Consider the following 72089-nt stretch of genomic DNA (forward strand, 5'->3'; position numbering starts at 1 on the left):
TTTTCTATAGTTACTGCATGCACGTAATTTATATTGATAGACATTTGTCTCGACTTTTATTTGTTTATTAATATTTATATTAACTAATGGCTTTGATTTGACAACAGATCTTTCTTCTCAATATCGCTAAAGATAGCTGACAATTGTTTATTATACAGATTGTCTCACAGCCCGCTCTCAAGAAAAATATTTATTTATCACTCTAGTAAAAATACTCTATTAAAATTAAAATCGCGTCTTAGTTAAAAAAGACATTTACACTAAACAAATCATTCACTCTTATTTCTCGCTCAGCATATATTTGCAAATAAATTTACTTTAAATAAAAAAATGGAAGCTTTAAAGAAAAAGCGCAAATCACTTAAAGCATCAATTACACGTATCTCAGAATGGTTTATAGCCAATAAAGACACAGAAAACGAAATACTTGATTTTGAAAATAGGAAAGAAAAACTTTTTAATTTTTTCACACAATATGAACAAATTCAATTAGAAATCGAACAGACTGATGACAGCGACCAACAATCAGCTGATCGAGCAAATGTTGAAGAAAAATACTTCAACACACTCAAAGGTTTGCAAAGAAAAATAATAGAATTAAATTTAACACAAAATAAAGTACCTAGCTCAAATAATAATGCTGTTTCCAGTGCGAGGCTGCCTGAAATTAGCATGAAAACCTTTACCGGCAATTTCTCAGAATTCAATGAATTTTTTCAACTATTTGAAACTCTGATCACAAATAATTCAAGTTTAAATAATGTACAAAAGTTTATATATTTAAAATCCTTCCTCAAAGGAGAACCTTTAAACTTAATTAGCAGTATCGAAGTAGTAGATGCAAATTTTGCTATCGCTATAAAAACCCTAAAAGAAAGATATGATGACAAATCACGAGTGATTAGTACTCTTATAAAAAAGCTGTTAAAGTCTCAATCTCTAGTTAAATGCACTCCTCAGGTACTAAGAGATTTTCTTGTACACACGAAGCAAACGCTTCAAGCTCTTAGTAATCTCGAAGTTCCAATTGAACATTGGGACCTCCTTTTAATAGAAATATTTTTAGAAAAAATAGATTTTGCTTCTCACAAGGCTTTTGAATATGAAGTAGGTTCTAAGAATGTTCCAACACTCAAACAATTTTTTGAATTTCTAGAAAAAAGATGTAATGTTTTAGAGAAACTTAATTACACTGAAACTCAGTCAAAGTTTAATAATAAAGTCACTCAAAAAACTGCTCATATTTCCACTATAAATAATAATAAATCTAGCTATGAAAATTGCATATTTTGTAAACAAACTGGTCATAAAATATATCAGTGTAACTTATTTAAAGACACAAATTCTCGAGAAAGGTTTAATTTTGTAAAGCAAGCACAGCTTTGCAGAAACTGTTTTGGCACTAAGCATTTTACTGATAAATGCATCTCTAAATACACATGTAAAATTTGCAATAAAAAGCACAATACACTTCTGCATGAAGAAAATAATTTTTCTCACACTCATCAAAATAATTTATTCTCTCCCACTCGAAGCAATCAAAGTGCTTCAAATTCACATGATGGTAATCAAAGTCACGCCAATAGGCAACAATCACGCTTTAATGCACCACAAACCTCTCAATCCTCCGCAAGTATACAGGGTGATTCACAAACTCGCCATAGTGCACCACATATCTCTCAAGGTCATTTTCATGCTCCTCAAAGGAGTAATAATGCCCAAGTTACTCAAATAATTAATTCTCCACATTCATATAATGAATCACCAAACACTTCTACTCACTTAAGCACTCAGACAAATGAATATTGTCTACTCTCAGACACACAAAGTCAAAATTCATCTTGCATCTCTTCTCTCTCAACTTTCAATCCAAAAAACGAAGTTTTGCTAGCCACAGCGCTAGTAACAATTTACTCTAAAAGTGGACAACCTGTACACGCAAGATGTCTTCTGGATAATGGATCTCAATCGAGCTTTGCAACAAAAGATTTAGTAAATAAACTAAATTACTCTACCACTAATAAAAGATTACAAATTTCCACAATCTCTCAAAATTGTTCAATCTCAAATGAAATGGTAAACATTGAATTTTTCCCATATAAAAACAATGATATGAAATTTGAAGTATCATGTGCAGTTTTGGATAATATTACGTGTAAAATACCTCAGGTACCTCTAGATCGTAGCAAAATAAAAATACCAGATGGCATAAAGCTCAGTGATCCCTCTTACTCCTCCCCAGGGAGAATCGATCTCTTATTAGGTGCAGAAATTTACTGTGATCTATTAAAGGATGGTTTAATTCATATTGGAGCAGGTCTTCCAGTGCTTCAAAACACTCATTTAGGATATGTCATGTTCGGTAACTTATCTCCACAAGTTTCATCTAAGAAAAAGATGCACTCTCGCTCAAACTGTAACTATTCACACTCGAATCATATTTCTTTATTTGTTCAATCTCACACTGAAGAAGAAAATATAAATAATCTTCTCCAAAGGTTTTGGGACATTGAAGAAGTTCCCGAAATAAAGCATTTAAGTCCTGATGATGAAAAGGCTGAGAAAATATTTAAAGCCACAACACAAATCCTACCGAATGGACAGTTCCAAGTAGATTTGCCCCTATGCACGCCTAATGAAAATAATAAATTGGGCGACTCTTTCCAAATGGCGCGAAGGCGATTTCTAAATTTGGAGAACAAATTCTCAAAAAATGATTCTCTTTACAAACAATATAAATCTTTTATAGACGAGTATGTTGAATTAGGACATGCAAAATATGTTCCGTTGTCTCTGCAGAATGTACACTCAGAAAACAAATATTTCTTGCCTCACCACAGTGTAGAAAAAGACACTTCTCTCACAACTCGTTTGCGCGTAGTTTTTGACGCATCCATGAAAACCACTTCTGGTTTTAGCCTTAATGATATTATGTTAAAGGGTTATACCACACAACCAGAACTATTTGACACTTTAGTCAACTTTAGACTCTTCAAGTATGTATTCACATCTGATATAAAAAAGATGTTTAGACAAATCAGAATAAACCCCAACCAAACTTTCTTATTAAATATTTTGTGGCGCAACTCTCCCTCGGAGCCGTTAAAATGTATACAATTGGAAACGGTTACCTATGGAACGAAACCAGCTACCTTCCTTAGCACACGATGTTTAATTGAACTCGCAAACATGCATAAGGAAGAATATCCTCTCGCTCATGATATGCTCATTAATTTTTGCTATATTGATGACATATTATATGGTACAAATAGTATTGAAACACTCACACTTGCGCATGAGCAAATCACTGCACTGCTACAAAAGGCAGGCATATCTCTTCACAAATGGTGTTCAAATTCACCACAATTTTTAGAAAATATTTCACAATTTTCAACTGACTCCACGTATGTCATATCTCCAGAAAATCATTCCAATAAAATATTAGGTCTTTGTTGGGACTCTAAATTAGATAGTTTCTCTATTTCAGTACCAGAAATCGAAATAAAAGATTCCTACACTAAGAGACAAGTGCTCTCGATAATTGCAAGTTTTTTCGACCCCAAGGGATTAATTAATCCTGTAATAGTAACTGCAAAAATAATAATGCAAAAAATTTGGCTTTCAAAAATTCAGTGGAATGAAAGTTTAGACTCTACACTCTTAAATGAATGGTTAAATTTTCTCAAACATATTTCAGCACTAAAACATTTAAAAATTCACAGACCTTTTTTTATTGAAAATTATATATGTAGTATACAAATACGCGCATTTTCCGACGCTAGTGAAAAGGCATACGCCAGCTGCATATATATTAGAGTTACTTATAGCTCAAGGAATGTCTCTTCCACACTCATCACCTCTAAAAGTAGGGTAGCTCCAATAAAAACATTAACTTTACCTAAGTTAGAACTTATGGGTGCTGTTTTATGCAGCAAACTCACTAAAAGAATAGTTGAAATTCTAAATAATAAATTAACTCAAATAGACTCAATAAACTGCTGGACGGACTCAGAAATCGTACTTGCTTGGTTAGGCTCACATAGCTCGAGATGGTCACAGTTTGTTGCAAATAGAGTTTCTGAAATACAAGGAAACCCACAATTTAAGTGGCGATATATAAAGTCAAAACAAAACCCCGCAGATATTGCGTCAAGAGGCATGTCTGCTCCTGAACTTCTAAACTCAAAATTTTGGTTTCAAGGTCCCTCATTTCTACTTAATTATGATTTAACTTCTTATGATTCAAAACCAAATGTAAGTAAAATACCCGAGGAAAAGAAAATAGTTCATCTAGCACAAGAAAGTCCAATAAGTTTCATTGAAAATTTATCTCTCAAATTTTCAAACTTCTCAAAACTACAACGCAGTATCACACTTATTCTCAGGTATATTCACAATTTCAAGTTTCCAAATGAAAAATATGTTGGACCCTTCTCTGTTTCAGAATTAAAAAATGCTGAAAATTTAATAATAAAACTTTTGCAAAAGGCACACTTTTTTCGAGAATTTTCTTGTCTTGAGAATAAGGAGATAATTTCAAATAGAACAATTTTAAAACTCAACCCATTCATAGATAATCAGCAAATGATTCGTGTAGGTGGTCGTCTAAGGTACTCAGACGTCCCATATGAACAGAAGTACCCATTACTTCTACCCTCTCATAATCACATAGTAAAATTAATGCTGCATAGAGAACATATAAGATTATGTCATGCAGGCCCTCAAAATACTCTTTCCAATTTTCGTTTAAGATATTGGTGTCTAAATGGTCTCAAAGAAACTAAAAGGATAATTAATAAATGTCACGATTGTTTTAAATTTAAAGCAAAGACAGCCACACAGTTAATGGCTGATTTACCACGGGAACGTTCATGTTTCTCCCCTCCATTTACCAATGTTGGTCTAGACTTTGGTGGTCCATTTCTTATAAAAAGCTCCAATTTAAGAAAGGCTCCAAAAATAAAATCCTACATAGCGTTGTTTGTATGTATGGTTACTCGTGCAGTGCACATCGAATTAGTCACAGGTCTCTCTACCGAAAGTTTCTTACTTGCTTTAAAAAGATTCATCAGTAGGAGAGGCTGTCCACAAATTATCTACTCAGATAACGCCACTAATTTTCTAGGAGCTAGAAATCAGTTGAGGGAAGTTGCACTATTTCTTAAACAAAAGGAAACCTCTGAGTCCATATTCAATTTTCTCTCCTCTTCTGAAATCCAATGGAAATTTATTGTAGCCCATTCTCCGCATCATGGTGGAATTTGGGAGGCAGCCATAAAAAGTGCCAAATATCACATTTTAAGGCTTTTAGGCAATACCACTTTAACTTTTGAAGCCTTTAGCACAGTTCTCGCACAAATAGAAGCAGTACTAAACTCACGCCCTCTTTGTGCTATGTCAAATGATCCAAATGACTTTAACACATTGTCTCCAGGACATTTCCTGATAGGAAAACCAATTACGTCATTTCCTGAAGAGATAGTGACGGAAATACCTAACAATAAATTAACGATTTGGCAAAACTACATGAAGATTCAGCAATCATTTGCCAAACGCTGGAAAATTGATTACCTTAATCAACTTCAGAATCGCCCCAAGTGGTTAACACCACAGAAGAATCTTGAAGTTAACGACTTATTTCTATTAAAGGAAGATAAAGTTCCACCCCTACACTGGCCATTGGCAAGAATTGTTGAATTGTTTACTGGTAAGGACGATAAGGTCCGTAGTGTTAAAATAAAGACTAGAGATGGATATTTTAACAGACCCATTACAAAACTCTGTCCTCTTCCTGTGGACAAAGTAGAAAATTAAAATTTTTAATTTTGTCACATTTATATGTATTACTCTAGTTTAGGAATAGTTATTTCTTAAATTACATTTAAGTTAAGTTTGCTTACTTTCTCAAATCACTCTTTCTTTCGTTTTGAAGTAAATACTTCAACGCGGGCAGTCTATGTTCCAGAAATGAACATATCATTTTAAAACACAAAATAAAAATATAGTTCTTTACACTTTTCTTAGTGTAGAATAAGTAAAATATTCACTAATATCAAGTTTGCTAGCCGACTTAACGGCGCCACAGCCTCTTAAATAGTTTTCACACCTAAATACAAGAGGGGTAATCTACACTTTTACGCACCAAATTTTATTTTATTAGTTAGTTCTCACTCACACGCCCTTGAGGCAACACTCTCAATTCATATATAAAATATTTCTCTACGCCGAAATCGGGCATTTTTTCTCATAAATACGGTTTCTCTCTTTTACGTGTGATAAAGAAAGAATTATTTGATACTGTATAGTCAGCTACGTCGTTTGAACCTCTTTAATCTAAAAATAGTTAATAATAAGTCGATAAACTTAAAGTGCTTTTATTTCTCTGGAGCAATATTTGCTCATATTAACAATCCTTATCCTTCAACGGTCACTGAAGAACCAAACCTATGGAGATACATCCATTCACAAGTCCTTTGAAGTAAGGCTTGGAATCAAAAGATTTCCAACTCTCGAAGATAGGGAGCCAGTTACAAGGCCCCCTCAATACCTTTTTGAAACACCCTGTATAACAAGCATAATAAAGAGCATACTAAGACTAAGATACTTTCCGGACAGATCGAACAAAGCTTATGTAATTATAATTTTATAAATCTATTATAGAAACCCGGAAAAAACGGCAACTTCCCACCAAATTAATGACCGATCAGCTTACTATCATCAATAAGCAAAATAGCGAAAAGAATCATCCTAACCAGACTCAATAAGAAATCTCAGGTGGTAGAAACGATCTTAGAAGCTCAGTTCGGTCAGATCCTTCCTGAGAGCTACAAGATTGACGGAATATATAACCAAGGGATACAACAAGAAGATGTATACAGCAGCTGCATTTCCCAAAGTGAGTAAAACCTTCTATTAGAGTCTGGCACCAAGTCCTGCTGTTTAAAATGAATAACCGTGGTTACAGTGAGGCGATGACGTCTCCTTGCATCATGTCTAGCAAACAGAAGATTCAGTTTGGATATGGCCAACCCTGTCTGAACTCGGAGTCCTGGAAGCTAGAGTGCAGCAGTGGGCTGTGCTGTTGTCTTACTTATACATCATTTACACGACATACACTTCAACAGATTCCAAAACACTCGTTAGCCTGTACATGGACGATACAGCTATCCTATCCAGTTGCAGAGACCCGAACTTACCAACCAGTCATCTATAAAGGGCACTCAATAATTTCCAGAAATATTACATTAAGTGAAAGATCGCCTTAAACCCCGAAAAAACACAGGCTGTCATGCACAAATATCTTAAAATTAAAACGAACAGGGAACATATTATGTTGACTTCATGTTTTCTTATGTTTTTCGTTAGATGTTGTAAATCTAAATAGAATAAATCTGTCATTAACGGTGCTGCTTGATGTTAGGGGCATAAATTTAAATTATGTTTATGTTTATTGGGTGGAGTTTCAAAAAGTTTAAGAAAGCTAATGTAAAGTAAAGGGCTGATGCAGAGTATGATTTTTCATCCAGCACAGTTTGTGTTTCAGCTGACTTGGGGAAGATGATTATGTTGCCCAGAATCGATATGTTCAAAAAAGTTGTGTTTTGCCAAAGATTTATAGTTTTAAACGCAACCTTTGTAGCCGTTGGAAAGAAACAGAAAATCAAATCCTTTGCGTGCCTTTGGCATGAATGCATATCATGAAGAAAAAAGTAAGAATTGATAAGTACATTTCACGCATTTATGTTGCACGTGCATGATGTAGAACATATAATCATTTAACTTGACAACTGTGCAGGCCAAAACAAGAGTTGGTTACTGTTCTCATACTAAATATATATTATCAATTCTAATATAATTACAAAAAATTACCTTTGAATATTTTGAACCAAGTCAATCCTTTATGTCAGCTGACACTTTTCACCTTCAGGTGGAACAGACTTTGCAACGAATGAAAAGGTGTATTACTTCAGTTAGCTAATTCCTAATAAATGAAGCTGGAGGATTTCACTTGTTTGGCCTGACAACTCATTAATTTACCAAATAAACCTCGACCCTACTTGAACTTAAAGTTGTTGCTAAGCTAGGCATCTCTAATTTATTTTATAAAACAAGTTTTGTTTCCAATAAAAGAAAAGAATTCAATTTTCAAAAATTAAAAGTAACCAAGTGTGGCTTTAAATACATGTCATCATTTCAAAACCAAGAGAAATTACAAAAGAATGGAAACTAGCGATTTTGCAAAATTTGGTTAAATTAATACTTGAAAATTTAAGACAATTTTGGCAGAGCCGTCAATCATGCAGTCGCTGATTAACGATCGGAGTTTGATGATGTTTAATAAGTGAGTTTTGTGTTTTTTTTTTAATAATCAATAATCTGTTTTGACTAATTATTTGTTTTTCAACAAAATGTACAATTAAGCTTAATGATGTTATAAGACAGCTCTTAACTAAAAATAAATAAAAGGAAATGATGTTTGTTGGTAACGTGCTTTCTGTTGAGGAAGTATTAGACCAAAAAGTAGTTACCTCAAACTCTTTGGAGTTACTGATTTTTTATGTAATTTACTCTTACCGGTTGTAATAATATACGTTGCTTAAAAGCAGTATCCGCAATTTTTGATAAAATTTATAAAAATATTTAATAGAAAAATTTAATACACTTATTCACTTATATGCAAAAGAACTACAGCACAGTGAAACAATTCTGGAATACACAAATATTTCATAGTGGCTCAGTCCTGTTTATTAAAATCAGCATTATCTCCAAACTTACATTTGTGGAGATAATGCTTTCTTGCTTAGGACGGCTTAGTACACTGAGTAGTATAGTACACTGAATAGTACTGCAAATCCGCTAAAGGCAGACCAAAACCTGTTTATGTATGTACCGCAAGTATATATAACAGTAATATTGGTGAGTGTTTATAAACCACGATTAAAAATTTGTAAAGACACGAACGTTGAAATTCTACATGATAAAAACTCAGTTCTTAACAAATGGGCACAATATTTCAGTGAACATCTAGATATAAACAATATTAAAGAAGGTTACAACATAGACAATCAACAAAATCTACAACATCAAGAGAAGAAGTGTCAAATGCCATCCTAAAACTAATAAAGCCCTAGCAATCGATGAAATATGTTCGGAAATGTATAAAAAAGGTAGTAATCAACTTTTTGCAGCACTCCATAAATTAGTAGTACTTATATGGCAGAACGAATTGGTACCAGAAGAGTAGCTAAATGGAATAATATGTCCGTTACATAAAAAGGGTGATCAACTGGAGTCTAAGAACTATAGAAACACTACTCTGTTAGCATCTGCGTATAAAATCTTCGGCAATGTATTGTTTGAAAGACTTAAACATTTTACAAAGGATATTGTTGGTCAATATCAATGCGGATTTACTCTGGACAGTCAACTTCACATCAAATTCAAGTACAAAGGCAGATTCTAGAAAAGTCACTAGACTATAACATAGATACACACCATCTCTTCGTTGACTTCAAAGTAGCCTATGACAGTCTGAAAAGAACTGCATTATGTAATGCATTGGTAGACTTTGGGATCCCACCTAAGGTAGTTAAGTCGATCCAACTAACAATGCAAAACGTAAGCTCATGCGTTAAAATTAAAGGAGAAAACACTACGTTCTTTGATATTAATATTGGTCTAAGAGAGGGGGACGTACTGGCGTGTCTCCTCGTTAATATTGCCTTGGAAAAGGCAATCAGACAATTAAATATTAGTAAAAATGAAACTATTTTTAATAGATCGACGCAAATTCTCACATTCGCTGACGATATAATTATAGTGAACAGAAGTATGAGAGAGATGGTGCAGTGTTTTACAAGGCTTGTGGACGCGGCAAGTGAATTAGGACTTTTGGTAAACGAGGAAAAAAACTAAATATATGTTGGTTTCTAAAAACCCCGAAATATTCAACAGAGAATTCAAATTAATACCGTTAAGAATTTACATATCTGGGATCGCTACTAAACACAACAAATACGGCAAGCGATGAAATAAAAAGATGCATAGCAATAGCAAACAGAACTGTTTACGGTCTTCAGAAACATTTAAAAAATAAAAATAGTGCAGTAAAGCTCAATATAAGCAAGACCTTAATAAGACCGGTTTTGATATATAAGGCTGAAACGTAGACCTTATCTCAAAATGATGAAAGACTTGTTGGTGTTTTTGAGAAAAAGATTCTTAGAAAGATTTTTGAGGCGTTAATGAAAATGGGCTATGACGTCGAAGATACAACTTTGAACTATCGTATATCAGTTTTACACTGATTCAGATATTGTGAAATTCGTTAAAGTGCAGAGACTTAGATCGGCTGGATACATTCCTAGGATGTCTGATCACAAATTCTCGAAGAGATTAACATTTTCAAAACCAGGGGGCACAAGAACTAAAGGATGACCACGAAGGAGACGGTTTGATGATGTGGAAGAAGACCTACAGATTCTAAGGGTTACAAGAAGGAGGGAAGTTGCCAGGAATTGACAGGAATTGTGACTTATTTGTGAGCAGGCCAAGATCCACAACAGATTGTCGAGCTACTTATGATAGTGATGATGTTTATAAATCCAATTCAACTATTGTCTGTATAAAATTTGTAATGTAAACATAGCAAGGAAATAAAGAAGGAAAAATTAAGGGATAATTAGCCTAGTAAAGAGTAATAATTATTTAAGTAATTATTATATATTCCAAATTAATTCGACACAGTTTAACCTTGTTGGAAATTAATACAAGGTACGAATTGTTAAATAAGTGATAAGAATTGAGCTGACAAAGAAGTTTTACATAGCGTGATCCAGTTTAACACATGGAATAGATAGCATAATCAGCGAAAACGTAGAAACAAATCTCCACTTCGGACGTGACTAAAGAATCTAAGGTACGAGTTGGCAATAGATAAAAACAAACAGAAGTTGCTCAAACGATAGTAAGAACGCGGTCCCCGAGAGTGGCCCACGCGAGAGGCGCGGCGATCGGGCGCGCTGTTGTAACTCGACGGGACGGTGTGACGTATAAGTGCCGGTATCTGGAGATTCGAAGGTTCGCGACAGCGCGCCGTTTTGACTTCTTAAAAACTGACGGATCTCGAATCCCTGTAGGACTGGAGGCATATTCATTAGCTAGAGCCTAAATACGCGAAGGTAACTAAGATCTATATACTAACCCAAGGTATATCTAATGATACGGAATTGCCCGCCCTTTAATTCCTTGCTTTGTCTCTTCTCGTCTCCCTTCGCGCCTGATCGAAACATTATTGGTCATAATTGATATTTTGTAGTGTACAGTCTATTTAATAAATTGTAAACTCGAAATTTGTTTTTTTTTTGTTATTCCCGGCCGTTACAGGTAGAGACTAGAAGAGATACACATTTCCGCTTATGCAGTGCTCCGGCTTCTAACGTAAGCCCATAGCCTCTAACTCTTTATAGGACCTGAGACCGAGAAGTCCTTAATCCCCTTCCTTCCAAAAAAACCTCCCTACCCTCTTGTAAATCCGCGAGGGCGGAACCAGTCAGTCCAGACTAGTGGAACCAGTAAGCCTTGCCCCGCTCGCAGGGATAAGTATCCCCTAAGAATTGTAGATGCATTGATAAGGATATTGAGACAGACGTCTTCTACAATGGTGATAGCATTTATTAGAGTGGTGACAATTTGTTAGAGGAGTTTATTAGATTTATTACAGTTTCAATCATAGATTATTACAAATTTAATTTAGTTTTGTAAATTTAATAATTATTTTAATAATTTTGCATATGCACAAGATAAAGTAAAACACAACAAGCTGATGGAAATATTAACAAATATTGGAATAAACACCTGAGGTCTAAGAATTATTAGCAATATTTACTAGAATCAAACATCACCTATCCGTTCAGAGACAGGAGAATCCGACGATATCAAAATGAAACGTGGGGTTCGACAGGGATGTATACTATCACCCTTACTGTTTAACATATACTGTAAGGAAATCTTTCAAGAAGCAGTAGAGAATGTTGAAACCGGAATTCACATTAACGGAGAATGTATCAGTAACATCAGATACGCGGATGACACAATGGTATTCGCTGACAGTTATGAAGCCCTCACGGAGTTAATGAATGGAAACACAGAAGTGAGTCAGAGATTTGGACTTTCACTGAACATTAAGAAAACAAAATATATGATAATATCTAAGAATGAACAGCAAATTAAAGGAGTTAGTGTGAATGGTCGACCAATAGAAAGAGTAAAAACACGCACTCACTTTGGTACCAAAAATTGGGACCATTCCCTAGAAATAAAATTTAGGATAGAAAGAGCAAGATCTGTATTTAAAACAATGGCTAACCTTTTCAATTGACATGATTTTTCAGTACCCATAAAAATCACGTTACTACGATGTTATATATTTTCTATAATGTTGTACGGAGTTGATTAGTGAACTCTTACAGACGTTATCTGCAAGAAAATTGAGGTTTTCGAAATGTGGCTTAATCGTCGAAACCTGAAGATTCCTATATCGACCACGTCCAGGACGTTTTATTAAGAATGCAAAAAAGAAAAGAGTTGGTAACCACAATAAAAACAGTCAAAATCGAATACTTCGGTCATATTATGAGGAACAGCAAACATTTGGGTTTCTGCAAATAATTCTACGAGGAAAAGTAGAAGGTAAACAAGGACCAGAAAGGCAAAACATTACCTGGCTGAAAAATCTCTGTACGTGGTTTAACACTACAACCACAAATCTTTCCAGAGCAGCAGTTTGCAAAATACAGATTACAGACTACAGTCACTACAAGAAAAATAAGAAAACAAGCCTTTATTGTACACCGGTAGTAACATGCGGTCGAAGCGCGGGTTTGGTAGGAAGATATACATCACATATTTCGTAACAATAATATTTATTTTCGTAAATGTGTTCCTGGAATTTGTACAACATAAACTAGTAAATATTAAAGAGGAGTGCCACTAATGCAAACTAAGTAATTGTTAAAGGAACGGCTTTCATAAATTGTCTTGCATATTTCAATAATCTTATCGGATAAGTATAAATATTACATTTTAGCCACAGAAACATATAAATACATTTAGTAGAATACTACAGACAAAACATATAGTACATAAAGTTAACATTGGTGTTGGCGGTAAAATGTATATTTTTTGTCTTCTTGTTTGTATCTTGTTTCAAAATGCAGTATCCGAAGACTTGACAGATTGTCCAGATACCAGTAGAGCGTAAGTTTTTGGTTTTAATAATCAAAACTCTATTTGTTAAGTCTGTGATTTTAAATGCGCATTATTTTCTATATACCTGTGCAATAATACGTTGAGTGTATACTTATATACCTTATATTTATATTTTGCTTATCAGATAACGAACATGCCATTTTATACAAACAAACTATTATATATTGGATAAGTTGGATTCCACGCCATATAGATTAACTGATATATGATTTAAAGATAATTTTAACACCATTATTACATAAAAAGGATAATATAAATTTAAGTAGCCTATTGTATGCAGATGACTTGATATTAATCACAAAAAGAGAAAGTACAAAGTGGTGTACAGATAATTACCAAAAAGATCTAAAATAATAATATTATAAATTATTAAAATAAACACTGTACAGAAAAAAGGATATACAGGGGCCTAAATAACGTAGAAGTGGCGGCCGTAACTCAGAGACTAAGCTCACTCTGCTTCCCAAACATAATATCCCGTGTTAGATCCAGTCAGAGACACCAGAAAATTTTTAATTTCTGACTTAACTCAACCACATCATATTTTGAAGGATATGTAAAGGCTTCAATACCGGGTACCTAAGTAGTTGTTAACGCTGAAGAAACTTGAGTTAGAAGGTTAAAGAGGTTTAAAAATATGTGTCCGACCTATTGTCTTGTTAATGTTGATATTATTTTCGTTTCTCTTTTATTTTTTCATGATGTATTTTCATAGCTTTAACTCTGATAATATTGTACTAAAACTTTCTTTCATGTGTAAGTACATTTTTGGTAATATTTATGTTCTGAATAGGTCTTCCTTCTTATCTTTAAACATCTACAACATGGTTTGTTACAGTCGTTTCTGATATTTTGGTTTATTTTTGCTTTTTTCTTCCATGTTCAGCATATCTAATGTATATTGTTGGCTTACAGTGTCAATATTATCTTGAAATCTTCAAGTACAACTTCTTTTCTTGTCATAAAATAATCGATTTGTAAGTGTTATTAATCGCCTTTTCTAATCCCGTTGCTAATTCCAACATATCATCTTTACCTTCGTTTTTAGTCTAGTTCTACATGTACTGCTTTATACCCTGACTTGAATTGGATGACATGTGTATTCAAATTAGCTCCCATTATAACTTGTTTTCTAGAATTATTACTTGTTATGTCTGCTAATTAATCATATAAAGATTTTCTTTCATTCTCATCCAAATTGATTTGAGGATCATACACACAAAATTCACTACCTCCTTATATTTTTTTCTTCTTCGAATTTTTTCCAATATTAAGTTCGCGTTTTTGTCCTCTACAGCATTTCTTATGTAAGTTTTATATCTATATGCAGGTTTTAAATCCTAGATAAATCGGCTTCAACATCATCCTTTCATCTTTTTCTGGGACGGTCTATTCTGGGACCACATAGTCATGATGATACATAGTCATGTATCATCATGACTATGCTGCTGCTGACTGCCGCTCTAAATATCACTACTGCATTCAAAACATTCCTGCTACGATATTCTTGCTCTTCCCACATTTAGCTTTCTTTGAGTTTTGTCTTGCATAGTAAGTTACATAGTTACAAGTTACAATAATGAGTATCTTCCCTCTCATCACATTGCCTTAGTACTTAAGTTTTCGTCTTTTGATAGTCAATATATAGACTATTTTTGATGTAACGTTTGAATACTAAATTGTTGTAGAATGTCTACTTCATATTTGCTATTTTTTGCATTTTCTCTTCTCTCTGTATTTTTATCGTCTTCCCGTGTACATGAATTTTACAAGTAATTGGTAGTTACTTGCACATTCTGCATGTCGGTATACTCTTACATATTATATTATTGTTTTTCTTACTATTATCAAATCAATAGTTGATCTTTGGTTCCTACTAGATTCATCCCATGTGTATCTATGTATGTAATCTTGTTTATGATTAAATCGTATTCTCTACAAAATTTCAATTAGCCAACTTCCATTGTCGTTTTTAATTTCGTCGTACGATATCATATTGTAGCGAGATTAAATAAAACGAGCGGTTCGAATTTATATACATATATTTATTTATAAGTTTACAGTTCGGTACTCTCTTATCAACTAACTCACTCCTAAAACGTTACATATATATAACAAAGTTACCATGTTCTAGAATATTCTGGCGTTGTCCCACCTCTAATTCGCCTACGTGACCGGCTATTCTCTCTCGCACTCGATACATCGCGAATGTTTTCGAAGGGTATTAGAGATGCAATGCAACCGTTACCTGGGCCATGCCAAAAGTATGTTCGTAACACTGCTCCCCTCTTAAATCTGATCGTCCCGATCAGCAACTCTATAGGTAGGCACAGGATGGCGGAATCTACAGGACTCTCCAGCTCTGCATGAACCCTTTAGAAAGAAATAACAGTCTACTGACTTTGAAGGATACGATCTCATCGGGTTAATGCAACACACAGTAATTCGTACGCCGGTGTCTCGGAAGATCACTTCAAGCATTCTTCTGACAATCTTCCAGTCCAGATTATCTAGTGCATGGCCTATCTTGGGTAAGGTCAAATTCTTGATGTCGTAATTGCACACAATTTTCTTCAAATTAGTTAGAGCACGCCATATATCCTCGTAGCTTGCCCTGTCTGTATACGACTTCCTGGTCACCATATACAGCAAAGATCGAGAACCATCTTCTAATCTCAGTACTCTTCCAACTTTAGGTTGCTGGTTTTTTAACTCGTCCAAACGACCGAATTTCTTATAAAATACGGATAAGATTCCGTTAGTCATCTCAAGATCTTGGGCAACACAGTGGGCTAGAGAGACGTTATGCGGAACACTAAAAAGATCCTGCTGAACTTCTGTGGCCACGCCGAATCTAGCACTCTTTCTCTCTGCGTAATTTGACATAAATTCATTAAAGCTTGGTCGCCGGTCATCTTTGATCTCATGTTGAAGGGTTCGTGCTTCTTCTGTTTCATTTGAGCCAGCATATGGTGCAAGACGATTTATGTGAACTACTTTTGGTTTACCTTTCGGCAACTTCTTAATTCGGAATATTACGTCATTTATTTTCTTTTTAATTTCATATGGACCTTCCCATTGTCTTTGCAGTTTGGTAGACAAGCCTCGACGACGTTGTGGATTATAAAGCCAAACAAGATCACCTACTTCATAGCTTTCACTCTTGCATCGAGAATAATATTGATCTTTCATTCTGTCACTGGCTATCTGGATGTGTTGTCGAGCAAGTTCATGAATGTTGTTCATTCTTAACTTCAGGCGGTCGACATAATCTTCGCTTGCAACATGTTCTTCGGAAGGTCTGCAGCCAAACTCTAGGTCGCAGGGCAACCGAACTTCACGACCTAACATCAGGCAGGTTGGAGTCTGGCCTGTAGTTTCATTCACGGCCGAGCGATAGGCCATTAGGAATAAATGAATATGCTGGTCCCAATCTCTTTGATGTTCTGATACAACCTTGGATAGGTGTTTACCCATTGTTCGGTTCATTATCTCGACCATTCCGTCTGATTGAGGATGCAGGGGTGTCGTTCTGGTCTTATTGACACCAATCAATTTACAAACGTTTTGGAAAAGGGTTGACTCGAAGTTTCGCCCTTGGTCGGAGTGGATCTCCAAGGGAACACCAAAGCGGCTAAAGAATTCTTTAACAAGTACCTCTGCAACGGTAGCAGCTTCTTGATTTGGTATCGCATAAGCCTCAGTCCATTTCGTAAAATAATCCATGGCTACCAGGATATATTTATTTCCATCATTTGTCTCTGGAAGTGGACCTGCAATGTCGATTGCTCTTTCCATAGGACTACCAACATTGTACTGTCTTATGGGTGCCCTCTTTTTACCAGCTGGACCATAACTGGTTGCACACAGTTCACATTTCCGGCACCATCTTCTTACATCATCTTTACAGTTCACCTAATAGAACCGTTCTCGAACCTTTTGCAGAGTCTTCGTGATACCAAAGTGTCCACCTGATGCACCGTTATGCAACTGACGCAATACTTCTGACACTTTACTTTTAGGTACAATTAACTGAAGCTTAGTTTCTGTACCATCATCGTTCTCAAAGGTTCTATACAGAAGATCATCTTTCAGCACTAGGCAATTCCATTGGCTCCAGTAATACTTGACTTCTGGACTACATACACTAATGTCTTGCCAAGAAGGTCTCTCACTTCGACGCATCCAATCCAATACTCTTTCTATACATGGATCATCTGCTTGAGCGTCTTGTAGCTGTTGAGGCTGCCATTGCTCATTAATGACGGTGGTTCGTCTCACGGGGCAAAGTCGTTCTTCTAATTTAAGACAGTGATTACAATTTGCACTGCACGGCCGTCTCGAAAGGGCATCAGCATTTGAATGAACTCTGCCAGCCCTGTGTTCGATCTCGTAATCATATTCTTGTAATCGTTCTAACCATCTTGCCATCTGGCCTTTTGGATTACGAAAATGTAGGAGCCATTTTAGAGCAGCGTGATCCGTGCGAAGAAGAAACTTTCTGCCATACAAGTATTTATGGAAATGCTCACAAGCCTTCACTACGCCTAACAATTCTCTTCTGGTAACGCAATAGTTTCTTTCTGGTTTTGACAAGACTTTGCTAAAGTAAGCGATGACTTTCTCCTGCCCATCTTTGATTTGGGAAAGAACAGCTTCTATTGCACTGTTGCTTGCATCGGTGTCCAACACAAATTTTCCTGCCTGTCTAGGGTAGCTTAAAATCGGTGCGCTGATCAGAGCCATTTGTAAGTGTTCAAAAGCTCTTTGACACTCTTCGCTCCATGTATATTCTTTGCCTTCTTCTGTCAACTTTGTTAATGGCTTGGAGATATTGGCAAATCCTTTGACAAAACGGCGGTAATATGTACATAGGCCAAGAAAACTTCTAATTTCGTGTTTATCTCTTGGTACTGGCCAATCCTTAATTGCTGCAAGTTTTTCAGGATCAGCTGTTACACCATTACTTGCTACAATATGTCCCAAGTACTTCACTTCTCGTCGAAACAAGTGACATTTCTTCGGACTCAACTTCAGATTCGCCGCCCGCAATCGTTGAAAGACTTCTGTTAGATTATTGGCATGTTCATCGAAGGATCTTCCAACTACAATTACATCATCCAAATAAACCAGGCATGTTTTCCATGTTAGACCTCTTAAAACTGCATCCATTAATCTTTTAAATGTGGCCGGGGCATTACATAAACCAAAGGGCATAACTGTGAACTGCCAAAGCCCTGATCCTATCGAGAATGCGGTTTTTTCACGATCAGCTGGCTCCATGTCTACTTGCCAATATCCACTTTTCAGATCGAGTGTGGAGAACCAACGAGAACCAGAAAGTGTATCCAAAGTATCGTCTATTCTGGGCAAAGGATAACTATCTTTTTTAGTTACTGCATTGAGCTGTCGGTAGTCAATATAAAAACGTGTTGAACCATGTTTCTTCTTTACTAGGACTACTGGTGATGTCCATGGACTGTTTGATGGTTCAATTACCCCTTGTTTGTTCATATCTTTGATGATGTCTTCGGCTTCATCTCTTTTCGAAAATGGAAGTCGTCTAGGTTGTTGTCTGATTGGCTGAGCGTCTTCGGTATTAATTTTATGCTTTACTATGCTTGTTTTGCCATTGTCCTTCTTATCCATGGCAAAAACATCTTGAAATTCTATCAGCATAGACTTTACTTTTTTAGTTCGTTCATCATCAAGATCTTGGCACGTTTTAATCATCGTCTCAACAAGCTCCTTTGGATACTTAGATTTCGACGGTGGTTTCTCATTAGTATTCATGGAACAAATCGAAGCCACGGGAACACACTGTCCGATCAAAGTTCTTTTACTTAACTTAATAGCAGTTCCCTTTAAATTCATAACTCTTACAGGAACGACATCTCGAATTCTCACCAATACAGCCCCAACTTTCCTTAGTAAATCCATCCCCAATATGAACTCATCGGAGATCTCTGCAATTAATACTGTATGTTTCACTGTGGTCTGGCCAATGGATACTGACATATTAGCCTCGCCATATGTATTAATTATCTCACCAGTTGCTGTTCTAAGCTTTACTGTTGCAGGCAATAATTTAAGATGGCCTCGTACTACTTCTGGCCGTGCAATAGTTCTCGTTGCACCTGTATCTACCAAAAACGATCTACATTTATTATTGATACGACCCTCTATGTACAAGCTATGAATTCCACCTGAGGACGTAATGTTCACAGTTACTATGGGGGCTGTGTTTCTCGAGGTCGGCAGTTGCCCCTTGTTGTCGACCCGTTCTAGTTTTCCGACTGTTGTATAATTTTCTTGCAATTACGGCGAATATGACCTTCGTCACCGCAATTCCAACATCTGGGCTCGCGTCTCTTCGGCATCGTGTTACGAACTACTTTTCGTACCATTTCTTCCAGACGTTCATCGTTTGGTTCGTCGCCTTCTTCAATGGTTCTTACTCGATGACTCCGTGAAGTTTGACTAGCTGTTTCATGTTCCAAGGCAATAGCGAGCGCTTCATCTAGAACTTTCGGTCTTGCTAGTCGTAAAGCTTTCTGTAATTCACTTTCTTTTAACCCATTGACGCAGGTATCTACAGCAATTTCTTCTAAAATGTTGTCTGGTACCTCCGGATAAGCCAACCGCACTATACGAGCAACATCTGCTTCAAACTCTTGCAAATTTTCAGTTGCTCGTTGAATTCTACTTCTTAGTTGCGCCTTGTAGACTTGTTGTAGATGGGCATCTCCATAACGTTTGTCTAGTCGGGTAAACAAGGTCTGGTAACATTTTTCTTGACCCTTAGGATATCTGCAGCATCACCTCGTAAAGCAGCAGTCAAGGAAACAGCTTTTTCTTGTTCGGTCCAATGATTGGCTGTCACAATAGCTTCAAATTGTCTAAGGTATATGGACCAAGAAGACTTTCCATCAAATGGTGGCAATTTGAATCTCATATTATGTGTCATTTCGTCTCTAGGTGATTCTTCTTTCACTACCGGATCTAAGGCTATTGTATTAACTGGTGGTAGCACTTTTGTATTAGTTATCATGCTCTCTAACTGTTTGATTTTCTCTTCTACGTTGTTTACATTTTTCTGTATGTTATCGAATGTTCTTGAGACTTCTTCAAATTTCTCATTGTTTTGATTACATACTTCTTTAATTATTTGAGAAGTCTCGTCGAATCTTCTAGACACATTTTCAAATTTCTCGTCATTTTGTCTAGCTATTTCTTTAATAATTTGAGACGTTTCATTGAATCTTTCATCATTCTTTCGAGAAGATTCTTCAATTTTTTGCGAAACGTTTTCAAATTTACTATCATTTTTTTTAGAAGTTTCTTCTATCATTTGAGACGTTTCATCGAATCTTTTGGAAACAGTCTCGAATTTATTATCAGTTGTTTTAGAAGATTCTTCAATTTTTTTAAAAGTTACTTCAATTTTTTTAGAAGTTTCTTCTATCTTCATTAAAACTGCTTCTTCCGCTGACTGAAACTGGAATGTCTCTGGGTCATCTCCATTCTTGTTAAGAACATTCTTCAGTCAATCTTGGAGGATCTTCTTGGACCCGCTGCAATCTTCATCGCGTTCTTCTAGTTGCTCTCGCAACTGTTTTACTGAGAGTTGTACTAGCAGCATCTTTGGTCAGGCACACACGTACTTTTTAAATGTTCTTTCGTACAAAGATCACTACCGATCTACGCGGATGTTCCCGACGAACAATACTTTTCAAAAGTTTAAAAGTCTTTTTCAAAAGTCACTGCTGAATTTATTTCTTTTTTACTCACACCGTAACACCAACTGTAGCGAGATTAAATAAAACGAGCGGTTCGAATTTATATTCTTCTTCAAGTGCCATCTCCGCGGCGGAGGTCGGCAATCATCATAGCTATTCGAACTTTTGAGACGGCTGCTCTGAAAAGTTCATTTGATGTACATCCGTACCACTCTCAAGTGGAATTTATATACATATATTTATTTATAAGTTTACAGTTCGGTACTCTCTTATCAACTAACTCACTCCTAAAACGTTACATATATATAACAAAGTTACCATGTTCTAGAATATTCTGGCGTTGTCCACCTCTAATTCGCCTACGTGACCGGCTATTCTCTCTCGCACTCGATACATCGCGAATGTTTTCGAAGGGTATTAGAGATGCAATGCAACCGTTACCTGGGCCATGCCAAAAGTATGTTCGTAACAATATCTTCCATTTCTATGTGGCTGTTAAAATTTTTAATTAGTAGAATATCTTATTTTTTCTTTGCCTTGTATAATACATTTTTTAGTAAGTTGAAAAAATCTTCCTTTCGCTTATGGTCTGTGGGTTTTCTTTATTTATTTTTTAATAATATTTATATTCTTTTTGATGCTCTTTCATCTTTGCGAATCCTATTTCATATGTATGTATGTGTCCCTATTATTTCTTCTCCCTGAGATTCTCTTTGTGTTTCACTTAAGACTATTATATCTGTGACTAGTCTTTTGATTTCTGGAAGTATTTTATTTTGTTTACCTTTGATTCCTTATATATTTCACGTTCCTATTCAGTAATTTTTCTATGCCTAAGTCGTATATCCTTGTATTCGTCCAAATGTCCAAGGCTGTGTTAGATTGTTTTTTGCAAAATCATTTTTATCAAGCAAAATATTTTTACACACTTTTTTCTATAACTTGTTCCTCACAACTTTTATTGCGTTATCTCACATTTTTCTATTAACAATAAAACTGACTGCATTTTCATTATTTCTTTTTCCTACATACCAAAATTTGTATTCTTCATCTAGTTATTCGCCATTTATCCTTTCCACATCGTCTTTAAGATGCAAGCAATTTTTACTCTCCTTATTCATTTTAAGCGCATTTAGCAACTTTCTAGTCTTCCCTGCAAGAATTTCAAGATTCCAAAACTCTATCCTGATATTTCTAATATGTAATTGTGTTTCCTCTAAAATAGTCCGTACCCGGAAATCCAAACAGAGGCTCAGTTTAATATTTTATCTCAGAAGTTGTAATCATTTCAGTATAATTTTTTTGATTTTGGAGAAGGTCCTTCCATTATTATGGCCTAAAAATATTTTTGCGGTAATAAATTTGATGCCTAAATACCTTTTTTATCAACATCATGTTCTTTACTATTTAGCCAAGACATAACCATGTTTATTATTTCTTTACTTTAATATTAATGTAACGTTTGTATACATCATTTTAGGGTAGAAGTTGTGTTCGACAAAGTAATATCAACGTCAGTAGTGGGAACTATAATTTGTGTCCGTATTCCAGATGATGGCTTGTTACAAAATCCTATAACATGCATATCAGTAAGTAAATACACTAGTGTATTATTTCCGTTAAACTTTTTTTCTTTTATTTATTTATAATAGTAATCAAGAATGGTATTGTGTTAACCTCCAATAAAAAAGTTAAATTATTAACAGAAAGATGGGTGGAGGCAACCACTCACAACAACTTACACCGACAAGAAGGTTTCTCTCAATCCTGCTGGGGGAAAATGTTTAATTGAGAAAACGTAACATTAAAGTTGACATCATAAAATCTATGAATGTGGATATAATATTTATCAATAAGAAGACGAACTATTTAGTTTACAGTAAGAAATCTTCAGTTTGGCATTACAAAGTAGAAAAGGCAAGCATAACAAGGCCATGATCGACAGGCGAGTAAAACTGCGGTTTTGTGGCTCGTCGGTAAAGCTCGTCAGTGTATCATTGCAATACCGCGGTTTTATATACCTAAGAGCCTGGCTCGCGGCTCGTCAGTTTGTTTTATTTTTTACTTGGCTCGTCTGAACACAATATGTTAGCTGTGGACGGTTGACAATGACCGTTTTGCTCGCTAGTCGATCAGCACCAACGAGCCGCGAGTAAAACCGTCGTTCTTAACAGGTTGACTGCCACAGCGGTCATTATGCCCGCTCATAGTTCTAGTAACTCACGCCATGGCGGTCATATTGTCCGCCGTGCATTGTTTAACAAAAGTGTCTGTAAAGGGTATATGACCGCCGATTTCGTTAAAAATGCATAGGCGACATGACCGCCTGGCCTGTATGGATATGTGAGTAAATATATTTACTTACATATGCCCTATGTATTATATGTGTATACCACAAAAAAAAATTGTACATTATAAGTAAAAAATCAATGATTTTAGATAGAAATAAGTAAGTTTTTATTGAAATAATTAAAAAATAACATGGTTTTAAAAGTCATTACATTTTTAAATGTTTGAAATTAAAACAAGGCAGACAAAAATGAGGATACCCCTGGCAGTCTGTGCAATATGTAGTAACTTTTTTTACTTTGTTTTTAGATATTTCTCCTGTAGTTTTTTTCTTGTAGCAACCTCTGCAGTATTTCCTTACAGAATTAGCAATTCCATCTTTTTTTAGCAATGTATGATTTCGTAAAGTCTTTCTTGTAGTTGCTGGTGGCAGTGGTTCATCTTCAGCCTGTTCGACTTGATCATAAACGGGCCCACCTTTGACTAAGTCAGATACAATTTCTTCTCTGAATTTAGTAATCGTCATGTTTGAATTAGAAAGTGTCTTGAATACTATATAACCGTTTACAATAGTTGTACCTAGCAGAAGTTCGATCGCGATTTTACGATACCATTTTAATGATCGACGCAAAGCGGAATTATAGCTGGACATCTGGTCTGACAAATCGATTGATGATTTCCCAGCATTGTAATCAATTATAGCATCCGGTTTTCTTATGGGTCCTGAATGGCGTTCAATAAGTTAGCAACTATCAGTGTGCTTAGTAGACAAAATAAGAACATCGCGTTTATCATGCCACTTTATCACACATAAACCTTTTGAATTTTCTTTGCAAAATGTTTCGCCCTTCTTCAATGTCTTATCCAAAACCTCCTTTGGGTTACCTCTACGATTTGATCTCAAAGTTCCAATCAAATGTGTACGGTTGTCTAGTAGACGATTAGCCAGTTCAAGGCTGGTGTAATAATTATCAGTAATGGCAGTTCGACCTGCATTCAGGAGGTTTCTTGACCAATTCATCACGACTTTGGTAGGAACTGAAGCTCCTCTGTCTCTTTCTTTGCCAGCATAGATTTGTAAATTCCAAGTATAGCCTTTACCACAGCATAACTTAAATACTTTAACACCATATTTATGAGTTTTTTGAGGCATGTATTGCTTCATCACTAATCTTCCTTGAAAGGGAACAATACTTTCATCGATACAAAATACTTCTCCTGGAGTATATGTGTCTTGATATTTTCTTAAGAGTAGGTCGACAAGTGGTTGAATTTTGTGCAGTCTATCTCCCTCTTCGCGTTCTTCATTATTTGAAAAGTGCCAAATTCTGAGCAACAGCTCAAAGCGATTTCAACTCATAGCAGTTGAAGCAATATCATTACGAAATAAGGGTTTTCTGCTACAGTAATGTGATAGTGAAGGCATTTGAACTAATCCCATGTAACCCAGAAAACCGATGAACTGATACATCTCCTTTTTATTCGTTGGTTGCCAGGCGTGTAACCTCGAATTCAGTGAAACATCATTTCCTAACACTTGCTGTGTTGCATATAAATTGGTTTGATTGACTATCATATCCACTATTTCATTATCAAGAAATGCGTAAAAACAGGTAGACGGTGAAACTTGTTCTAAAGAAATAGCTGCTGCATAAATTGGGTTGAGGCCCCATGTCTCAGTAAAATCGAATTGTTGGTGATTACTAAACAGGATTTGTACATTCTGTTGGAACTGGGCTACTAATTGGTTGATCAATCACAAAATCGCCTCTATCAACCATTGGATCATTTCCAATCTCATTATTTTCTGGTAGTAACTCATCGTCGGACATATTGGTGACATCTCTAAGCGGTTCGGTTGTCAGTGGATTGATATTTACCCCATTACCAATACCTGATGGACCTGCTTGAGCTTCACAAGTATCAGTGGTTTTGTTTATATCAAACCACATTTTCTTTTTATTTGGACTAATATTTTCCTCATCGTCTGAATTAGATGATATGTCCATTTCTTCCGAACTTGGGGGTACATATAAATCTGTAGAATTAAATGAACCAAAGTCGTCATCTGTTTCTGACTCTTCTGAAATAAAACAATCTAACCTATATTTACAGAAAAACAATAAAATAATGCAGGTATTACCATCTGTTTGAGGCATTTCTCCAGCTAATTTCAATAGACGTAAAGTACGCCGATTTCTAAACATAATGCCACACCCTTGCAATAATAGTCTACACTAACTAACTAGCTAAAACGCGCGAACTATTACCTTAGCATAAGGATAGAGGTGGCCGCTACAGCTGACCGCTCTAGCGTAGACAGGTTATTTTGTCCGCCTACGCCAGAGCGGTCATTTTAGCCGATTTTAAATTTTGGCCGTAATTTTTTCTTTTAATTTATAACAAAATTTAGTTTGTAACTGCTTTGGCGCAACAGGAAAAATTAGAATTTTCAGCTTGGCAGTCAACCTCTTAAAACTGCGGTATTATGGCTCGCACGTCGATCACCCACTTTAAATGTACATAATAATGTAGGAAATGATAGTCTACGGGCTTAAAATATGCCGAATTCTACAGGGTGATTAATAACTATTTTTTACTTATTAATAACTATTAAGGTTGCCCTCATAATTCCTGTTCTTATAATATGGGGGTTTGAATACTATATAGGATATTTAACGAGTTATGACTATTGTTGTTTTTAAATCGGTATGAAAGAAACACCTTGTATATAAAGAAGAAACTCATAAATAATTATTCATTTTACAGAATAAGGTAAACAATATGTTCAAAATTTAAAAGTATGTTTAAAGTAAATTATTGACAAATATTAGTCTACAGCATGAACTGCAACAAAAGTAAATCACGATTTTCTAATATTTTTAAGTATACAGGGTGTCCCAAATCGATATGTTTTGTAGGGTATACCGAAAACTAGAGGAGATAGAAAATAAGTAGATAAAATGTCAGGGTTTATTCTTTCATCAAAGTAACGATTGTCTAATGAAATCATGAATAGCTGCCCATATTAGCGAGATACAATTTCGAATATTGAAAAATGTCAAAAACGGCAGGATTATACCAATTTATAAGAAAATTTTTAAAAAACTTGGTTGGAATATTTGATAGATATATGATATGTCAGGTATGATATGTTATATATCTAACTTAAGTTGTTAAAGCCATTCTGCAAACACATTGTTCACTTGATATCACGTTAAAGACATTTTTAGAAAAAACAACACTTAGTAACACATTCTAAATTATTTGTATTTTACATGTTTCTTTTTTCTATCTTAATATAATCGTTAGCCTGTCCCCTTTTATTTAACACATCAAACGCTTCAATAGGACAAATACCAACAGAGATATGATGTAATGCCCTTTTGGTTAATGAAGTTACCAATGTTTTTCTATCTTAACGTATTCGCTATCCCTTCTCAATTTTAATGATATACATACGTCAGAATACAACTTAAATCCCATCCTAAAATGTCGCACCTACACACCTGTTTTACGTCAGCTGTCGGTTGGCTAATGGTTTCAGTCTAAATAATTTGTCAACTAATGTGAAATTATAAACGACTAATTACTAGCGCTGACTAACGGATAATAATTGAACTATGACAGTCAGCAATGTAGATTCCTTCGACGTAATGTATAACGTCAAAGTAGGAGGAGCTTACACTGCTGTTGAGATAAAAAAATTTTTAGGTCCAAGTGCCCCAACTACTCTTTTATGATGAGGATTAGTATCCTCATAATAAAATGTTAACAAGAAAAACTTAAAGACTCAACATGAAGTCCACTATAAATATTTTATTTGCAGATTAGCTTTAACAATTGAAAATATATATTTAATATGTCATATCAGGTGATAGAGAATTAAAAACGTTGTCCAATAGCAAATTGGCCAAATAACTCATATTAATCTCATATTAATCTTAATTTCCTGAATTTTTATAGTTTCACCGTGTATAACTTTAAAAACTATCGATTATTACCTAAACTAGTTTGTTTAACTTCACGCAAACTATAGAATGGCTTATAGTTAGCGAAGAAATGTTTGCAATCTTTTCTTTGGTTCAAATTATATTTGCCAGCTTTCAAAAGTTAAAGGATTTTGTTCTATGCAGAGGGCAATACACTTATTTGATTAATCGTAGCATTTTAGTGAGATCATAAATATAGCTTTCCGACTAGTTTGGGACGCAGCCTATTACAAATTTTTACCTCAACAACAACTATACTGTAATAATGCAGTAGCTGTCAATAAAACTATATTTTACTCCACGACTTCAACATTTTATTTTATCATTGTGAATCGAGAAGAATCGGACACAGGGCATTACATTCGAACTGTTTAATGTAAATGAGAAAAGTGAAAATATATAAGATATCCCATATAAAAAAAACATAAGTTGGTTTTTTTTCTTAGAGAGATCCCCTAAAGAACTTTTTTGTACACCGCTGAACCCTGCCATAATATTTCTGTCAAAAGTTCTAACAAAGTTTTTAAAAATGTTTCTTAATAAAGGAAACATATACCTAACCCTCTAGTTTTCGACATTTTTCAATAATCGCCCTCTATATCACTGATGTGGGTAGGTATTGAGTTGATTGGACAGTCGTTACAATAACGAGAAAACACGTCATGGCATCTCAAACCTTTTTTCCTATTTCATATAGTTTTCGATATACCGTACCAATTAGGGACACCCTATACGACCCCATATTTTGTTTTGTTAAAATATTTCATTTCTGTTACTCTTATTTTTATGATCTTTCTCTCTACCTAACCTTATTATTTTCCGAGATATTTTTAGTTTTCTTCAAATTTTTCGGGAATAGCTTAAATTTGTATGAGTAGAAATATTTTATTCTTGTGTAATAATATACCAAAATTATTTTAATTTAATAAATAACTAATATAAACTATAAACTATAGCAATATTCATTAAATGTAACAATTATTGTGATTTTTTTTTATTTAATTTAACGTGCTTGTGACAGCTTCGGCCATTAGCACGAGGCACCGTGGATACAATTATATATAAGGTACAATTACATATTATAATATACTACAGTTATATATTATTTAGTAAGTTTTTTAGCTTCAGGAACTGGATAGCTGTGATGAATTGGCTCTGGTTCGATAATATATCTGTGATGTCGCCCTTTATGCCCAGTTCTTGGCGTCGTTTATTGTAATGAGGGCAGTCCACAAGGATGTGTAGAAAGCTTAGTGGAGATTGGCAATAGTGACAGATTGGCTTAGGTGTAGAATTCATTAGGTGATCATGTGTAAATCTGGTGTGACCGATACGCAATCTTCTAGCAACAACCATCTCATTTCTAGTTATACCAGGGATAACGAACCGCTCAATCGTCTGATCTATTTGGTGTAAAAATGTGGATTGTTTCCAATGATTCTGCCAGTAATTTCGTACGAGTTTCTTTATACTAGTTTTTAGGTCACTGGCAATTTGTATATTATGTGGTGTACAATTGGATACAGCAGCTTCTTTGGCAAAGCGATCGGCGTTGTCGTTACCCATAATCCCGATGTGGGAGGGAATCCATATGATAGTGATATGGATGTCGTGGATGGTAAGATTTTGGTAAGTGTCATTGATTTTTTCTACAAGAGGGTGATTAGTAAATAGATTATTGATGGACTGGATAGAGGCAAGGGAGTCTGTACAGATGGCAATATGTTGATTGGGTAATGTACAGAGTTTGAAGGCTTGGTAAATAGCATACAGTTCACCAGTGTGAACGCTGCATGTGACAGGTATTTGACATGAACTAACGACTGTTTCCGTAGTGGTAACCGCAGAACCAACCCCCGTTTCGCTCTTTGATGCGTCAGTGTAGAGTACCCGATCGAATTTCTTAAAATTAAGAATTTCTAGTAAGGATTTCCTAATCAAATCCTGGTTGGTTTCTGCCTTACTAAACTTTGTAAGTGACACATGAAATTTCGGTAAAGTTTTGGTCCAAGGAGAATTCTGCGGGATGGGGAGAGGGTTAGTTAGGGATAAATTTATATGTGGTATTAAAGTTGGAAGTAGGAGGGCGATAGTGTGTATGCTTGGAGCAGGAGGGTGAGTACTAGTATAGTTGGGTAATATCAACAGTGTGTGTACTGGATTAGAAAGGTTAGCTGAAGTAGAGGCAGCATAAGAAAAGAGGAGATATTATCGCCTAAGCCAAAGAATTATTGTGATTAAATATCTAGAAAATAGGAATAATAGAAAATCTAGGAAATAGGTCTAAAGTAAATCATAAAACATAATGACGGTATTAGATTTTTTAGATAGATTTATTCCACATGCCGTTCATCATGGTCAAAATGCATGTGGAATGCAATTTTAGATTCCCTTACCGAGTAATTCATCAAGCTGTTTGCTTCGCAAGTTTTAGGAAGCACGGTGGTAAAAATTTGAATTCGGTTTCGCCAGGTAGAAATAGTTTGATTTCTCTTTTTGTCTAAAGTAAATGTTCAAAATGTTTAACTCCACGGGAGAATATCACTTTCTACATTATTTCTGTATAACTTTTTCAGATGCTCTGTACCATAAGAAATTATCCACCAATGTCACCCGAAGAAGTCACCCCACTTATACACATTATGCTTATTTAATACTAAAAATTTTCAGGTTGTGGACAATCGACGGAGTAATAACACACCCGTAGTACAAGCAGGAGGTGTTGGTTATCCTTATGCTATAGTATCGGTTTATCCAAAAATGACAGAACTGCTTAGCTACAGAGTAGTTGCTTTCATAGATCCTGAATATAAACTAGTTAAAGAGGATAAAAAGAATGGGCTTTCGGAAACATGTTTGGATAGTACAAATTTGCATTCACCTACTCATAAATAAATAATTTGATAAAATATTGTTTACTTTTTATATCCTATAACTATATATTATTTTAGTCAAAGACCTTCAACAAATAACACGGTTTACTTAAATGTTAGTATAGTTTGGTTCAAGATCTAAGAAATTTGGCCTGAGGCTGGTGGGATGACGCAGTCGACCGCAGTATTATAATAATGAACAACACCTATTCCTAATCCTTTGCAATGGGAAGCAATAGTTTTGGAACAGCTTACTAGGACCGGACATTATATTATTTACAAAACTGACTAGTTACCTATCAGTGCAAATAAATTAATAAAATTAAAATTTTTACACAATGCTTCGTATTAAAAAAAATTTTGCTATACACGAATTAGTCATCTTTGCTTACTTATCTGATATATCCATCTGATATTAAGTTGCTTAGAATCAATTATTATTAAGATCACAAACAATTTTTATATTCAACGGGCTCATTACTTAAATTTTATGGAGTTAGAATATTATCTGTTTTATGTCGTTTTCACTTTAAATAAAATGGACTTTTCGATAATGAAGTTTTCTATCTTTAAATAAAGGAAAATTAAAAAATCATCAGCAAGTATATTAAAGATAAAGTATACCTCTTATTATTATTCTATAGCTTTACACATTATAATTCTCGTGCTAATAGGTATTTAGGTATAATTAGGTATCATTTATTTATCTAGAAAACATAATTTATAAAACATTATGAAAGGGGGCAAACATATTTAGGTTTGACATTGGCACATGCAGGCAGTTATTTTCTTGCATTTACATCGGTTGTTAGGTCACGACTCTTCAAGTAAAATGTCAGGAATCGGTGAAGCTAGTGCTAAGTGTAAAATAAGTTTACATTTATCTGATAATGCCAACGAAATTATTAGGAATGTTTATCAAACAGTAAAAGAAGATAATCCAAATCCAGAAGACGGTAAATTTCTCATCAAGGCAACATCTCGATTGACAAGGATGTCATATACAACAGTGTGGAAAATTGTTACAGATAGAATTCAACCCCGTAAAAAGCGGATTGACTTTTCTACATATAAAGCAGTAAATGAAAGAGACGCTGAGGTAATTAGAAGAGCAGTTTATAATTTATATTCAAAGAACCTAGTTGCAAAGCTTAGTATGATCTACGATCCACTTGTTAAAGACTATTCTATTACGTATTTGCCTTCAATTTTTTCAAGGTATTTGAATCACATTGGTTTTCGATACAAGAAAATTAATAAGCGATCATCAATAATGGATATTAAACCAATAATTATAACATTAGATGATGACGATTCTACTGAAGATGAGAGCGATAGTGACATAGAGTTGTAATTTGTAATAATTTGTTTTTTTCGTCTAAACTTTAAATTTTATTTTTTTATGTTATTGTTTCTAATTTTATTATGTTATCTTTTTTAATTCTGATTTTTGCTACCACTCTTTTAATCTTTTATTGTTATTAACCTTATTTTCCTTAATTTGTTCATTTCTCTTATTCACTGTACATAATAACATACCTATAACTATATTGATATAAATACGTATTAAATATATGATATTTAATTTTATATTTATTATTCCAACCCTATTAAAATATTGTATGTACTTAAACTTTTTTGTTAATTTTAACGAATCCGCTCCTGGAGGGTCTGTTGTTTGTTATTATAATACTAAATGATCCTACCAGCGTCAGGCAAAATTTCGTATATATTGACGGAAACTATAAATATACTTTACGATCCCGGTAAAGTTAGGTCTACTTCAGGGTCATGAGCCGTGGTTCGTCTCACTTCCTTTAACCGAGAGGGTACCACGTTTCAACCTGTCATCCTTGCCGATGACGCCAAATTTTCTTACCCATCCTAGCAGCCTTCTACCAACTCTCCCAGGTTAGTGTGATAAAGACACGGAAAAGAATCGCCGTAAAATAAGAAACGATGACAATGCAAGGCCCTTAGTCTCCGTCAGTCTCTTCAAACCAGGCTTTGGTAGAAATCTCGGATGTAGAGGGACATACATACATAGTATGTAGGATGCTAAGAATTCCCGGAGTTGACCAAGCGACCTTCACTAACAGCATATAATATGATAATGGTAATGATAATACATAACACCAGTATATTGAATAACTTGTGGAACTTGAAAACGAGCTGAGGCATATAAAATGGGATATACTTGGGTTATTAGAATAACGCAAAAAGATGAAGAAAAGATTAATGATACTTTATATTATACAACCATTTGCAAATAGAAATGATTGCAACTAAATAATTAAGTCTATAAACAAAACTTTTTTCTAGCAATGGGCTCTAGCTTATCTCCATTATTAGCTGATATATTTATGGAAGATTTTGAAACAAATATTATTTCTAAACAAAATTTAAATAACACAGTATAATGGAGATATGTAGATGATGAATTCTCAATATGGCCTTGAGTCGTTGAATACATTTCTGAATCATATAAACGATTAAGAAGAGACAATAACATTTACCTCAGAAAAGGAATATAACACACTACCTTTCCTGGATGTTTTAATATCTAAGAACGATACTGGATATGAGACCCTTCTTCTTCTTCTTCTTCTTATAGTGCCGTGCACCTATAGTGCGTTGGCGAATTATCTTAAGGCCAGACGTCTGTCTTTTGCGGCATGCAAAAGATCGCCAGTGGTATTTATGCCTGTCCAGTTCTTTATGTTCCGTAGCCACGACATTTGTTTGCGACCTACTTCTCTCTTGCCTTCAATCTTTCCCTGGATGATTAGTTGAGGGATTGCGTATTTTGTTCCTCTCAGAATATGGCCGAGGTATTCAATTTTTCGTACCTATATCAAATTGAGTAGTTCTCTCTCAGTATTTGCCTTTCTTAAGACTTCCTCGTTTCTCACCCTATCTGTCCATGGTATGCGGAACATTCTTCGCAACGTCCACATTTCGAAGGCCTCCAACTTATTAATGGAAGGTACTCTTAACGTCCAAGTTTCCATGCCGTATAACAATATGGACCATACATAGCATTTAACCATCCTGTAGCGGATATTGAAGAAAAGATTGCGGTTACATAGTAGCGAATTAAATTTGATAAAAGCTTGTCTTGTTTGTTCAATACGGCATTTTATTTCTTGTTGAAGATCCCATTGGTCATTCATCATTATTCCCAAGTATTTAAATGTTTTCACTTGATCGATTGGAGCATCATCTACTTGAAGTTGTATTCTTAAAAGTGCGTTTTTTCTTATTGCTATGCATTTAGTTTTTCCAGCATTAATCTTCAAGCCATATATTTTTTCTAAGGTGTTTATTTTATTTAACATCAACTGCATATCATGTTCGTTGTCTGTTATTATCGCGGTGTCGTCGGCGTAACGAATGTTATTTATCAGGAACCCGTTTACCTTTATTCGTCACTCAGACCCTTCCAGTGCCTCTCCAAAAATGATCTCCACATAGAGATTTAAGAGCATAGGTGACAAAATACACCCCTTGGGCACCCCTTTTAAAATTTTAACTTCTTCTGTGGTGGTTGATTTGTTCAGTCCGACTCGTGCTTTTTAATTCCAATAGAGATTCTGGATAACTCTTATATATTTCTCGTCAATGTTAGCGTTGTGTATCATTTTTATCATTGCGTCATGTTATACGGTGTTAAACGCTTTTTCACAATCGAGTAATATTATGATTATATCCTTTTGTTGATCCATGCACTTTTGTACAAGCGTATTCAAGCAGAAAGCTGCTTCACGTGTACCAAGTCCACTCTTGAAACCAAATTGTGTCTCACCGCTTAGATCTTCCAGCTTTCTGAACATTCTTGAGTGAAGGATTCGAAGAAACACCTTAAGCAAATGGCTCATTAACCTTATCAGTCTGTGGTCTTTGCAGTTTGTCGCTCTTTGTGATTTAAGGATCATTATAAAGGTTGAATAAAGCTAATCCGTTGGAATTTGGCAGGTGTTATATATGGCATTGAAAATTGTTACCAGCATATCGATGTTATCATCTTCCAACAGTTTTATGGATTCCGTAGTAATTCCATCTCATCCATCTCATCCGGGAGCATGCAGTAGTATCTGGTTACCCATATAAAAAAACAAGTTAATAAAAGGAAAATACCAGTATTAGTAAGTCAGTAATATATCGAGGATACATTATTTGTATATTTTAAATAACAAACATATAAAATCAGAATTTGTAATGTTTATTAAAGTTAATTAAAGAAAATGCAATACTTGGGTCATATGTTGAGAGGCGAAAGATACGAATTACTTTAATTATACTGGAAGAAAAAGTACTGGGCAAAAGATCAGTAGGAAGACGCCAGAACTCATGGCTGAAAGAACTGAGGAGATGGTTCGCGCAGCAGTTTCCAAAACTACAATTGCTATTTGGATGGCCAACCTTCGAAAGGAGACGGAGCCATGAGAAGAAGATTAAAGTTAATAAAAATTTATTGAGAGTAAACTATATGTAAGACCAAATACTTACCATGCCGGGATAGTATTATGAGGTTTTTTCCCCATCATTTCCTATGGAATCACTAACAGGAGAATTTTATTGTCGTCATGGGATGTCGTTGTCTTTTTAAAGACAAATTACATGCTCTGACGGATATTCTCAAGTTAAAGTTGACTTAATGTAATCTAATGAACTGTCTTACAATAAAGTCGTCCCAGGAACGTAACTCAGGAATATTGGCAATATCATTTTAAAGTCGTCTACTTAAAAATATATAATATATGTCTGAATTGTTAATTTAATTGAGTTAGGTAAAATTAAATTATTAGAAGAATTCTTCACTAAGTAACAAAAAACAAAATTTGTTTAATTTATTAATGTTTGTATTTTGAGAACGATTTCCAAAGTGGAAATTGAAACGTCAATAAACTTACTTTAACCTTTTACTGTGGCTTATTTCCATTAAAATAATAATTTAAATAAAACACCCACAAAAAATATACTTCCAATAAAAAGCATAAGTGTTATATATCTTATTTACATAGTAAACGAAGAAATTCGATTAAAGAATATTTAGGTGTACGCACATACAAAAACATACACAGACGAATAGTTTTACGATAAATTTAACACCGCAATACAATAGGTAACTAACAACTATACTCTGTGCAAAACATAACTGTAATAAATCAATTTTTGACCTAAAATTATCATTGAATGGTTAGAGCGAAAATAGTCTTGAACGTAAAGAAGGCAAGAAGAAATACGTTAACTAGGATCTTTAGGATTAATTTCACTGCGATTATTAGCACAGGGCACACCAGGAAAAAATAAAAGTAACCTACAGAAAGACATGAAAAATAAAACTAATATAAAAACAGTTTAACTAAACGTTCGTGGACGCCTTAATTAATGCAAAGAAGAAGTACCAATAAAAGCAAACAAGGGCATGCCAAATATAACCAACAGGATATCCTAAAAATCATCACAGTGTACTATAGAACATTATATAGTCGAGATGATCACATTGCTGAGATATAAATCCTTTTTTCTTGGTATCCGTGCTTGTTTTTAAGAGTTGTCTATCGTCGTAATAACAAGCTGTTATTAGCAGACGTTCGTTAAATATGTGTGCTGTCCACGGAATTCTGAGCATGCTTGAAGTACTATTCTTTTTCACTCCCTTTTGTCAGTTGCTTTTGCAAAACTCTTAGTTTGTTACATTATGTCTTCTCATATCTATTTTAACTTTGATGCTTCAACTTAACCTCGAAAGAGTAAGCATCGCTGCACTTTTTCTTTGCTTTTGCCAGTCAATGCACTATATAGTACCACTATAGTACCACTCTGGTACCGTTACTATGTTGGGTTCTTGATAGAGCTTCGTTAGTTCGTTATTTGTTTTTCTTATCCATTGTCCGTTAAGTTTTTCCATCAAAAATTTTGCGCAGTATTTTTTGCTTCCAAACTGATAACAACTCTTTGTGTTTTTTTGTGACTTATTTTTCAGAAGCATACGTCACTATCGGCCAAATTACGGTCTTGTATGTGCTTAGTTTTGCTCTTTGAGATATATTTTTGCTTCTTAACAACCCACTAAAAACATTAATAGCGCAGTTACCTGACATAATTAATTCTTTTCAGTGTTTCTTCTTCAGAGTTAGGTTCTCTTGTAAAGATATTTCCTAAGTACTTAAATCTTTTCGAATTTATATATGTCTTCTTTACTGTTGTCATTGTTTTGTACCACCCTCGAACTAACTGCTTATTTGTCCTATCCATATACTTCGTTTAATTTATATATAAATCTTTGTTTTTTGTCCTCTCTTCGCGTTTTATGACTGGTTCCAGCAGTACTATGTTGCCCGTAGCCAAGATTACCAAATCGTCCGCAAGTGCTAAGCACTGATGATTTTTGTGGTAGATCAGACCTGTTCAATTGATTGTTTAATTAATATTTGCTTCCTTTATAACATTCTCTAATATTCTGCTAAACATTAAAGATGATAATGGATCACTCTACCGCACTTCTTTTTTGATCTTAAAGCTTTTTTTTAGACTATTGTTTTTCTTGACATAATTCACTGTTCTTTAGTGAGTAAATTATATAATTCTAATAAGCGTTGAATAAACATCCATATTTTGCAGTGCTGTGAATAGTTCCTTTCTTTTAACTTAATCGAAAGCCTGTTTAATTAAATAAAAAAAATCATTGTATTTCCATTGTATTTGTTACTTTTAGCCTGTATTTTCCGTAGTGTAAAGATCTGATCCACAGTACTTTTGCCCTGTCTGAACTGTAACGCGAACGTTACTTTAAAAAAATTACATCGCCGAAATGAAACTGAACAGGCCAATGTTGCCAAAGTCAAAAATGAAAGATGAACAAAAACAATTTTAGAATGGAGACCAAGATGCGATGCTTTTCGTAATCGAGGACGTCCTCCAACAAGGACGACATCAAGTAAATCAAGCACAACTGGATTCAAGGTGCTTAAGATCGGATGTCATGGGATTATTTACGGGACGCCTATATTTAGGGGTGAACATAAAATGGCGAATGATGATACATATAAGATACATATAGTATCATAGACAATATTGTTGCAAGTGGTTCAGAGCTTTGGATAATAAATAAAAAGACGCATCAGAAATAAAAACAATGAAAATAAATAATTGTTTAAAACTTTGACTGCGCATCGCTTTCATGTGAGCCACATCGTTCCTTTGTCAGATGCACGTGGCACGTTGTTGAGCCAAAAGCTTGTTCAAAATAAATACGTTAGTGTTTCAACAGGATTAGAGGTACGTATTTGTGAATCTGTGAGCGTGTAGTTTAGAACATAACCTACCTAAAACTATTAGGCGTTTGAATTTAAGTATTTCTTTTTTATTTTTGATAATGGATTAATGGACTAAATATGGATAATGATGTGGCAGGTCCATCAAAACCAAAAACACGTAAAATACCTTTAATAGAAGAAGAACTCTTAAAACATATTTCAGAATGATGAGCAAGGTAATATAGAATAAACTTCCACAAAAAATTCCAGACAATAAAGAACCTAGCGATTTTTTAGATTTATTGTTGATGATGAATTAGTAAATTTATTTATTAAGGAAACTAATCGTTATATTAAAGAGCTTTTTTGTTCGGAAGAAATTACTGGGAAGTCCAGAGTTACACGATAAAAACCGGTTACATTCAAAGAAATGTTGACTTTTTTAGCCCTAGTGTTGCATAGAGGAACAATAAACTTAAATAGATTACAAGATTACTGGAAGGGTCACTATCTGCTTAATATAAAATGAAAAAACATACAAAAGTTAAACCATATATATTCAGGGATTCTACAGTATTCACTACGTTCCCTCGCTCAATCGTTTCAATCTCTCTCTGTTGTCCCATTTTCCATCGTTTAGGCCTCTCTTACTCATGAAGTCGTCTACTTTGTTCCTCCTGGATTTTCGAGGTCGTCCTCTTTTTCTCGTTCTTATAAGGCTCCATTCGGTTATTCTCTTTATCTCTTTATGTTAGTATGTCTGTTTCTATTAATGTTCTTTGCTTTATTTCGTCATTACTTCTCCTATCCATTCTTGTTACTCTGCAGCATCTTCGCAGGCATTCCATCTCTGTTGCTACTATCTTACTGCTGTTTTTCTTGTTTATGATCTAATTTTCAGTCCCATATGTCATAATACTTCGCACTAATGTTTTATAAATCTGTATTTTTGTCTTCATATTTAGGTGTCTATCCCACCATACTGAGTTAAGTTGTCGGATTGCTGTTCTTGTTTGTCCTAATCTTTGTGTAATTTCTTCTTCTGTTGTTGCTTTTTTCGTGAATATAAACCCCAAGTATTTGAATTTATCCTTTACTTTGATTGTTACGTTGTCGTCAATCTGTAGATTTTCTATGTTTTCTTCGCTTGTAGATAGGTACTCTGTTTTCTCGAGGTTAATATCTAGGCCAGCCTTGATATATTCTTCTTGTAGTTTTTTCATCATGTAGCTGAGGTCATCTTGGTCTTGTGCAATCACTACTTGATCGTCTGCAAAGCTTAACGTATATAGGTAATCGTTCCGTACCGGTACTCCCATGCCTTCGCATTTTCTTTTCCATGTAGTCAAGGCTTTCTCTAAGTATATTTTGAATAGGGTTAGAGATGTGGAACAACCCTGCAGAAGCCCATTTGTTGTGATGAAGTCTCCTATAATTGTTGTTCCCATTTTAATGGACACTTTATTTTCTTTATACAGAGCTTTTCTAGCTTCTATGAGTTCCGTCTGTATTTCTTATTTGTACATTGCCTCCCATAGTTCTGACCTTGGTACAGAGTCATATGCCTTTCTCAGGTCCACCAATGTTTATCTCTATTTTTTGCTTTTTTCTTTTCGAACAGTTGTTCCAGTGTGTATATGTGGTCTATGCATGATCTTCCTGCCATGAAGCCTGCCTGATCCTCCCCATATTTTGCCTTTTATCGCTTGCTCTATCTTTTCTCGCAGTATCTTCCCATATAATCTTCCTATTGATGATATTACGCTTATACCTCTGTAGTTTTCGCATCGCTTTCTATCTCCTTTCTTAGATAGAGATGTCATATATGCCTCCGTCGATTCCTTTTGGAGCTGTTATTCATTTATGGCTTTCTAAAATATCCATTGTATCATCCGGTATAATTTTTTTGATCCGTATTTTATAAGCTCACGTGAGATACCTCCAGGTCCTGGTGCTTTCTTATTTTTGATTGCTTTTATGGCAGTTCTCATTTCCTTATCTGATATTTCTATTTCTTGTTGTGGGGATCTGCTTCGTCTTCGGATGTTTTCTTTTCCAATGAATTGTGGTCTTTGTTCTATTAATAGTTCCTTGTAATAGTCCTTCCATTCTTTGTTCCGTATATTTCCCAATTTAATTGTTTCTTTTGAGTTTTGTTTCAATCCTCTCAGTACTTTCCATGACTCCGAAGTTCTTGTACCTCCTATGTATGTTTCAATATTTAAGCAAATTCTTTCCCATTCTTCATTCTTTTGTGGTGTTATTTGTTTTTTCACCTCTTTATTTTTTTCTCTATATTCTTTATAAACTTCATCGTTGTTTGTTGTCAGCCATTTTATGTATAGTTGCTTTTTTTCTTCAAATATTCTTTTTGTTGATTCATTTATTTCATAATAGTGCTGTTTATTTGTTATATGTTCTTTTTCTCCAAGGGCTTAAAATGCTGCCTGCTTTATACTCGCCTTTATATGCTCGTATATGTATTCGATGTTGCCGGATCTAAATTCTATTAATTTTTGGTCTAGACGTTGTTGGTATAGTTCTTTTATTGATTGTTCTTGGAGTAGTTCTATGTTGTATTGTTTTTCTCTTATAGTGTTCAACGGTTCTTCTGTAGATTGTAGTCTTGTTATGTTTCCAATTAATGCCCATTTTTGCTGTCAGTAGTCTATGGTCCGTTCCACATTCTGCTCCTCTTCTGACTGGCACATCTTTGATCTTTATTGTGATATCTTGTTTGATTATTATGTATTCTATTATCGATTTCAGCTTTCGTGTTTCTTGCACGGATTACACACACACTGCACACTGAACCAAACGGTTTAATTTTTAAAACTTTGGTGTATACGGAAGCAGTCGACAATACGGGAGGGAAAGGTCATATTATAAGTAAAGTGGTTTAGTATCTATTGGAGGACTATCTAGATTCTGGACATAGTGTCTCCATGGACAACTTTTATAATTCATATAAGTTAGTTCACTATTTAACCACATGAAGTACACACTGCACTGGCAGTCTCAATCTCGATCAAAAAGAAAATTCTAGAGAAATAGAGGAATAGAGGAATTCTAAAAAATAAAAGAAAGGTGAAACAGTTGCGACCTACTGTAATACCATATTGGTAAAAAAATGGAAAGACAAAAGCGACGTTTTGTATATATCCAAAGAATTTGAAAAAGACATGATTAAATATACGAGTATATACAAAAGTCAACAAACGAAGAGCTTCCTGCTTCCATATTTCATTATAATAAGCATATGGGATGAGTTGACCGACAAGATCAACTGAGTTCCTACTACCCCTGTGACAAAAAGAGGTGGTATAAAAAATTAGGAATACATTTACTTCAACAAGCAACAAGCACCATATATTATTAGTAAAATTTCTTCAGTAGGTCATGCAGGCAAAATACAAAGAAAACGTTGTAGACAATATTCAAAAAATAACTTACGAAAACAAATAATATATCATTGTGAAAACTGTCCGGAAAACCTGTTATTTGTGTTGGCAAGTGCTTTACTGATTTTCATGGTTAGAGTCAAGTTTTTTATTTTTTTGTTATGCAATTGTTATAATTTAGTTTGTTTGACGTTATGAATTTTTAGTTTTTTGGAATATACAAAAATATTTTTAAACTATTTTGACTGGACAACTGTAATAACTCACATGAGCACCAGTCAGTACATAGCAAGGAAATCTTACCAGGGTGCGAAAGGCGCACATGTGAGTCGCAAGTCAAAAATTAGTTAATAGCCTGTATATATCATTTTAAATATTAACACTGTCCTCCTAATAAGAAATACATAAACATTTTTACAAAAATACTCTTCTGCACCAGGCATACATTATCCCTAAAAAGTGCGCAGTCAAAGTGTTAAAGGCTTGTTAAAACCCTTTTGACCATGTCCAAGGAATGAATGAAGAACGATACAAAAGCGAACGTCAGAGTGGATAGATACCAACCGCAGAATAAGAAGAAGACCGAGAAGATCGTGGAGACAATAGACAGTAGAGTAAAAACTAGAGCAATGGTAATAAAATTTTAAATTATAGCTCCAAAAAACTATATTTCTAACATTTGCTTAAAGATAAAAAAACTGTATTAAAAGAATATGATAATAACTTTGGAAAATGAAATAATTTTTAAGTTTCTAGACATTTAGAATAGGCGGCACATAAACTTACATGAAATTATATATTAGATAATATAAAAAGTGACATGGTCATAAATTTCAAAATATCCAATAAATTTATAATAAACGATAAAATAATGGATTATCTTTAAGTTTTATTATTTGGCAATGTCAATAAGATAAAGGAGATAATACACACAATAGTATTATTCATAGGTTTTAATTTGAATATAATTTAATTGATATATAAACATAAATACTTATCTCAAGAGTTTTGTTTTCAAAAATGCGTACATCTTATCACTATCAAAAAACCTTTACAAGAAACCTTTAATCGTTTTTAAGGACCCGTAGTACTCTATGGCAATAAAGAATAATAAGAAGTATAAAACGTGAAAATTATTTTATAATTAATTTTTTTTTTTCAAAAAATTGTAACATGGACCAATATGGAATTATTTTTTAATCTTTATTTAGTTGGTTACCTCAAAATGCTGGTAGTACATCCATGTTGTCTTCTACCTCGCCTCTTCGGTTCTGGTGGGGTAGAGATATTCAAAAGGAATGATGAATTGGCGGTACATATTGGCGGTGGTATAGGCGGCGAGAAAATCCTCGGTGATTGTAATAAATCATTGAGATTAGCATTATTATTTAAATTGACTGAGTTGTAAATGGGTTCTATGGGTTGTGTTATAGAAGTAGCACCTTTTACGAAACGACCACATCGAACGTCATAGACGAAAGATGTATTTTGATAACTGGTCCTGATAAGACACCTATCTCTCACTTATGGCTCCAGGTGCCACACCCTGGGCAACTGCATTGATCTGCAGGCTAGACTAAGCGAGGTTAGCCAGATATGGCGAAAAATTGACCGAGTGATTGCCGGTATAAGCAATCCCCCCACTTACTGGCCAACGGCTCCGGGCAGATGAGCTGATAAGTGGAAGGGCACCTTTTTGTCCTAAGATTGGTAAATCGGTCTTGAAGGCGGAGGAACCCATTAGCAATGGTCAGCTCCATAAAGTTGCAGAAGGCCACAAAGAACCACTGCATTAAAGACCCAAAGGGTACCCTTAGTATAATCAGCAATAGTATAAGTAGTCAAAGAAAAAATATTACTCATCATAGAATTCGGATACCAAGATCCGGCAGAGAAGGAGAATCACAAGGCGGTAAGGTCTTCTCGGTCGTCAAAAGATGAAATCCTTGCCAATCTAGTGCAAAGAAAATGCTTACGATCTGTACATGGAATGTTAAAACATTATACGAGGCTGGTAAGACTTATAGTGCAATCAAGGAGATGGATAGACTATCAATAGATATCATGATAATCAGCGAAATGAGATAGACAAACTCTGTGAAATGTGAAATTAACAATCATCACATACATTATTCAGGTAACCCCAACTGAAGACACGAAAATGAAGTAGGTATAAATTTAAATCAAGAATCTTAAAAACTTTGTACTTATATCGGAAAGAATAATCCTTTTTTAACTTGATACCTACCCAATAAAAACTAACATTATTCAGGTATATACTTCTACCACTGACAAACCAGACGACACAAGTAAAGCATTTCTATAATAAATTATCCAACACCTTGAAACACCTTCCCAAAAAGGATCTAACCTTGATTATGGGTGATTTAAATGCCGAGATTGGTAAGGGACAATCGGGGGAATTCATAGGACACTTTGGTGTTGGAGACAGAAATGAGCGAGGAGACCTATTGGGTGAATTTGTATCAGAATAGTTTGTAATTACTAACACTTACTTCAAACTCCCATACAGAAGATTATAAACGTGGAAATCACCTCAAGATACTTCAGGTCACATAGTCAGAAATTAAATAGGTTACATTATGATTAATAAAAGATTCTGTACCAGCATTACATCAGTCAAGACATACCCAGAAGCCGATATCAGGTCAGACCACAACCCACTAATTTGCAAAATGAGGGTCAGGCTAAAGAACAGAAACACTATTCATTCAATATGCACAAAAAGGTTAAAAAAGCTGCAGGCTTATACAAGCCTAGAGAAGTTGGATGTTTGGCAGACAAACAAGGCAATCCACTACTAAGGGTGGAAGAGAGACTAGACACTTGGAAGAAAAATGTGGAAGTAACATTTGCAGATGAAAGGCGGATTGCCATTGAAGACATAACACTCCAAACAGGACCTTCGATTACCATTGAAGAAGTCACTGCAGCTATTAGAAAAACTAAAGATGGTAAAGCTGTAGGGCCTAAAAAATTTTATACAGAATTCCTTAAACTTATGGGCAAACAAGGAGTAAACTGGATAACGACTTTTTTTAAGAAAATATATATATCTGGAAATATTCCCCAAAGCTGGTTAAAGTCGACCTTCGTAACTATACCAAAAAAATTAAATGAAAAAGATGCGAAGACTACAGAATAATTAGCCTTATGATCCACTTATTTAAAACGTTTATAAAAGTGATACTTAAGAGAATATATAAAAAATGTAAACAATAAGTGTCATGGACACAATTTGGATTCCGCGATACCTTAGGCACTCGATAAGCTCTTTTTGCTATAAGTGCTTATCCAGAGGTGCAGAGATGTTAATTGTTAGGTATATATTTGTTTTGTCGACTAAAAAAGGCATTTGATAGAGTAAAACATGACAGACCTATATCCATCTTGAAAGAGACAGACTCATATCCATCGTCATAGAGACTTGCGAATTATATATAATTTATATTACACCCAAACTGTCAACATTAAAGTGGATGACCATTTGACAGAGACAATCTCCATAGATACAGGATTAAGACAAGGATGCATTATGTCTCCAGTGCTATTTAACATGTACTCGGAGCGTATCTTCGAGCAAGCACATAGGGAAAGTAAGATCAGCGTTCGTAAAGATAAAGTCTCTTTTCAGAAGTTACGATTTACCACTTATTACCGTACGGAGTAGAGACAGGGACGCTCTCGAAAGCTTCTTTAGAAAAGCTCGAGGCCTTCGAGATGTGGCGTTACAGGCGCATCTTACGAATTTCATGGGAGAATCGTGTGACTAATATTGAGGTCCTATGTAGAATTGGCCAGGAATGCGAGATCACTAATATATTCAAAGAGCGCAAATTAGAATATCTTGGCCATATTATATAAAATGCATACAGATATGGCTTATAAAAACTCATTTTTCAGGGCAAGGTATTTGGAAAGAGAAGACCAGGGAGAAGAAGAATATCTTGGCTTTAAAACCTAAGGAAGTGGTTCAATACGCCTACAAACGGACTATTTTAAAAAGCTGCAAGTAATTTTAGGATAGCTATGCTGATTTTTAACTTCCAGAACAGACAGCCACCGTAAGAGGAAGAAGAGTTGTAAATATCGGTATAATCATCGTTGTGATCGATAAGTAAATCCTCGTGTAAATTTTATTGAAAGCCTTAAGTCTTAAAAGTTTTATCGACTCTTGAAATACTCCATTTAATTGTTCAAAAGGCACAAATTTTCAATATACATCATTTATCGTTTACCTGGAACGAGTTATGTGTTCTGCAGTTTCCAAATAAATAAATTTTTTCCTCTACTACGTAGATGTTACTTTGTTTCTTCTAAATTTGAGTAATAAAAAAATGAAAAACCCTTGGGTAAATAAGCATGATCTATAACGGAATAATAGATATAAATTTATTGAATATTCGGCAGCACATTTACCATGTACATCATAGAAAGACCATATTCCAGATGCGCTTGTAACCACTGTAACACAGTCACTGGACAGTATTAATTTCGTAGCGGGCATGAGAATATTGTTTTTAAAATACTGGTACAAACAACTAGTTCCTGGGACCCTCTAACGCCCTTAGTTTTATACCCCAAATTCATAGGTACCTTTTTTTCATTATGTTTATAGGAATATATTCCAAAGTTCAGGACGTGCAGTTATCTTAAATAGTTTACCTTTCCTATATTTAGGTGGGGGAAGTGTCCGTTCTAAATCGAAAGTAACTAATAAACTCGTACTTCCGTTCTGTAGGCATTCTTTTAAAATCTTTATCTAGCTTTTGCAGCGATGTCAATGTGTACTTTTTTTTTCTGTAATTTCTACACATTTTGCCTCATCATTTTCAGAATTTAAAGCAATTTAAAAAGTATCACAAAATTTGCGTGTATTTTTTTTTTTGGAGATATACAAATTCATGTTAAATTCTCTTCTCACAATTTTTCGAATAAACTCTTTTTCAATATTAGCTTTCCTTCAGCCCCACATTTATTTTTGAATAACGTATACATCTTTGTTACAGTCAATGTAGATTCTAAATACAATCGACTTGAAATCCTATCTCCGTAATGGGTTCTGTATCTAGGAAAACTTCTAATATGTTCTCTTATCCATTTTAGCTTCTCCTTTGAGATATTATTTCCTGGCACTTTCTTTCCCCTTTGATCCTCTGATTTTAATCATCAAGGCGTAGTCCAAACGGTGATTTCTTATTTGCAATACTCGCATAAAAAACTCTTGTAAAAGTTTTGGTTATTTATCACAAATTGTCTAGTACATAATTTGCGACTAGTTGTTTCTGGTTGATGCCTGGATCGCCTACGTGGTCTTTTTGGTACTATTCATATCAAGATGTTAGAGCATTTTAAGCGGCAATCACACTCGCTGACGATTAACGTTTTAGATGGCTGTAGTTTTCACCGGCATTTCCTTTTGTCTTTCTTACATGTTTTTCCCATTTACTTAATTTTTTAACTTTTGTTTTCCACTTTCTTCAACTACATCGTCTTTTCCAAAGTTTTCCATATTCGACATATAATTGCAGGTGTATCTTCATTTGACTCTGAAATCAACTAACATTGTGTAATAACTTCAAATAAATTTGGCAACTACGCATTTTATAATTTACTCAACCATAACTGTATCGTCGTCCAAGTCGGAATTGTCTGATGGCTGGCTCATAGTTTTCGTCGCAAGATCCAGGAAAATGCTCTGAATCACTTTCTTCATACGCTTGCAATGTATCAGAAATAATGCTATGCGTACGAGATATTCCAACATTATAAATTTTAGCTATTTATTAAGTATACAATCTACTTTGAACTAATAACAACAAGAAGATAACAAAAAGGTGCACAGTACCGCTCTTATACCTTATATACCCATACTATATACTTATACTTACAGTTGATTTACTAATCAGCAGATTACAGTGTTTTATAGTAGTGTCAATACAGCAATTTTGGTCGTATAAAGTAGATTGCTGCTTAGACCACTATAGAATTTATCTAGTATTTAAACTAAAGTGGTCCACTTAAACTTAGACCACTTTTGAACAATTGCAATATTAATTTTTCTGACAAAGCTAAAGTAAGACATTGTGTTTGTCCACAAGTTTGTACAACAAGAAAAATTTAGTGGCATGTCTAGCAAAAAAATAAACAAACAAACAAAATGAGAATATCGGTGGCAGGCAACCGCCTATACGTATTTTTGACTATTGGTCGTCTTCAGTATGGTGAAGCGAAGCTAGAAAAAGAGCATGTTAATTTGGAAAAGGGTCACTACAGGAGCAATGCGACCAATTTGTGGCATTAGAGTTAGACAACCCTGATTGCTTCCACGGCAACAACTAACAATAACCACGGAGGAAGCTACAGCTACCTAAGGAAAGGAATGCCAAACATTAAAACGTTTAAATCAAATCGAAAGTACGGTACAGCTAATTTAGAAAAGAAGCATGTTAACTTGAGAAAACATCACTACACGAGCAATGCGACCAATTTATGGCATTAGAGTTAAAAAACTCTGATGATGACCCTTCATAAAATTTCTAGTGAAGTTTGAGTCGTCATAGAATATATATAAACAGATGTTTGTGATAGTTTAGAACAGTAGTATTTTGAGTTTTGATTTTTATAGTTGTCATTCCGTTATTGTAAACCAAGTTGTTGTTTAATAAAATTACTATTAAGAATTGTAACGTTGTTGACAGCGATAAGATTGTAGATATAACAAACAATTGTGACTGCTTATTACGCGATCCACCGAATTTAATAAAGAAATGGATATATTCGGGCCACCTGCATGGTTTTTAAAAATTAAAGAAGGTTAAGAGAAACGTAGACAAAAAGATAAAGGAGGTGAAGGAGAAGGGTAGACAAGAATAGGAAGAGCTTAAGGAGAAGCGTAGACATAAAGAAAAAGAACTAAAAAAGAATTGTACACAAGAAGAGAAAGAACTTAAGTAGCAGCGTAGACAGCAAGAGAAAGAACTAAAAGAGAAGCATAGACAAGAAAAGGAAAAACTAAAGGACAAGGGTAGACAAAAACAGGAAGAGCTGAAAGAGAATCGTAGACAAGACGAGGAAGAACTGAAAGAGAAACGTAAACAAGAAGAAGAACAGATACGAAAGAAGCGTAAAAAAAGAGAAAGAGAGGCGTAAGAAAGTAGAGGTACAAATCATAAATAGTATCTCAAATTCAAGAAAGTTTTCAATTAAAGGTACGTCAAATCAACATTAGAATAGATAGAACACACTTTACTTTCGCAATCTTTATCATTTGTTTTATTAATTTTTGTGATTTTTACATTGCCCCTTTTCATTTCTTTGTTGTCATCTCTGCTCTATCAGTTTAAGAATTTTGATAGTCATCCATTGTTGTTTTTATCTTTAATTCTTTTTAATATAAATAGACACTAAGATAGTGTTAAGTGACATGAATGCAAGAATAAAACGAGAGCGAGTTTAATCCCCATTATAGGAAGGCATAATCTACACAACGTCAGTAGCGATAATGGATTTAGACTAATAAAATTGACAGCAGCACTAAACATGACAGTTGGTAACACATATTTTAAACAAAATAATATACACAAGCTAACTTACACGTCTTCTGGTGAAAGAACAGTTAGTCAGATTGATCACATTTTAAATGATTTAAGACACGCAACAGACGGAATGAACTACTGCAGAAATTATAGAGGCTTAAACATAAACTTAAATTATTGCCTAGTAATCCTAATATTAGGGGCTAGAATTTCGAATTTCAGCAAAGAAAAGAGAATGGCTAAAACGAAATAGAATGTGCAAAACCTGAGGGATGCAATAGTTGTAGAAATACACTTGGAAACTTAATCAGAATAAAGGAAGATATTGGTATTTAATACACAGGAACAAAGACAACCTGGAAGACAAAAGGGATGAGGTAAGCAAAAAAAAACAACGAGGGAAAAGTAATCACAGACGATTCGTAAAGCTGATATTACAATACAGTTCTTTGATGATTGATAAGTCATTTCATCTATACCCATTGCTCTAATTTTTTGTTGGTTTCTAGTATTTAACGCAGTTAAAAGCTTTATGATAATCTATACAGCAGGCGTTTATTTCCACATTTATCTCATGGGGCTCTCTGTGAAAATATAGTGAGTAAGAATAGAGCTTGACGATTTCTTAGTCCTGAAGCTGAATTGTGTGTTGTTTATTTGAAGCTCGCACTTTTTGTATATATGGAAGTGTATGACTCTCAAGAACGTTTTTAATACTTGAGTCATTAAGCTTATCATGTAATGATTGTCAAAGTTAGATTAACTAGTTTAGGTCAAGTTGACGATAGTTGATTTTTGCCAATCTGAAGGAATTTTCCCAGTTCTGTGTACGGTGTTGAAGTAATCTGTCAAGAGGCTTAACCCCAAACCGTCTTCGTGTACCAGGAGCTTAAGTCTCGGTATTTACCTCATTAGATCCTACGGCATTACCATCTTTCTCTAATAGAACAGCCAGTTAAACTTTCTTTAGTGATGACAGGACTCCTGTCATTGATCTCATTCGCATGTATGCGTCGCTGTGTTCGTTTGATGTTTATAATATATTTTTTCCAGCACTTGTTAAATAACTAGGATTTGAATTTCTTATCTAACTTTATACTTTACATTGGCATTGGCATTTGTCTTGCCAACTTCGGCTAAGGAGTCCCCTTTTTTATACAACTTTAAAATAATTTCTGGAAAATCATAAAACTGAAGCGGATGTAATTTTTGCGATAAGAAAACACTTAATAATCTACCGCAAATCGGTATTTTTTATTACATTATTCAATATTAACATAAAAATACTCAAAATATCAATTAACAAGAAATTTCGTACATTATTTCTTATCGATACATTTAATCTCTTTCAAGGTGTTAAATTATCTAATTTAAACTAAGTTTGATCGGATTCTTTGTTTCACAATAAGCAATTGATATATAAAGCTCGTTATTTTTTTTATTTTAAATTTTGTAACCTTTGAGTAGGCAGAATAAACAATGGCATCCAAAACTGTACTTTTCGGACTCTTGGTTGTCCTTTTGGTCAACTATTCTTTAGCTAAAGATCTTACTGTCTGCCCCAACTCAGATAAAGCGTAAGTATGACAATTACGTAACATTTTTAACTTAATGCTACTCAACCATACCTATATCTCGGTAAAATCTAAATTTTGTCATTTTTGGTGTTATGTGTCAATTATTCTCCAAAACTATTATTGGAGTATCTGAGTTAACATACCACTGTTAACTTATTTTGTTGATTTGTTTATTTTTTATATTTTTATAAGTTAATTTCCATTAAACCTGTGAGTGTTTAGTATAAATTTATGTAAGATCAAATTTATTTTTCTGTTTTGGCTGTTGTAGTACCTTCTCATCTCGTGTAGATTTTATTAAATTATACATGTTTACTTATTTGAGTCCAAAATGATCTGCAAGTCGTTCTGCTTTCTGTTCGTTACCTCTAGCCCAGTTGCCGTTTTCCAACTTGATAGTAGGAGAATAAATAATGGGTCTCTTCATTCTTTTTGTTTTATTCCATAACGAATAATCTGTGTTCTGGTCAGCTGTTAAATTACTTAAAAAAGAATCAATTGTTGAATTTTTTATATTCTGTACCTCCCTTTTTAGTTTTGTGTAGCATTAATTAGACTAGTTTTGTCTCGTGGAGCTCTGTATTGCTGCAATTTGGTTTTCAACTTTCTTGTTTCTACTATGAGTTCTCTGATTTCTTTTGGATAGTTGTCCCCTTTTGTTCTAGAAGTTATTGTGGGAGTATTTTTTCAAGCCACTTTTGGGTTTTGTTTATAAAAACTTCTAATTCGTCATCAAGTTGCCTCGTGTTTCTTAAAGGCACAGCAAAATTAATTTTGTGTTAAAAGTTTATTTTAAAGCTCTTCCAATCAGTTTTTTTATTAGTCAATATTGGACTGAACTATTTTTTGATCACTGTATCAATCATAGTTAAAATTATCGGTGAGTGATCAGAGTCCCCACTGTTATTTAAGATTTAGTTAAGACTACTTTTATTTCACTAATTTGATTTTTGTCATATTTACTATCCAAGTAAATACATTACCAACTTCATATTGTATCGTTAAAATTTTTTATCCTATAAGTTTTCTAAAACCTACACTTTTATTGTATATGTGACTATTGCTTTTATTACGGTACTTTAAAAATGTTTTTTCGATGATCTATTATAATTTAATTAAACTGTTCATCATTCCATATTTACGAATTTTGTTTTACGATTTCAAGCCATATTAAGAAAAGATAGAATCTTAGTTAGACAAATAGTCTAGTTTTACTTTTTTTGTTGATCTTTTTTTATCAAAATTACATTTTTTTTAATAAACGTTCTGTGCTGAAGAGGCTCTCAATTCTCCTTCTGTTTTGTAATTAAATTTTCTCAACCTCCTAGTCATCTGTTTTTATTCTTCTCTAGTAGACATCTCTTATGCACCAGTGATACTGTAGCTAATTGAATGATTGTACTTGTTATTGAAACTCTACAGATTTTAACACTAATCAGATTATTATGGGAAACGTTATTAAATATGTTTTTTTTACTCCAACTAAGTAATTATTAACCTATTAAAATCCCATTATTCATTATGACAGTCATTAAAAACAAATTGATTACTATTCATGTAATTACTGAAATCGTGACTGAATTGTTGAGAATATCTGATTGTATTTTGTTTGTACGGCTGCTGTCATGAAGAGCGGCAACGTTGTCACAGAAATTCTCATTTAGTTTTCGTAACAGTATCCTTCGTACACTGCATCGCATGTCTGAAATACGCTATAGATACTTACCTACTCATTTTTTGGTATTTCTTTATTCTGCTTATTTATTTACTCTCCCATAACTCTACTTCCTTGCATTCTTTTTCACACAGACATTTTTAGTTTTTTTTATTTTGTTTGTCGTCGTTTGAAGTCGTGTTTGAAGTCGTTTTGATTTTTAACTATCTTATTATTAGCTTCGTCAGCAGATGATCAGGTCTATCTTTGTTTTTGTTATCTAAGCCATGTGTTTGTTACAACTAAATGTTCATTTTGACTTCGATAAATTTGTTTTTCCTCTTATTTGCACTTGTCCACCTTTTCATAAAATCGCCCATAACAGATGTGACTCCCCTTGTTTTTATTGTGCGACAAGCTTTTGATTGACATTTCCGATAACATTTGTCTCTCTACCAGCCGGTACTAATTAGGTATGGTATATCACTAATTCCGTTCCATTTATTCATCATCTTACATTTGTTATTTTAAAATGATTGACTCATTTTCCATATACTAGTATTTTTTATTTTATTGTGGACTATTGTATAGATTGACCAAAGACCATGACCATTGATCTTCTTCTTTAGGTACCGTCTTCTCTAAGGAGGTTGGTAATCATCACAGATATTTTCACTTTTGAGATTGCAGCTCTGAACAAGTCGATGGAACTGCAATTATACCACTTTCTCAGATTGTTGAGCCAGGAGATGAGTCTTCTTCCACTTCGTTTTCCCTCTATTTTTCCCTGTATTATGGTTTGTAGCAACACATATTTATCCCCTTTTATAATGTGGCCGAGATATTGTAACTTTCTTATCTTAATCGTATTCATGATTTTCATTTCCTTTCTCATCTTTCCGAGGACCTCAACATTTGTTATTCCGTCTACTTAACTTTTTTTAATATTCTTCGGTAGGTCCACATCTCGAATGCTTCAAGTCGATCGCTCACCACTTTTTTTAAGGTCCAGGCCTCCACCCCGTACAGCAGCACCAAAAACACATATGAACGTAATATTCTTATTTTGAGTTGGACTAAGGTCTCTACTGCATAATACTTTTCTTACCTTATTAAATGTTGCTTCTAACTTGTCCAATTCTCATTTTTATTTCTTCTGTATACTCGTTATTTTCATTAATAATTGTACCAAGATATCTGCATCTTTTACTTTTTCTATTGGAACCCTACTTGTGTTTAAAATGTCTTGTGTTTTGGAAATTGTCATAAATTTTGTTTTATTCGCATTAATCGTTAGTCCGCTTTCCTCACTAGCATTTACTACATTATCTTAAAGTGTCTGTAGTTTTTTTATATTCTCTGCAATTAGTATAGCATCATCGGCATATCTGATATTGTTGATGGGTCTGCCGTTGACTTTTATTCCAATTGTTACATTTTCGAGTGATTTTTTAATTATTTCTTCCGAATATAGATTAAACAATAAGGGGGAGAATATGCAACCTTGCCTTACGCCTCTTTTTATCTCTACTTTCTCCGAAAGTTTTTTGCCTACTCTGACTTTTGCTGTTTCTTTAAAGTAGAGATGAATTATTATTCTTAAGTCTTTTTTGTCAATGTATTTATCTTTACGTAATTGTATAAGACGGTTGTGTCGAACCTTACCGAACGCCTTATTGTAATCAATAAAACAAACATTGACCATTGATGGATCATTGAAAATTCTCTTTCGGAACCTTGCAGCTACCATGACGTAGTTTAAGTTAAATTTTGCATGTTTGTATTTTATGACATTTTTTAAGCTTATGCAATGTCTTGTTTTGTCGGATTATGATGGACGTGTGTTACTTTTATTTAGTAAGTGATTAAAAAGATCGATTAGTATTCTTAAATTGTTAAACACGCCATTGTATAATATAATATAATTTGTATAGGTAACTTACTAACAAAATAAATGTAAACATCTGACTATATTTTTAGAACAAAAGCTGTATACGACAAAGAAGTAGCAACATCCGTTGTAGGAAGCACAATCCGTGTTAGAGTACCAGACAGTTTGTTCTTGAAGAAACCAATCACCTGCATTGTTGTAAGTAAAAAACCAAGATTACACTTTTCTATATAGAGCCATTCATTAAAACATAATATAAGGAAGCCATGAAATCACTTGTTTCAAAAGGTCGGTAAAAGCAAGGTTACTATGTTGAACGATTGATTAGACAAATATATATTTATTTTTTTTGCGAAAAGTAAGTTCAAATTGTATTTAATACAGCAATTATTATTAACAAATATTGCTTTTACTTAGATATAACAGTAAACAGCTAGTCACAAAACCGCTTTATGATTTGCCTTGTTCTATTTAAGCAAGTTGCTTTATATTTAACTTATTTGCATTTTTGGTGTCAAATAAAATGGACATAATATTTAAGATGACGAAAACAAAACAAAAAATGTTAAGATATTGAACTATGACCCAGCATTCTGAGAATTTTGTATATTTAATGTAACATTTACAATTTTATCGACAGTCACAATATGAGAACAGAGTAAAATACACTAGTTTATCAGAATTTAACAATATTTACGATTGTGAAAAATTTATATAAAATACTTTAGTATTGACTTTAGATTCCTCTAATAACTTTCCGTGGTAAAATAAAAAGAATAATATTCAAAAAGTGCAATTATAAAATTTTAATCTAAAAATTTCCAGTACACATTAAAAGCACATGTACAAAAATAACGATAAGATCATAATATAAGCAAGAAATTGTTGTAGGTATTAGAGTATTATCAGATACTGCGATTTTAGTACTTTGAAATAAGTTTTGTAATAATAAGGTTCCTTAATTTGAATATAGCTTAATAGAAATCTTTTTCGTCAATAGAAATCTTCGCATTTCTACTTACGATATAAAACCATTTGTTTACCACTTCTTAATTAAGTTCATATGCTACCCTATTCAATTTACAGTAAATTTGTTCCGTGGGTTTTTGTAGCCTATAAATTCATTTCACAATTTGATTTTTAGATTAAAGATTTAATTTACGCTGTATAAGAAGTTATTTAAATTAATTCAATCTCAAAACTAGCCTCTTTTCATCACAAACACCTACGGCACTAATGGAACTCTCGATGATACCACGATTTTAATGTATAAAACTTATTTAATACGATATTTATACAGTGCAAAAACCACTTATGGAATAAAATTGTTATAGAAAATAATAAAAAACTCTGGGACACGTTAACTTTTAAATTTAAATGTGAGCTTTTTAAACATAAATTTAAATGTACAACGAACTATATCATGTAGGGTCTATAATGAATAGGCTTACCATACGTCCCGGTTTAACCAGGATTGTCCCGGTTTTAGACATCGGTCCCGGGGACCCGGCCGGTTTGTCATTTTGTCACGGTTTGACAAAACTGTCGTAATTTTGAATTTTTGTTAAGTAATTTCACCCGAATGATTTTTTTCCTCCTGGATTCATATTTACTGATAATAAATAAGATTATTCACGTTCGTGTTGTATAAAAAATTCTAATAATAATGACTGCATATTTGATTGATAAGATATTTTAATAGGGTTCCCACAGAAGACGTGCTTAATTCTCGAAATCATCAAAATGACCAATTCAGCAATTCACCGTATCACATTTCTTAAACAAATTATTTCAGTGAGTCGTTAACGAATATAAACTATAAAAAATTCAAGAATTGATGAATTACAAAAAAACAGATCTCAGTTTACCCTAATCATTTGCAGTGCGATTACATTTCGTTTTTTTGTGAACGGTGGTAAAATACGAAAACACTTGTGTGTTTTATTTAATTGCTGTGTTTGATTTAAAATGCCGAAAAGAAATTGCAAATTCACAAGCAAACTTGAAAAAGATAGTGAAAATAGCAGGGTGAAATGCAAGGAATGTTTTTAAGAATTTTCAATTGCACACGGTGGGCGAGCAGATATTAAAGATCACTAAAAGTGTGCAAAACACAAGACTGGTATAACGGCGATTGCAAGTACTTCTTCTATCAATTTTTTTTTTTAATGATGATCCCATTCAAAACGATTTAATTATTGCAGCTAAAGAGGCCACATTCGCTTATCACACGGCAATGCATAATATAAGCTTCAAAACATCTGATTGTACGTCGAAATTGATTTCAAAATTTTTCGAATTAAAATTTGGGGTTGCGAGAATCAAATGTGAAGCGATCATTTTAAATGTGTTGGCACCTTTGTCTTTGTCAGGGTTACACACTGACTTACAGAAGGCTTTTTTCGTAAGTGTTACTAACGACACCTCAAATAAAAAGCACATCAAATTGACACCGATTATTGTTAGATACTTTTTACTATTAGAAGGTGTACATGTGAAACTATTAAATTTTAAGTCCGTTCAGGGTGAGACATCGGAAATATTGACTCAAAATATAATTTCAACGTTACGTCGTCATGACATTACAAAAAAAGTAGCTACGTAGTCATGACATTACAAATTTTGGAGGTGTGCATAGAAGAGGACAAAATATTGTTTACAGAAGACTTAAACAAGAACTCGGTGTAGATCTTGTAGAAATTGGATGTGGCGCACATATTGTACACAATGCGCTTCAAAATGCTGTGGATGGTCTACCTATCGAAATTGAAGCACTAGTTGTCAAAATATATAAACATTTTCATATCTACACAGTTCGAGTAACTCAGTTGAAGGAATTCTGTGAATGTGTAGATGTGGAATTTAAAAACCTAATCCACCATGGAAGTACCAGATTTCTTTCTCTTTTGCCGGCAATTGAGAAAATTCTAAATATATTCGAAGGACTAAAAGCATATTTCCTTTCCCAAGATAACTGTCCACGTGCAATGCGAGATTTTTTTTAAAGTGAAACGGGTGAGTTATATTTTTAGTTTGTGCATGGACAATTAAACAATTTTAACAAGACTACTCATGGAAAAAAGTGAAGCAATTTTGGAATTAAGAAGATTGAAATCTAATCTTCAAGAACGCATGGACAGCAATTTTGTACCACAAAGAGCGAAACAATTATTATTTAAGAATCTTGGTAGTAGCCACGATATTGATAAATTTCAAACAGAAGTAACTGATTTTTACCGACGATGTATTTCATACATTAAATTGTGGGAAGACAGTTTCGGAGGAGCCGACATTTTCGAATGGATTGGACTGAATCACGTATTGAAATGGGACGAAATCGAAGGATCTGCTGAAATTATAAACAAAATACACGGTTCGGACGATCGACAAAATATTAATACTGACAACCTTTTTGACGAGCTGTCATTTACGAAAATCTTTATAGCATCAAAGAATGATGAATGGAATTCCACGACGATACAAATTGATTATGTTGACAAATGGGTTCTACCATTTAAACATTTTCATGAACAACACATCGATACACCCAACTTGGTAAAAATGGTGCAATATATTTTGTGCTTACCAGACACCTCCGCTCCTTTAGAGCGTGTCTTCTCGATGATGAAACATATTTGGTCGGACGATAGAAGCCGTATGTTGGAGTCTACCGTACAAGCATTACTATACTGTAAATTAAACTTTAATATGACATGTAACGATTTTTACGAAAAAATAATAAAAAAAAATAACATTTTATTAAAAAATATACATGCAAGCGAGAAGTATGAATGGTACAAAAAATAGGTATTTTATTAATAAAAATTTTTGGCAGCAGCTTAATCTTTTTCTTTATACTTTACCCTATCCACCATTTACTGTCACGGTTAAGAGTTTCATAATTATGGTAAGCCTAATAATGAATAATACAAGGTGAAATTTTGAAATTAATAATTTATCACGTGTTATGGTATTATTTTAAATGAGCTAAACACAGACAATTCACTTCTACTCTAAGTGTCAGTATATTGGGGAAAATTTCTGTTTAGTAACCGTGTTAACATTTTTTGTCATGAATAGGTAAAAACTGTCTAGATAGTCTGCTAATTAAACTAAACCGTGTTAACATTTTTTGTCATGAATAGGTAAAAACTGTCTAGATAGTCTGCTAATTAAACTAAATCGGTAAATAATGCGGATTGTTATCAATCAGTTGTTGGTGTGTTGACATTTTACATTAAAATAATAAATTCCTAATTAAAACCTAATTTCTTGCAGAAATAAAAATGAAATATTTAACTGAGACCCACCGAATTGAGATTTTAATGATGATCGGTTACGGGGAGAATTGTAGAAGTCGAGTTGAAGTAGCAAACTTATTTAATCAGAGGTATCCTCAGTTGCCTAATATTGCACAAGGTACTGTGTCTAAAATTTATGCACAATTCAGAGAACTTGGACATGTCAAACCATTAAAAAGAAAACCGAACTTCATTGAAGATGAGGTTTTCACCTCATGGATATTTTGTTAAGTGTCGCAGAGAATCCAACGTCAAGTTCACGTCAAATTGCACGTCAAAATAATGTGAGTCACACAACTGTCCTAAGGTGTCTCCATGAAGAAAAACTTCATCCATATAAGTTGACTTTTGTGCAGGAGCTAACAGAAGACGATCCAGATCGTAGAATGGATTTCTGCGAAAGAATGATAGATAAAATTAACACAAATGAAATAGCTCTTGGCACAATTCTTTTTTCTGATGAATCAACATTTACATTGAACGGAGAGGTAAACCGACAAAACTGTAGATATTGTATCCAGTTTCCTCAAAAGTTGAATGTTTGGACAGGTATTATAGGAGATCATATTATTGGTCCTATATTTGTAGATGGTAATTTGACAGCGGATAAATATTTAAGCATGCTAAGAAACGATGTTCTTCCTCAATAATTTCAAAATTTTACCGTGTATTATTCATAATAGACCCTACATGATATGGTTCGTTGAGATCAGGATGTTAAGGAGCTTTTAAAAACATGAAAATATACAGGGTGTTTTATTTAAAATACAGATTATGGACTATGCCAGACTTGCATGGATCACCCTAAACATTCAAATTTATGCTTAAAAAGCGCACATTTAAATTTAAAAGTTAAGGTATCTCAACGTTTTTTATTATATTCTAAAATAAGGACATAAACAATTTTATTCGATAAGTGGTTTCACATTATATTATGTTTTATAAGCTTTGAATAGAAAATATACCAGCAAATAAGGTTTTCCTCTAAAAAGTTAATAAATTTTTCATAATATTTTTGACTAAACAATATATTGCAAAGGTTACAAAAGTAGTAAAAAGAAGTTGAATGTGTTTTAAAGCACTTTATTTTATTAAAATTTTTGTTTTGAAAAACTAAATGTTTTTGTCTAAAAGTTAGGTTATGTTAATATTTTTTTTTAAACTCGTTTTGTGGGAGTAAAAAACCAAATAGGAAAAAAAAGGAAAACCAAAACATATTTTAATTACGATTTTTTTCGATGGCTCTTTATTATATTTATTTGTACCATATAATCGATTTATGCATTTGATCGGTACATTTCAAAATCACTTATGAAAATAATGGAACAATAAACTTTCATTAGACATAAAACCCAGACATTTTACTTTTATATGAAACTAACTAGTTAATTTTTTACTAGATCCTGGACAATAATCACAGCGATAGCGTGCCTGAACTCGAAGACGGTGGTGTTGACAGTACATGGGTTACCATTAATATTTCCCCAGCAATTACCGAACTTCTCAGCTACAGAATCCAAGTGTACACCAACGAATAAATATAAATTATTGAAATATGTTTGAGTAAAGTTGTAATATAAAGTTTAATGTGTACATAATTTTGTTATTATTTCTTTCTAGTTCATTTTTTAATTCTTGTAAGAAAGAAAATGATCGTGTCTTCAATCAGTGGGGTACCGACAAAAAACAAGAGTGAAGAAGCGTGTTTATATCTGAATATACATGAAACATACAAACATAATATATACATTTAAACGTCAATCTAATTGCTATGTCTAAAGTCCTCATCGATGATTGCTCTTTGTTTTTTATCCGAGTTCAAAGGTCACAAATTTTAGTTTTTGATCGTGATCATTGTTCCTGCAGTGATCCATTCCCAAGTTAACATGCTCGCATCGCTATACCTTTTTTGGTCGCTTGTTTTGCGAGAACATGCCATTACATTTTACTTTTATTGTTCCCTCCCATTAATCTTTTCCTTATATATATATATATATATATATATATATATATATATATATATATGTATTTATGCTATATATGTGTATCTATATATATATATATATATATATATATATATATATATATATATATATATATATATATATATATATATATATAGCACTCCATAAGCAATGTTGTATAGTGAAAACCCGGAAGAAGAGCATTGCTACAGCTAAAAGACAACGCAAGACGGAAACAGCTAGCACAGCTGGAATTAGTTCTCCTCAGACTAGAACGTGTGACAGTAATCCTTCTTTTTGTTAAAAAAAAAACTGGTTGTTTTGCGGCTGTAAATCACATAAAGTAATGTAAATAATAAAAAACGTAGCATCTACGGCGTAGAGTGTCTTAAGTTTCAACGCTTTTGTTTAAAAGCCAATTGCTTGGATGCGTTGTAATGAGCTTGCGAGAAAAGTTTTATGTATTACAGTGATTGTTAAAATTTCCTTCTGAAATCTAGTACTAGAGGTAAAATAGGTCATCCTTATTTTTAATACAAGAAGTTAAAGATGTTTGAGGAGAACCATGTTTTTTTTGGTGTTACGAAGGGGGTCCGAAATATTCAAAATAGATCAGTCCAGAACACCGGCTGACTGACCTTAGTGCAGAATTCATTCTTCGTAGTCACGGTGAAGTTATCAAAAGGTCTTTAAAATGCCCGCTCTAAAATACCTTTAACTTAAAATATATTTTCCTCTTACCTTTGCCGTTGGTCCAGCTGTCTTTCTCCCTTGTGTTTCTTCTTGACCACTTCACGGACGTAGCTGTATACATTGGTCGTCTAACCTACTTTATTTTCAATCATTCTCTCAATCATTTCTCTCACTATCCCAAAATTTACACCTGCCTCTCTTTCCACTATGCTCCTTTCTACTATCTATCTGATGCACTCCAACATTGTATGTGTCACTGTGCCCGGGTGTCTCCAGTATAGGTATTCATTTGTGTCAGTCTCTCCGAACCTGGTCTGATTATCATCACATTAAAAAATAGCTTTAATTTGATATAAAAAGTATGCATATAAGTCACAAGCAACGTATTTTATTTTAAAAATAAATGAACGAAATAAAATATTTGTCAAAAATAATTACTAATAAAATTAAAAATATTTGCGCTCACTTTTTGACTGGCAACCTATTATTAATGTATTCTGTTGATTTTAAATATGTGTAAAAATATGAGTTTGATGAACTACGTTATGAACGTAGTGATTCTTCAGTGGGATCTTGTACTAGTCTGCCCTCTGGGTTTGAGAATGTCAATCTCTTCGTGTTATTATCATCTTACATTATACCTATTTATACAGCCCAATTTAGTCTCTACACCTTGATCAAATTCACAATATCTGGATCTATGTAATGCTACACCATTTTAATTTACGACCCCAAAAATCTTCCGAAGTATTTTTCTCTCAAAGCCCCATATATTACAACCAGTCTTATTAAGGTCTTGTAAATATTAAGCTTTACTGCACTTTTTAGGTTTTTATTTCTTAGATGTTTTGAAGACGACTGAAATATCTGTTGGCTATTGCTGTTTATTGTATTTAATATAATAAATTATGTAAGTTTTTTGACTTGCTCAAAGCTATAGCTGTTAATTTGGATTCTCTCTTGTACAGTTTGAGGGTTTTTAGCAACCAACATAATATATTTGTTTTTTTTTTCTCATTTACAAGTCCTAATACCTGTGTAACTATTAAAACTAGTGGAATGGCATAATTTGGAAATATTGGCAGATTTGTTCAACATGGTGTACAACATTGGAGTAATACCTCAAGAGTGGCGGAAGTCAGAGTTTATAACCATCCCTAAAAAATAGGCAGCTAAAGAGTGCTCTAACTATTGAACGCTGAGTCTCACGAGTCATACATTAAAAGTACTTCTTAAAATAATACACAAGAGATCTATGAATAGTTAGAAGGTGATATTTGTCAGAAGCAGTTTGGGTTCCAAAATGGAATGGGTACTCGAAAAGGACTATTTGCCATTAACATTCTGATTCAGCGATGTCAGGACGCTTGTGCCTTGTTGAATACGAAAAAGCTTTTAATAGAGTAAAACATGAAACACTAATATCAATACTTATGAATAAGCATATTGTCAGTAAAATCATAAAGATAGTTTAAACATTGTATTAGAAGGAGTACAAAAGACCTACAACATCTAATCAAATAGTTAAGTATAAATAGTGCTGAGATATAAATTACTATAAACGCTAAAAAACGAAATATATGCTAATTACAAAAAGACCACAAAATATACACCATATATTGACAAATTATTGGTAATGTGTAATGTGATAGAACAAGTAGAAAATTATGAGTACTTGATAACTTTGATCAATGAAACCAATGATCATGCTGCAGAAATTAACAGGCGAATACAGATTACCAGATCAGCATTTGTACGAATGAAGACACTCCTTACGTACAGAAATTTTTATTTGCAAATCAGACTACGTACCATTCGATGTTAAATATTTTCAATATTATTATGTTATCAACTTTACATTAAAAAAAATGCAACATAAAAAGAACTCTGATTATACCGCAGAGTATTAAAAATATGAACTGATAAAATTACAAATAAAGATGTACTGTAAATGTTGATTTTCTTCCCGCTATGGGATTTTACCATCAACTTTTGTAGAATTGAATTAATGTGACAACTAGGATAATATATCATGTCTTTATTGTATGACTTTCGGATTTACAATACCATTTTTCAACGACTGTTATGAATTAGGCGGACGTACAAACTTCGCGTTGCGCGGTTGCCACGTCTGTCTTTAAATACAAATAAAACTGTCTTTAACATGCTCCCCCCATTGGAAACTTGCAGAAGTTTTTAATCTTCACTATCTTTTACTGGTAACGGGCAGATCTTGGCAACTGTTCTGGGAATGATACCACTGGAGGTTCGGATGGAGGCGACTCTAACAATTTTGTCGCTACCCGGATGCAACTCTATGATGCGACCAAGCATCAATTTTAGTGGAGGTAAATGATCTTCCTTGGTTACGACGAGTATCCCCTCCTTCACAGGTTGATTGTGGTACTTCCACTTGGTTTGCCTTTGAAGCTCACTGACAAATTCTTAAGACCATCTTTTTCAAAAATGCTGGTTGATTTGCTGCACCAGCTGATAGCAAGAAAGACGGGATATAGGAATACTTTCGAGTGTTGGGTCAGGCACAGATATCAAAGATTGACCAATGAGGAAATGAGCTGGGGTTAGTGCTGAGGAATCGTTAGGATCATTGGATAACGGACTTAAGGGTCGCGAATTCAGCACTGCCTCTATACTTCCTTAAGAAAGTTCCTCCTAAGTTGTTAGACAGTTACAACATTGACCGAAGATCACTCATTATCAGTAATAAGGGATAGTTTGAACTATGAATCACCAATCACTATATAATAACTCTTGTACCGGAATGTAAGTAGTGTTTTGTTTATTTCTAATTTATTACAATTCAACAGATTTTTTCTTTTACCAATTTGTGGATTGTTACTCTGTCTGCTAATGCAATTTATGCATATTGATTAACACAGACATGTAATATTGGCATAATTACTAAAACCTTTTTTTTTATCTTATAACTTTTTTGATCTAGGTATATCCTTATAAGACAGCACCCTAATATGGGCTTTTTATAATTTCAGCATTTAATTTACTTTGTACCACTGACCTGATGATGCTTTGCAAATTTTAGAAAGCAAAACCGGTCGTCTTGGGTAGTAAAATTAAACTGATTTTGAGTAAGTCTAATTTATTTCTTTTTTACCTCTTTTAAAATACAAACGTTTTATATATTTTAAAAATAGATAGCAGATAAACAATAGCTGAATTCATTAATCATATTATTATATTCTGAAATTTTATTTGTTTTTGAACGTTAAGAAGTGCTGAATTCGCTTAGATACAATTGGAATAATTGGATACAATGAAAAAAGTACAGGAATATGAAAAACTCACGTTTAAAATGTAATGTTGTCGCTATCGGCGCTGTCTCTCGACCTCGCCTGGTTCACTGTACATTCGTCCAGCACTGAACTTGATTGAACGTCGCTTCTCGTACTACAATATTTGGTTGGGCGACTGCAATTCATTGACGTTCGTATGTTTTTCGATGTTTTCGATGTTTTTAACAATAATTTGAGTAATTAATGGATTTCACTAAGATTTCCACAGTTACTGGTTATCCGGCTAGAAGGACCAAATTATGTCGATTTACTTCCCGCTATGGGATTTTACCATCGACTTTCGTAGAATTGAATTGAATTGACAACTAGGATATAACATGTCTTTATTGTATGACTTTCGGATTTACAATACCATTTTTCAACGACTGTTATGAATTAGGCGGACGTACAAACTTCGCGTTGCGCGGTTGCCACGTCTGTCTTTAAATACAAATAAAACTGTCTTTAACAGTAAAGAAGTTTGCTACTCTGAAAGACCTAAAATCTAAAACGTTGAAACAGTATCTTGCATTAATGACTATATGATCTATTTGGTTAATCGTTTACCATATTCTTAATCATAGCAAAGGTTATAGGTCATAGTCCGTTGTTATTTAAGCCTGTTTGTAGGATTTTTTCAGATGGGGAGAGAAAATATATTCTCTCTTCTGGCTTTGGTAGTAAAGTGTCCTGCTAATATTTTATTATTATATTTTGACTGTACTCCCGGTCGAGTGCATCACACAATATGTATTTAATCTTTCCTTTAAAGCTTATTTGACATATTCTGTGATCAATGGCCGTGAAGACAATTACTCTGTGTTAAATTCTTCGGCTTACATTACTGCTGCTCACTATAAATTCGGTAACAAATTTATCACGTGTCTTTAATTTTTTTAGGATTCCTGAGACAGTCCATCTCATCTCCTGTAAAACAATGATGTTTGATTTGACATTGTGAATTTTTTATGAGTAAAGCTCCAGACTGATAAAGGCTTCTTATATTATACCTGAAAATATCCAAATCATTGTTCTTATTTCGTTTGCGAGTTTATCTTAAGTTTAACAGTCTGACTTCTTTCTCTGTAGATTTCATAACATGGATTTTTTACGGGGTTAGATAGTTAGCCTAACGCCAAACCTTCTTTTCGAAGGACCATTTCACCCGCTCTCTGAGTTCCGACCTAACTTTCTACCTAGGTTGGTTACCGCGTTTGCAGTTGTGGTGCTCAATCTCATAGGAAGCACCAGTTTGAAGGTGAGAGTAGGATTTGAGATTACGGTAGCAGCTTAGTTAAAAACCGAAAGTTTTATCAGGGCCGGGAATCGAACCCGGGCTGCCATACCCGTAGGATGCACAGACATTTGGGCTCATAACGACAAGTAGGAAGAAACAGAAGTTATTAAAGGTAGCATGATTTTTATACAGCTCTCTGTAGAAATATTTTACTGTCTGGATTATATTTCTTTATCTGTTGTTACTGTACAGATATTATGAATATTTTGCTAGATATATTATCAATACTTTCCTCCATAACTATGGTTATATCTTGTTTTCGAAATTATTATTATTATTATATGTCATAAAACGTTTACCTTGTTCTATAATTTATTAATTCTAGATGTGTATACTTGTACCTACAATATATTTTTCATTTGGATATTATTTAGCTAAATAACTATTGACTCTCTTCATTTACTTAGTGATAACCTTCTAATAATTCATAATAGTATATCTGTCTGTGGTGGTCCTTTTTATTTGACTAATAAACATAAAATGTAATAAAAACTTACATTAAAGAAAATGTATTTATTTCGAAAATTACTTGGATATTAAAAAATTTGTAAAAAATGTACATTTATTTTAACTGAGGTGCTTGCGTCGTTGTTGTGCCAGCAGTGGTAGTAGGTGTTTGTCTGTACACTTCAATTCTATAATGAAGAGATTCCAAGAATCCTGGGTTGATGGTTATTTCAACAAATGGAGAACCTACACCTCCTGATCCAATAACTGGTTCAGATGAACTCTTCTTTTTATCAACGATCTGAAAATAAAAAAAATACATTGTTTAGCGCTAATTTATATTTATCTTCTATTCAAACATCATATCGACAAAAATAAAGATGGATTTAAAAGACAAAAAGTGCATCTTTCGGATGCAGTTTTCATATTTTGCCGAGATTAACTCAGTTTTTATAAAGATTTTAAACAAATAAACGTGGCGCGACTTTTCCTATTTTTTATGATTCTCGTGAGATCAATGAAATTCAACACTTTCATTGACCCTTCGTAGCAAAATTTACATTTTTAGAGATCAATCTTTAAAATCTATGACATGAAATTTCAATTTCTTTGAGAATTTTGTCGATTTTGTCAGTGACACCTTTGATGTAAGGAAGAAGTTGTGGCAACAAATATAAGGGGTTTTTAAATATGAATAAAAAACGCATAATGTAATGTTTAACATTACAAACGATTGCACGTCACGGGAAATGCCTTAAAGAAGACGGGTTTGAGTGTAATTTATAGCAGAAGTTTGGTTCTTTTGAAAAACGTACTAGTGTAATTAAAAAAATGTTTATACTGTTTTAGATCGTTTGTTATGTGAAAGTTTAAATCCAGCGTTTTTTAAGCATAGTTTAAATGCCTCACATTTGTTGGCAAAATTCAAAACTAAAATTTCATGCTTTAAGTATGGAAGGTTAGGCTCTATTAATTAAAACTTCAGAATGGCTAGTTATAGATTGTATTGATCTCATAAGAATCATAAAAAATGGTAAAAGTCGCGCCACGTTTATTTATTTAACGCCTTTAAAAAAATCTGAGTCTGTTTGCGGCTAAATACAAAAATTGCATACGAAAGCTAAACTCTTTACTTAAATCGCACTAAATCGCATATTGATTTTTGTCGATGGGACACTTGAATCAAAAGGTATCGATTTTATTGAACATTGATTTCGCGCGCGTAACTGACGTTTAAAATCGACGGTCGCTTCAAGCGTTGTTTGTGAGAGACCGGTTCATCCTACAAAAAAATTGCTAATAAAAATTTTTGTTTACAAAAACATTTTTTTCTACGACGTACAGATTATTGGTAAGTCGATTTTTTTGCATTTTTACCCCCCTACGCGAGAGTTTTTTTCATTTTTTTTTTTGAGTACAAAAATTAATTTTTCTTGGTATAATTTTAGAGGCTTGGTGGCATTTTCGTCTCTGACGACTGGAGTAAAGGAATTTCACAAGATTGAACAAAAGACAGGACAAAAAAAAAAACAAAAATTAATAATAAAATGTACAAAAGACTAAAATCTGTCCTGTCCAAAATCAAATTACAAAACATACAGGTGAGATTAAAGAACTTCATTTATAAAGTACCTTGTAAAGAGAACAATATTTATCTGCAAGAAACATTAAGAATACTAAAGTATTAGAATAAATGAGCGCAAATCATACATTAAAAGCAGAGAATTTGACAGATCCCAGCTATGCAAGCATACTTGGTATAATAAATGGAGCGAAATGGAAAGATTGATTAACAATAATTATAAAAGAAACTGACAGCAAAAACTATGATATTGGACCACATTCATTCCTAAAGAAAGGTAATGCACCTGCGGTAATATGCAGATGGATAAGGGCATACCTGGAGAATAGGTCAGTAATGTCCACTCTGGGTAAAGCAACCATCAAAGCAAAAGTAGGGGGAGGCTGAAATCTGCCCACAGAAGGCTTTTATTGTTTATGATATGCTGATGATAGAGCAATCATTGTCAGGGGCAGGTTTGCTCAGGTGATATCTGAGAGAATGCAAGCAGCCCTAAATATATTTGACAACTGGTGTAAATAAGAAAGACTAATAGTCAATGCTCAGAAAACACAAATCGTCAACGTCACCAAAAAAAAACACTACTACAAAGCCTAAAACCACAGGTGCTGGGAAGAACAGAGATTTCATTTGCCAAAGAAACAAAATACCTTGGGGTATATTTTGATCATAGGCTTACATGGAATACTCACATTCTGAAAACCACACAGAAAGCTACTATGTCCCTGGGCAGATGTAGAAGAATGTGCGGTAAGAATTGGGGACTTAACCCCAAAATGACTCCATAATTATACACAAGGGTTATTAGACCCATCATAACCTAGGGCTCGGTGACGTGGTGGACAAAGAAGCAGCAAGTGGGAGCAATAAGGCTGCTAGGTAATACACAAAGGCTAGCATGCGTGTGTATTACGGGGGCCTTAAGAACAACTCCTCCTGCATCGTTGGAATTCCTGCAGAATCTACCACCACTTCATATCTTTATACAGGGCGAAGCTAGATCAGTGATGCACAGATTAATTCATAGTCAGCGATATATAAGCCAGATGCATGGTACTGACATCAGAAAGCTAATCGAGGAGCTATTAAGAGCTATTAAGAGCTAATAAGTTTACTATTAAGATACCAGGCAGAGAAGACTGGAATAAAGGTGTACCCATACAAGCTTCTGCTACCTGATACACGGATGGCTTAAAAACCTCGGAGGATGTGGGAGCCGGCATAGTAGAGGCAAATCAAGGGATACATTTCCCGGTAAGTCTATCTAAGGATGTGACAGTTTTACAGGCGGAGATAACGGCAATCTATCACTGCATGGAAGAAATAGAAAGGCAGGAAAGAACGTTCTATTCAGTTGCCATCTTCACAGATAGTCAGGCAGCGCTTAAGGCACTCAATTCTGTAGAGGTCAATTCTAATCTAGTATGGGATTACGTGTGTGCTCTAAATAAACTAGGAGACCGTAGCAAGGTTACGGTAGCCTGGGTATCGGGGACGAGGGTCCTAAGAGCAATGAAAAAGCAGATGAAATGGCCAAAAAAAAATGCTCATCAATTCTTCCTCCTATGCCGTCCTCATTAACGGAGGTTGGCGATCACATTTTTAAAAGTTTCTCTGTCTTTTGCAACGTGGGATAATTCGTCTACAGTCATGTTTGTCCAGTCTCGAATATTTCGCAGCCATGACTTCCTCTTTCTACCTATTCCCTTTTTGCCATCTACTCTACCTTGCATGATGACCTGCAGAAGACTATATTTATTATTTCTCAGTATGTGTCCAAGGTATGCAGTCTTGCTTATCAATGCCATTCATTAAACCGGAACCCTTCTGCGGAGTTCCAAAGTCAGTAACAAGAACGTTTACAAGAAAATGGATGACTCACAAATCTGTGGAATGGTGGAGGAATTTACCAGGACAAAGACAGGCGAAACAGTTCATTACAGAACATTTGCCAAAATTTACGGCAGACCTAATAAGCAAAGACAGGAAAACTGTAAAAGCCATAGTAGGTCTTCTAACAAGGCACTGTAAGCTGAATAGGCACTTGAAGCTGATGAAATTATCAGATGATGACCTGTGTAGATTCTGTCACCTCGAAGAAGTAACAGCAAAGCACATTTTATGTCAGTGTGACAGTCTGGCAAATGTGCGGTTCTTTGCATTAGGAGAAGAAAATCCACCGACAAATAGCTACATGGAAGGTACAGTCTCGAAGCTACTAGACTTTATAAAAAGAATCAGGTTAGATAATGTTATCTAGGACTAGAGGACCACAATAGATCTGAAAAGGTCGCAGTGGAATAGGCCTAAAGGTCCCTCTCTAAATCTAATCTAACCTAATCTAATCTAAGGTATTGTACAGCAAAATATGAAAATCAAAAAAGCAATTTCCATCTTACTACATGAAGAAAAATTTGTAGAAAGTACAATAATATCGAAGGCTTTGGTTACCAATATCGAAAGAATAAGTCAGCTATAAGAATATACCAACACATTATCTATTATTAACTACATAAGTACAGATAAATCAGAATTTGATGTCAATCTGAAGGTACATCACCCACAGAATTTTTATCAAAATATAGCCATTTGCCATATTTTCCTAATTCTCGTTAAAATTAATTTAGAATAAAAAGCTTAAAAAGAAAAATGAAAAATGTAAACTGTGTTGACTTGTATTCTTAGTTTCCTCTACAAACAAATACATACACAATTGGTTAATAAATAATTTAAATATAATTTGAACACTTTACTTACCAATATGCATGAAATAGGCGTTTCTAACATTCCTATATCTGGTATTCTTATATTGATAGATTCGAAGAGACCTGATGAAATGTCATTATCGGATACTAATGTTCCTCTAAAATAATAAAATAATTTTTATTATTAATTATAAATTTAATAGTATTACAATAATCATACAATAATTACGTAGAAAAAAGATAGGGAACACATAAAAAACTGCAGACATTTTATCTCTCAATTATCTTAACTTCCTCATTTTACCTATTATTTTTTAGGTTAATATGTGCGATGGTTCTCGAACTAAACATATAATAAATTAAACAATTTTTATAATGCTGTCATCAAAATTCTTTGTTCAGGAACATAACAATGCTCATATCCAGTAGCGGATTGGAGACAGCAATAGAAAGTTACTCTTCGCAACGTCAGCCCCGTTGCAGAACTTATGCAAAGGCCAATACTCAAACAGATCAAAATATCCAGATATACCATAAATGAATTGCCATACATAGTACTTGATGCAGAGTACTTCGACGAAAACATATCCAAACGCGTGGAAAACCATAGCCAACCATCAGTGAGTTCCTTATTTACCCACGGGATCAATGATGATTCTTAGTGTAATGTTGATCGTCATTATGTGAAAAATAGTAAGATATCTTCAAAACTCCAAAACAGCCAAAAATGAGTATATAAATTTTTTTCCATTAAACCTCATCCAGCTCCTCGAAGACATATCCTAACACAACCAAATTCAACTAAACTCTTGAAACAGTCCCACCTAGATCTTCTTTTAATAAGATTTCATGTGAGTAGATAGTATCTCGGAATTATTAAATCTAACTGTTGGAGCTATACTATATCTGATATGTGTTTAAAAATATCAGAACTGGGTGCGAATAAGTAACCTGGTCCTGATGGATTGGCTCCCAGCTTTCTCACGAATTGTTGTTTTATATTTTCAAGACCCCTTTTTAATCTATCCTTAAATAAGGGTGAATTTCCAGAATGCTGGAAAAATTGTTTGTTAACACTTATTTTTAAAGCGGTAGATAATTAATTGGTGAATAATTACAATCCCATTAGTATAATTGGTGTAATACCAAAGATATTTGAATGTTTTGTGTGTGACTATCTTAAAGCTTTCCTTAATAACAGCTATTAGAGTAACAATTTGGATTTGGGAATAGCAGATCAACCCAATGTAATATACTTGTGTTCGTGGACTTCCTGAGGAAGGCCTAGGAGAGGAGCTGTAGTGTACATGCACTATACACCGATTTCTCCAAGGCCTTTGATCGAGTCAACCATATTATTTTTTAATTTAAACTTAAGAAAATGGATGTTGATGGTCCACATCTCAGATGGCTAAAAACATACTTGATTAACAGAGTTTACATGGAGCGTTTTGCGAATTTTGTTTTCAGTGAGATTAAGGTTCATTCAGGAGTACCCCAGTGTTTTCATTTGAAGTCTCCGTTATTTACCATATTCATCGATATACACCACTGTTTCCAGCACAGTTCACATCTTCTTTTTGCGGACGATCTAAAATTTTACCTAGTTATCAATAATACAGAATTGTGTTAATCTTCAACAGGATCTTGATTGGTAGAGTGAGTGGTGTGTGTTGAGTTATCGAAATTTGTGATGTGGGATCTAATTTAGACTCTAAACTTTTATTTGAATCGCATTATATGCCAATAATTTCCAAGTCTTAAGAAATACATGAATTTATACAAAGATGCATTCAGAAGATTGAAGCAATTAAAGTACTAAATTGTTTGTTAGTTAGACCTCATCTAGGGCATTGTTTTTATGTATGCTCTCTATCTTATAATTTTGGCACATCAAAAATCGAGACAGTCCAACAGAAGTTCTTAAAATGTGTAACATATAAGCAAGGTATACCTTTTGAAATAAATCAAGTAAATTATATTTCAATTAAAATCCAACTTATATTCTATCATTGTATGACCGACAATTAATTATGCAAATATGCTCTATAGTATAGTATAATTAATTCTACAAACTTGTGTCTTCAGCTATTTGAGCAGGTTGGTCTGCATGCACCTCTCCCTAGAACACGATTAAACCAAACTTTTTATGTTCCTTTTCATAGAACCAACTACGCATATAGAAATCTTTTATCTTGAGCACTAAGATGGGCAAATATTCACCCAGACCTAGATTTTTTGCATCGAGGGCCGAATTCATTTTTGGTCTTAGGCGTGTGTTTA

The 72089-nt window shown here is 33.9% G+C and overlaps 3 protein-coding genes across 3 annotated transcripts in view; 2 read left to right on the plus strand and 1 right to left on the minus strand.

The window, feature by feature from the left end:
• The first annotated feature begins 13098 nt into the window (after positions 1 to 13098).
• Positions 13099 to 30200, plus strand: LOC140445350 (uncharacterized). The gene is made up of 3 exons (XM_072537325.1): positions 13099 to 13257; positions 22489 to 22597; positions 29960 to 30200. Exons 1-3 carry the CDS (start codon positions 13172 to 13174, stop codon positions 30182 to 30184), a joined length of 420 nt encoding a protein of 139 aa, XP_072393426.1. The 5' UTR covers positions 13099 to 13171; the 3' UTR covers positions 30185 to 30200.
• Positions 30201 to 49802: 19602 nt separating this feature from the next.
• Positions 49803 to 59405, plus strand: LOC140445351 (uncharacterized). Its single transcript, XM_072537327.1, has 3 exons — positions 49803 to 49961; positions 53596 to 53704; positions 59208 to 59405. Exons 1-3 carry the CDS (start codon positions 49864 to 49866, stop codon positions 59343 to 59345), a joined length of 345 nt encoding a protein of 114 aa, XP_072393428.1. The 5' UTR covers positions 49803 to 49863; the 3' UTR covers positions 59346 to 59405.
• A 6165-nt stretch (positions 59406 to 65570) lies between these two features.
• LOC140445352 (uncharacterized) overlaps positions 65571 to 72089 on the minus strand; it is a 17999-nt gene continuing 11480 nt past the window's right edge. The window contains exons 2-3 of the mRNA XM_072537328.1: positions 69859 to 69964; positions 65571 to 65820 (exon numbers count right to left, since the gene is read on the minus strand). Coding sequence (XP_072393429.1) covers positions 65635 to 65820; positions 69859 to 69964 — 292 coding nt within the window. The 3' untranslated portion in view covers positions 65571 to 65634. The remainder of the gene's footprint in view (positions 65821 to 69858; positions 69965 to 72089) is intronic.

The sequence above is a fragment of the Diabrotica undecimpunctata genome, chromosome 7, assembly GCF_040954645.1.
Source record: "Diabrotica undecimpunctata isolate CICGRU chromosome 7, icDiaUnde3, whole genome shotgun sequence".
Lineage (NCBI taxonomy): Eukaryota > Metazoa > Arthropoda > Insecta > Coleoptera > Chrysomelidae > Diabrotica > Diabrotica undecimpunctata.

Coding starts and splice junctions, on each gene's coding strand:
- LOC140445351 (XM_072537327.1), top strand. CDS start 49,864: ATGGCATCCAAAACTGTACTTTTCGGACTCTTGGTTGTCCTTTTGGTC. Junction 49,962..53,595: donor TGCCCCAACTCAGATAAAGC/GTAAGTATGACA, acceptor CTATATTTTTAG/AACAAAAGCTGTATACGACA. Junction 53,705..59,207: donor AACCAATCACCTGCATTGTT/GTAAGTAAAAAA, acceptor ATTTTTTACTAG/ATCCTGGACAATAATCACAG.
- LOC140445350 (XM_072537325.1), top strand. CDS start 13,172: ATGTATATTTTTTGTCTTCTTGTTTGTATCTTGTTTCAAAATGCAGTA. Junction 13,258..22,488: donor TGTCCAGATACCAGTAGAGC/GTAAGTTTTTGG, acceptor ACATCATTTTAG/GGTAGAAGTTGTGTTCGACA. Junction 22,598..29,959: donor ATCCTATAACATGCATATCA/GTAAGTAAATAC, acceptor AAAAATTTTCAG/GTTGTGGACAATCGACGGAG.